General features: G+C 43.3%; 1 long non-coding RNA gene across 1 annotated transcript; it reads left to right on the top strand.

Moving 5' to 3' along the window:
* The first annotated feature begins 35921 nt into the window (after nucleotides 1-35921).
* LOC116991222 lies at nucleotides 35922-55249 on the top strand. Its single transcript, XR_004416713.1, has 3 exons — nucleotides 35922-36043; nucleotides 38658-38663; nucleotides 55236-55249. It is a non-coding gene; the product is annotated as an uncharacterized LOC116991222 (long non-coding RNA).
* Nucleotides 55250-72089: the final 16840 nt, after the last annotated feature.

Genomic DNA, 72089 nt, shown 5'->3' with positions numbered 1-72089 from the left:
CATCATTGTTAGCTGGGAGAAGGTAACACCAAATGGACATTTACATTATTGCACATTGACAATATTCACTGCGTTCAATTGTGCTTTTCCAGAGACATGGATTTTTGTCCTTCCAGAACACGAGTGTGAATATCACAAAGCAAACGTTCACCTTAGCTCTCTTATGATTAATGCGGAAAGCAAAAGAATGAGAAATTAGAGTTTAATTCATGGATAATGAATGCTGTACATTTTTAAGCAGTGATTATGAGAACGATTTCCAAATGTAACAATGCACTCTCTTCCCCTGGGTGATAAAGAGATAAACGAGGATTCATTGCTGGCTGAGAACAGAATTAAAAACCTTCCATAATCTCAGATTGCAACCGTGATGATATAAAACATCATCAGATTGACCCACATCCCTGAAAGTACTTAATCAAGACAACAGAAGTGTTGTGGATATCAGCTCATAACTGCACTGAATGAATAATGGAATCATAATAATCTAGGTTTTAAACCCCTATTAACTAAATCACATAAATCTGTGCTGACTAGACTCACTCTGCACTTTTAGATTAACAGCCTTAACAGTCGTACAGCTATTATTAAAGGGAAGATATCTGAGTTAGCACAATGCTCAAAAAATTCAATTACTTACTTTTGGAGCTAACATGCTTGTCATCGGTTCGAGATTTCATGAATTTGGCAAGCTTAAAGAACTATAATGAAACGAGCAGTTTTGGGTGGAAGGCATTTATTTCAATAGGAGCCAACAAGTTGCACGGCTGTGAGAGAGACTGGGTTGTTCTAGCCAGTGCTATTTCTGTGGACAAAAAGGTGCAGATCAATTAAAAATTAAGCTACCTTTATCAACAATTTTTGTCCCGTCAATATACTGCTTTGATTTTGTGACCAATCAACTTTTAATTTAATAAGCTAATAACTAAAAAGTATTAAATCAATGCATGTTAAAAATTAAACATATTATTAAAATTAAATATATCATTATTACACTAAAACATTTATGTGGCGTATTGCCAGAACTTTTTAAAGATATGCTACACCTTACTGGCATGTTTCTTGATGATTAAGGGTGTCAAAGGCAATGGAGAGAAGGCAGGAGACTAGGGTTGAGAGGGAAAGATAGATCATTCATGATTGAATTGCAGAGTTAACTCGATGGACCAAATGGCCTAAAGGCCCTGTCCCACTTTCACGACCTAATTGGCGACCTCTGCCAAGTTTGCCCTTGACTCATACTCGCAGCGTGGTCGCCACGAGGTTGTAGGAGGTCGAAGGTCACTCTTCCTCATGCTCGTGAATGGTCTCCACGTACTCGTGGCCTCAAGTAGGTCGCGGCGTTTTTTCTAGCCTGATAAAAGATGTCCACGAGTAAAAAAACCGGCATGGAAAAAATTGATACTTTTTACTCGTAGGTAGGTCGTAGTAGATCGTGATTGTAGTCATAGAAAGTCGTAGGTCAGTAACTGGCCCGAGGAAAAGATGCAAACATGACATCATTTTATCATATGATCATTGTCCACTTGTAGCTAGTCGTAGTTGGTCTTAGGTGAAGTCATGGGGGTCGTAGGAGGTCGTAGACATAGTCGTAGGAGGTCGTAGACAAAGTCGTAGGAGGTCGTAGGAGGTCTTTTACTTTGGCGAGTCAACACGACCTTGGCATTTTTTTCAACTCATCTAGGGTCTTCTAAACTCGTGGATTAGGTCATCCAAGTGGGATAGGCCCTTAATTCAGCTCCAATGACAGGAATTTACAGGCTTACCATCACAAAAAACCCACTGGTTCCAGCACAGAGCAGGCACAAACTAAATGGGCTGAATGGTCTCCTACCTGGCTCAGATTTCAAGAAGGCGAACAGGAGGGTGTGTTTGTGACGCCCCTTACGATGTGTTGAAGGTTACTCAGGAAGAACAAAGAGTTTGGAAAAAGGACATAGCTGGCCTTGATGGTGGCCATGTTGATGTGATTTGTTGCAATCCAATTGGTCATAGTCTAGTTCTGAGCAAAGCAATTGATTATTAACATAACCCTAAGCCGACGAACCATGGTCTCCATGGAGACAGAAGTGCAGGTGCATAGTCTTCTGAAAATGGCATCACAAGTAGATACAATGGTCAACAAGGTTATCCTTCATTAGGCTTCATCCGTCAGAGTATTGAATGTAGCCAGAATATTGAACATCAGCAAGACCAAGTGTAGACTCATCGACCATTTTACCAAACAATTGTGATATCTACACCAAAGCCTAAGGTATCTCTCAGTTACTGACCATTTTAATTCACCGTTCCATTCCCCTCCCTAAGCATCAACCTTGATTGGCAAGAAACATTCAATAGTTAGATTTCAGAACTTATTTAAAGAAAGGAAAATAGCATATATTTTGTGGAAGATGTATGACAGTTGTCCTCGGGCTAATATTGGACGCATTAAAGTTGGGAATTTTGGATTAAAAATAAGATACATATTAGCGTAGGATCAAGAGTCAAGTGTTAAAAGTGTTTAATTATCATATATACGGAAGAATGAAATTCTTACCTGCTGCAGCTTAACAGGCCTGTAAATGCAATTACACAGAGGTACATATATAAAAATGAATAATACGATAAATTAATTCTAGGTAACCATAATAGTGCAAAACCAAAACCAGTAGTGCAACCAAAGGCACAGTCCAGAGAAGATCATAGCTGCTGATGTTAGTGTTGTGCAGTGTTTAAGAGCACGATGTTTGCTGGGAGGAAACTGTTACTGAACATGTGGTTAGGGCAGATGCAATATCAACATTTAAAATACATTTGGATAGGTACATGGATAGGAAAGGTTTAGAGAGATATGCTTCTGTACCTGCTTCCTGATGGTAGCAGCGAGATGAGAGCGTGGCCAGGGAGGTGTGGGTCTTTGATGTTGCTGGCTGACCTTTAGAGGCAATGTCTGTAGATCGCTTCGATGGTGGCGAGGTCTGTACCTGTGATGGGCCAGGTGGTGTCTACCAATGATACAAACATGAACAAATGTTTTCAGAAACTTTATATGAACTGCAATAGAGATAATGTTTTAATTTGAAAGGGTCATAATGTGTGAAAGGGCAAATGATAAGACAGTTTTAAAATACAAAGGAGAAAAAATGGCCATCTTGACTAGTCTGTGACTAGTTGAAATAAGATTACCGAACGATACCTAGAGATAAAGTAGACTCAATGGTCAATGTATCCAAAGAATGGCGAACAGAACAAAGCAAATAAATCAAATTCTTGATCATAGAAACAAAGAACTGTAGATGCTGGTTAATACAATAAAAGGATACAAAGTGCTGGAGTATTTCTGCAGGTTATACAGTATCTCTGGAGAACATGGATAGGTGATGTTTCAAGTCGAGACCCTTCTTCAGACCAAAGAAGGGTCCCGACCGCCGACCGGAAATGTCACCTATCCATGTTCTCCCGAGATGCTGCCTGACCTGCTGAGGTACTCCGGCACTTTGTGTCCTTATTTAGTCATTCAAATCCTTGAATAATAACCGATATGGTGCAGTGAGGATTGCAGCAGGCGACACAAACAGTATTACAAAAGGGAAAAAAAATAATGATACCAATCTGAAATAAACTAAAAATGTTGCAAATAATCAGTGGATCTGACAGAATATGTAGAGAGAAATAGCATTAACATTCCAGGTCATTTAGAATAAAGAGCATAATTTTCTAGCGAGATCAAATGTTGATTACTGAACGCTACCCTGGTAACTGAGATGTACGATACGCAGACAACAAACAAATTCTGAAAACGAAGTTAAAAAGAGAAAAATCCTGTTAATTATTGATGCAGGTATGAGGTGCATGGAAAGATTGTGCATATTTTTAAAGACATGGTTATAAAGCAGGAAACAAGACTTTCAGCCCAATTTGTCCATGTCGAACTAGATCCCACTTGCCCGTACCTGATACATATCTCTCTAAACCTTTCCTATCCATGTACCTATCCAAATGTTTTTTAAATGTTGTTATCTGCCCTAACCACATCCTTTCGACTTTACTTTAGACTTTAGAGATCCAGTGCGTTAAACAGACCCATCGCCCCACTGAGTCCGTGTTGACCAGCAGTCACCCCATACTCCAGCACTACCCAACACACGAGGGACAATTTACAATTTTACCAAAGTCAATTAACCTACAAACATGTATGTCTTGGGGTGAAACTGGAGCACCTAGAGAAAACCCATGCGAGAGAACATACAAACTCCGTACAGACAGCACCCATAGTCAGGATCAAACCTGGGTCTCTGGCATTGTTAAGGGCTTGGACATGCTAGAGGCAGGAAACATGTTCCCGATGTTGGGGGAGTCCAGAACCAGGGGCCACAGTTTAAGAATAAGGAGTAAGCCATTTAGAATGGAGACGAGGAAACACTTTTTCTCACAGAGAGTGGTGAGTCTGTGGAATTCTCTGCCTCAGAGGGCGGTGGAGGCAGGTTCTCTGGATGCTTTCAAGAGAGAGCTAGATAGGGCTCTAAAAAATAGCAGTCAGGGGGTATGGGGAGTAGGCAGGAACTGGGTACTGATTGGGGATAATCAGCCATGATCACATTGAATGGCGGTGCTGGCTCGAAGGGCCAAATGGCCTACTCCTGCACCTATTGTCTATTGTCTATTGTAAGGCAGCAACTCTACTGCTGCGCCACTATGCTATCCTTGGCAGGTCATTCCATAGACCAACCACTCTGTGTGAAAGAAAAATGCCCCTTAGGTTCTTATTAAATATTTCCCCTCTCACCTTAAACCTATGTCCTCTAATTCTTGATTCCTCTACACTGGGAAAATTGGTCTGTGCATTCACCCTACTTGATCCCCCTACCTTGAGAAGAAGACTCTGTGCATTCATCCTATCTATTCCCCTCATGGTTTAATACATCTCAAGAGACAGTAGGTAGATAAAAATGGTGGAGAAACTCAGCGGGTGAGGCAGCATCTACCTTCGATTTTCCAGCATCTGCAGTTCCTTCTTAAACAGAATGTTTTACTGTCATATGTTCAAATAAGAACAATGAAATTCTTACTTGCACCAGAATATTTAAACATAGTAGAATCATAGAGAGTCATAGGGTCATTGAGTCTTAAAGCATGGACACAGGCCCTTCATCCCAACTTGCCCAAACCGGCCAAGATGCCCCATCTACACTAGCCCCACCCGCCTGTGCTTGGCCCATATCTGTCTAAAAATGTCCTATCCATGTCCCTGTCTAAATGCTCCTCACCAGGATCTGAAATAGCTGACACTCGATCCTGAGTCAGATAGAATTTGTTCAGTCTCCTGACAAGCTGCATGCACTCTGAGAAGGAGGAACAAATATGAGTGATCTACACATTCCTCCTACTCTCAAGGGTTCAGGGTAGCAATCTCTGAATACTTGGTAAATTAGCAACATCATAATTCTCGGATGAAGTTCACACCTTGAATGTCACCCTGACCTACAGGAATCTGCTAATCGATTGTGCATCCATTTTCTTTCTTTGTTTTTTCCTTCCTGATTGCCTACGTTTGCAGTTATTATTTTTGCCGTGGAGCTTTTGGCCAACTGTCTCCCAGGACCTCAGTGAAATGGATGATTCTGCCAGGTTTGCGGGGCAGTGCATTAGTCATGTCCCCCATTCGGGTGGACGCGGTACATTGTCTACTGCCAGCGATATCACCTCCTGCGCCTGCAACAACCCTGCAGCAAGGAAACGTATGGTTGCTGTCAACTGAACAGCCACAGGCGAAACACTGAATGTCACTGGGGGCCTCCAAATCAGCTGCGATTAATTGGCAGAGTTCAGTCATGATTTCCCAGCTGAGCTTGAGTCTCTTTAGGCTGTGCTTCTTTGAGACGCTCGTACAATTTATCTCGGATCAGTGAACTTTTCTAACGACCAAGTGCTGGGTCCTTATCTCCTCCCTCTCCTTCCTTCACCAGATCAATATTTCCCTTCTCACCTCCCGTTCCACCCAATCAATGGTAAAGAGGATCTTAAACTTGTACCAGAAATAACACGGGGAAAAATTGCTGCTTAGCTTCTGTGACCTGTTTAATTCAGTTTGGAGATACAGCAGGGAAACAGGCCCATCGGCCCACCGAGTCCATGCTAACCATCAATCACCCCATCACTAGATCTATCTTCTCATCCACTCCCTACACACAAGGGACACATATACAGAGGGCCAATTAACCTACAAACCAGCATGTCTTTGGGATGTTGGAGGAACCCGGATCACCTGGAGGAAACACACGTGGTCACAGGGAGAATTTGCAAACTCCACACAACAGTATTTGTAGTTAGAATCGTCTTTTTCGCTGTAAGGCAGTAACTCTACCAGCTGTGCCACTCCTGTTATAAAAATGAATAACAAATACAACTGGGTCTTAGAACTCTAAAGTCCCTATCTGCACAAAAACCCCAGAGCAATATTGCTAATAAAAATATTGATGCAGTATCTTATTGAAGACACAAGAAACTGCAGATGCTGGAATCTTGAGCACAATGCAGAATCCTGAGGAACTCAGCGGGTCAGGCACCATCTGAGGAGAGATTGAACAGATTACCTTTTAGGTCGGGACCCATTCCTTTCGATTGATTGGAATCGGGGGGGGGGGGGGGGGGGGGGGGGAGAGAAAGTTGTAAATGAGAGGTGGAGCAAAGCCTGGCAAGTGATAGGTGAAGGTACACAAAATTGCTGGGGAAACTCAGCGGGTGCAGCAGCATCTATGGAGCGAAGGAAATAGGCGACGTTTCGGGCCGAAACCCTTCTTCAGTGGTAGGTGAATGTAGGTGAGAGTGGGGAGTGACTGTCAGATGGGTGGAGTAAGTGACAAAGGCCAGAGGTGAAAGGGAGACAAAAGGGTGTCAGATAAGGAAGGAATAGGACATGTGAAACTAATTGCTCAGTGGAATGAACTCGTACCGTGGGATAGTGGTTTAAATGTAGAGAGGATATTTTACCGGCACGGTGGCGCAGCAGTAGAGTTGAGGCCTTAGAGCGACAGAGACCTGGGTCCAATCCTGACTATGGGTGCTGTTTGTACGGAGTTTGTACCTTCTCCTCGTGACCGCGTGGGTTTTGTCCGGGTGCTCTGGTTTCCTCCCACACTCCAAAGAAGTACAGCTTTATAGGCTAATTGGCTTGGTAAAATTGTAAATTATCCCTAGTGTGTGCAGGATAGTGTTAGTGTGCGGGGATCGCTGGTCGGCACGGCCTCGATGGGCTGAAGGGCCTGTTTCTGCGCTGTATCACTTAACTAAACTACACAGAATAATGGTCAATAGTTCAATAGTCCTTTATTGTCACGTGTAACCTGAGGTACAGTGAAGTTTGACTCTACCATACAGTCATATCATAAACAGCAGTTAGGAGCCTGCAGGAACTGTAGATGCTGATTTGCAAACAAAAAATCACAAAGTGCTGGAGTAACTCAGCAGGTCAGGTAGCATCTGTGGAGAACATGGATATGGGGACTTTTCAGGTGGAGACCCCTTCTACAAACAGTAAGTAACATGCCTCATGAAGTAAACTAACCTTTGTATGATGTTCTTGCCTATTTGATGGCCAAAATTCTCCTGAGAATCGCTGCCTTTCCCCATCACACTCTCTCAGCGTCGCCTGCTGAGAGATGAGTCAGTCGCAGTGAGTGATTTCCAGAACCTTACGGGGGCATTTGTATCTGGAATGTGAGGGTAGATTAAGTTTTCTCCCTCACTGAGCAAGGCAATAGTGTTCAGGCTGATTCATTTCACGATCAACGTAATGGCACAATAGTTAATTCTTGCCTTCAGTAAATGCTATTAAGTAACAAAAAGTCAGTAGCTCAAATTACAGTGATGAGTGGAAAAGTAAATAAATTATGCCTTATGGGAGAAAAGTGAAATATACTTGGATTGTCAGCGTAATGGTTATTAAACTTGTTTTCTGATTTATAAAAATATTGTTTCATGCTGATCCAATATTACCTCTCAGCAGAGAATATGCTAAGAAATTATGATCTATCATCTGACTGTGGTCTATCAACCTATTACCACATATCCTGGCAGCTTCAACATCAGTAATAATGATTGAAGAAGCTCGTGGGAAGAAGCAAATAGGGGAGGCTGCCTTAAATATGATGTCTCTCAATGTTCTGCTAGACTGCACTGGTTGTCTAGAAGTGTTCAAAGGCTCTGGAGAAGAAGCATTGAAAAATATGCCAGGGCTTTGAGATTATAGATCATTCATGAGTTCATAGGTTCATAAGTTGTAGGGCCAGAATTCGGCCATTTGGTCCATCAAGCCTACTCCGCTATTCAATCATGGCTGATCTATCTTTCCCTCTCAACCCCATTCTCTCCGTAACCCCGGACACCCGTACTAATCAAGAATCTATCAATCTCCATCTTAATAATATACATTGACTTGGCCTCCACGGCTTTCTGTGGCAATGAATTCCACAGATTCACCACCCTCTGACCAAATAAATTCCACCTCATCTCCTTTCTAGAAGGAACGTCCTTTTATTCTGAGTCTATGGCCCCTGGCCCTAGACTCTCCCACTAGTGGAAATGCCCTCTCCACATCCACTCTATCCAGGACTTTCACTATTAAATAAGTTTCCATGTGGTCCCCCCCATATCCTTCTAAACTCCAGCGAGTACAGGCCCAGTGCCGTCAAACGCTCATCATATGTTAATCCACTCACCCCAGGCATAGAGCAATACAGAACATGAACAGGTCCTCGAACCCACAATGTCTGTGCCGAACATGATGCCAAGACCATCAATTATCTACCTGCACATAACCCATATCCCTCCATATCCATATGGGAAAATGGAAATGAAGAGGGTCACTAACCTCTTGAAAAGGAAAAGTTTAGTTTAGTCATAGAGTCATACAGCACGGAAACAGGCCCTTCGGACCAGCTCACTCATGCTAATCAATGTGCCAATCTACACTAGTCCTGCCTGCATGTGTTTGGCCCATATCCCCCTAAACTTTTCCTATGTATGTACATGTTCTTAAAGATAGCAGAGTCAGGGGATATAGGGAGAAGGCAGGAATGGGGTACTGATTGTGGATGATCAGCCGTGATCACAGTGAATGGCGGTGCTGGCTCGAACGGTTGAATGGCCTACCCCTGCACCTATTGTCTATTGTCTATTGTCTAAATATTGTTATAGTTTCTGCTTCAACTACCTCCTCTGCAAGCTCATTCCATACACCCAACACCCTCTGTGTGAAAAAGATGCCGCTCAGACTACTGTTAAATCTTTCCCCGCTCACCTTAAAGTTCTGATTGAAAGGTTCGGACTGTCCACTCTGTCAATGCATGGTCCTTGTTTGGGTTGCAAGCAGACCAAAATATACTGTGCGATCTGCTTCCTGCTGTGATGGCGGTCCCAGCCATTGTAGCAGAGTCCCTGTTGACCAAGAGCCTGATGGTTCTCCAGAGGTGCTGCCTGGCCCACTGAGAACTCCAGCACTTTGTGTCTATCCCTGTAGAACATCTTGGGCTGTCACTGCCCCCCCCCCCCCCCCCCCCCCCCCCCCTTGGCTATATAGAGTCCCATTTGTAAGACCAAAATTGTCCTAATAGACAGATGAATGGTATTGATTGAGTAGGCAGAGAGAAAATGTTTCCATTTCATCCCTCATTCCAATCAATATTAATTTTGGCTTTACATGAAATCACTTTCATTATATGGGAAGAAAATAAATGACATTAAAAATATCTTTAATTACATCAGTACAGGAAAATTTTGTATTCTACGGGAGATAAAATCAGAGTTATTGAAGCAAAAAATAACATGTTTACAATTTAACTTCTGTGCCACAGACATTAAAAAATAAAGTTCATTAGAAACTGCAGCAATTTCTGCCTCCAATTGTGCATTTAATCTTGAGTTCATTTATTAGAAAGTTTAATTAGAAAGTACTGTTAAAGTCTCATTTTTATGCAGCCTCAAGGGAGAATGATTTGGGACCACATAACTAATAGGCACTTCATCCTCATTCAGTGCACTGATTAGAACAGGAACAGATTCAGACACTCAATTCAAGGGACAAAAATAAATTTGTTTGAAAATTCTCTTATCTTGCGAAATGGGGAAAGAGATTTTCTTCCTCCATGTCAGAGCAACCTGCTGCACAAAGTCTTCTGCCGTTAACACCAGCACCTGGAATCACACCAGGATATAGGAGTGAAAAGCCAGGATATCTCCTGATCGGTTGGATGTTGAGATAGGAAAGGTTCAGAGGGATATGGGTCAAGCACAAGTAAATTGGACTGGCTTGGATGGGGCATTGAGAGTCATAGAGTCATAGAGCGTGGGAACAGGCCCAACTTGCCCACGCCGATCAACATGTCACATCCACACCAGTCCCACCTGCCTACGTTTGGCCCATATACTTCCAAACCTGACCTATCCATGTACCTGTCTAATTGTTTCTTAAACATTGCAATAGTCCCTGTCTCCATTACGTCCTCTGGCAGCTCGTTCCATGCACCCACCACACTTGTTTGGGGGTGGACACTAAATGCTGTAGTAACTCATTGGGACAGGTAGCATCTCTGGAGAGAAGGAATGGGTGACGTTTCGGGTCGAGACCCTTCCTCAGACTGAAACATCACCCATTCCTTCTCTTCAGAGATGCCGCCTGTCCCGCTGAGTTACTCCAGCTTTTTGTGTCTATCTATTGTGTTTAAACCAGCATCTGCAGTTCCTTCCTACACCCTTGTTTGAGGGGGGAAGCTTGGTCATCATAGACAAGTTGGGCTGAGAGACCTGTTTACATGTTATATGTCTCTTTTACCATAAATGATGATGTGTTTATATGTTTTTCCATTCTTGGTCACTTGTAATGTGTGAAACTAGGGGTCAGTAATCGCCCTTGTCAATAATGGTGGCAGGCATTTCACTCTGGGTAATGGAAGATAACACACCAATAACACGAGATAAATAATCAAAAATACAATCGATTAATAACCGGAATAATAGGAAACCACGATAGTGTAAAAACGGAAGTCCATAGTGTGACCAAAGACACAGTCCATAGGAGATCGTAGTTGATGAGGTTAGTGTTGTGCAGTGTCCAAGAGCCTGATGGCTGGGAAGAAGCTGTTCCTGAACCTGGGGGTCATGGTTTTCAGGCTCCTTTACATTCCTCCTAATGGTAGCAATGAGATGAGAGCATGGCCAGTGTGGCATGAGCCTTTGATGATATTGGCCGACTTTTTGCGGCAGCACCTCCTGTAGATCCCTTCAATGGTGGGGGGGGAGGTCAGTACCTTTGATGGACCTGACCCATCTACCATTCTCTGTTGTCTCCCTCCATCCTGGGTATTCGAGTTGCTGAGGGAGTTGATGTTAAACATGAAAACCAATAAATTTGGACGAGCAGGTCAATCAGCCTCTCAAGCCTCATCTACCACTCCGTGAGAATTTCACAAGAAGCTGGAGACTTTGAAATGATTTGATTTGATTTGACTGGATAGCATGCAATCAAACACTTTTCATTGTAACTCGGCGCATGTCACACTATGGAACCAATACCCAGATTCCATATATGACAATAAACTATGTGAGTCTGAATATAAATGTGAATCTGAACCTGAATCAGGCAGAGAATCATTGAGTCGCACAGCAGGGAAGCAGGCCCTTCGGTCCAACTCGTCCATGCTGACCAAGATGACCTATCCAAGCATCACCTTGAGTGCAACGTGGGATGGGTAGTAAGCACCAAGCCTGTCCAACTTCCCGTGAATTATTAACACAGAATGCATGGACGGGGTCAGGAATAGAACCTTACACAAGGAGGGAGAAGCACTGATGGGAAATGGCATGTTTACTAGTCCGTTGGCAACATCTCGAGCTTCCTTCAGTATCACTGATTTGCCACAACTTTCATGCCTGAGGTTTGTAAACAGAATGAGCTTTGTAAGCAGATGGAGCTGAAGCCATTTGTTATAAAGACCAATGAGAATCAAGGCCCAAAAATTGCTGAACATCTATTCTTGCTCCCAGTCTTCACCACGTCACAAACTATCTGAGCTGATGTGCTTCGCCAGATGTTCCGTTTCCCTCTTGGAGGTCCCGCGGAGAACATGGAGGAAAGGTATCTGCAGCCTTCAGGTGACGTCTGTGCACAAACTACGGCAGATGGGCAGGACAAAGATGCTTGCAGGCGATCAGATCTTGCAAGCGGGAGGAGAAACACAACAAACAAAATGTCACGCCACCAAACTGACAGGAAAATGATGCACAAGATGTCATCCATACCTCAAAAGCTGAACAGTGCACAACACTAAACTATGAACTAAGGAATGTGTAGGAAGGAACTGCAGATGCTGGTTTATACTGAAGATAGAAACAAAATGCTGGAGTAACTCAGCGGGACAGGCAGCATCTCTGGAGAGCAGAAATGTTTTGGTTGCACGAAGGATATCAGGCTTTTTCTACACTTGTGTTTTTATTGAATATTTGTTTATTTTGATTATCTGGTTATTGTGTTGACAGGCATGTATGTTGCTGCAAGTAAAAATGTCATTATTCCAATATTGGTACATATGACAATGAAACGCTCTTGACTCTTGGCCTGGTGCATTTATAAAAGTGCTGCATGTTTCTGATTCTCTCTCCACAGATGCTGTCTGAACTGTCAAATTTCACCGGCAATATTTCATTTCTCTTTTGGTCAGCAGAAACTTATTGCCAGATATTTGAGAAAGAAAGTTTAAAGGAGATGTGCGGGGCACGTTTATTACACAGAGATTGGTGGGTGCCTGGAATGCACTGCCAGGAGTGGTGGTAGAAGCAGACTACATATGTATTGTTTATCATATCACCTGGTTTCCTTGTCAACTCCTTATGATCTTAATCATGTGAGTCATAGAGCATGTCATAAGTTCATAAGTTATACGAGCAGAATTAGGCCATTTGGCTCATTGTCCACTCCGCCATTCAATCATGGCTGATCTATCTTTCCCTCTAAACCCCATTCTGCCATCTCCCTGTAACCCCTGATGCTCTTACTAAACATGAACCTGTCAATCTCTGCCTTGAAAATACCCATTGGCTTGGCTTTTACTGCCGTCTGTGGCAAAGAATTCCATGATGACTAAGATGTTCCATTGACACTAGTCCCACTTGCCTGCGTTTGACCCATTATCCCTCTAAACCTTTCCTATCCATGTACCCTTCCAAATGTCTTTTAAATGTTGTTGCTGTACCTGCCTCAACTATCTCCTCTGGCAGATAGTTTCATATACCATCCTCTGAGGGAAAATTTGCCCCTCAGATTCCAATTAAATCTTGCCCCTCTCACCTTAAACCTATGTCCTCTGGTTTTTGATTCCCATACTCTTGTTAAAGGACTGTGCATTCACCCTATCTATGGATAGGTGACATTTCGAGTTGGAACCCTGAAGAAGAGTCCTGACCTGAAATTTCACCTATTCATTTTCTCCAGAGATGTTGCCTGACCTGAGTTGTTTGGTTATGAGCCGGTATCTGGAGTTCCTTCTTACTACCTCTTCTTCAGACTAATGTTTGAAGTCAGTAGAAGGGTCTCGACCCAAATCGTCGTTTGTCCCTCTATCTACAAGGATGCCACCTGGCCCATTGTGTTCCTCCTGACAGCACCTCAGTTTTGGAGTACTCCCTCAGCACTGTGTTGGAATATGTGTGTGGGTGTGAGCCAAGGAAAGGCACTTGAATCCATAACTCTCTGACTCAACCTCTCTGTTATGCCAGCCCGCATCTCTGCAGAAAACCTTACTTCTATTTTCCAATATTCAGCATAAAATCCATAAAAGTAATTTAACATTTCCTACATTATAATCTATTTTATTAATAGATGAGTGCCGAGCTTACTGTTTTGCAAGCAAGAAATCAGAGTCTCTCGCATGATACTTATTAATGAGGAGATTTTTTTTGTGCTCCAGAATTTTAAATCTATCGGGAGAATTTTGCTGATGCACAGTCCGTTGTGGAGATAGTGGCCAAGGGTCGTTGATGGTGGGGACAGGGATGACGCAGGGTCAAGTTCAGCTTGGAAGAAGTTACATTATTAACAAATTAGGGGGAATTCAGTGTAATTGGTCAGTGTTTAGACAGTTAAGGGAGCCTCGGATGGCCTATAACTATAGTTGAAAAATAAAATGGATTGGCACTAATCTGAAGAAGGCCGCAGGTATCCAGGCCAATGTTGATCCCTTAACAAATATCAGAAGGAAATGTAGTAGTTTGATCATTATGTTTTTATTATGGGAACCTACGATGCACAGTGAGTAGCAATATTTTTTTTAAATATTTTTATTAGAAGCAATGTACAATAATATATAAACATGAATAGCATGATACATTTCATGTACAACTTCTTGTTTTAAATTTAGTAGTAACAAAAAAGTAACAAAAGAAAGAAAAAGAGAAGATTTTGAAGGATGAGTTGATTCTGGAAAAATTATCCTGAATGAAAGGAAACACTGGAAATTTCTTGGAAGAAGAAGGAAAGAATTTTATTGGTCGGAAAAGATCATATTTTCTGAAGTCAATAATATAAGTATGGAGTCGATGTAAAATGTGTGAAGCAAAATAGATGAATGTGATCAAATGGCCAGGGAAGATGTGCCATTATAGGACTGGTTGTATCAGGGCCTACTTCAGAAACTCAAATACCCAAGTACAAAGGAGTTGTAGACTTTGCCCAGTTTATCACGGGTACTGACCAGCCCACCTTCCAAGGTAGCTACTGGAAACGATGCCTCAAGAATGCAGCCAATATCATCAAAAGCCCACACTCTGCTCACTGCTATCATCTGGGAGAGAAGATACAGGGAACCTCAGAACCGTGATCACTAGGTTCAAGAACAGCTTCTTCCCATCAACCATTAGGCTCTTAAACCAACCTGTACTACATTAATCACAACATTACCTCAGCAAAAAACCCCTTTGGATTTTGAACTACTATGGTTGTTCTACATTCCAAGGTTTTTGCACTATCATGGACTAGTTTACTCCGAACTAGCCTGAAAACTGCAACATCCAGGTTCAGGAACAGCTTCTTCCCTATAGCCATTTGGTTATTAAACACTACAACCTCAAATAGGCTCTGAACTACATCGACTCTTATTGTTATTATTGCACTATTATTGTTTGTTTTTTTGTGTGTACGTATGTATGTGTGCGTGTGTGCGTATATATATATATATATATATGTGTGTGTGTGTGTGTGTGTGTGTGTGTGTGTGTGTGTGTGTGTGCGTATATATATATATATATATATATATGTGTGTGTGTGTGTGTGTGTGTGTGTGTGTGTGTGTGTGTGTGTGTGTGTGTGTGTGTGTGTGTGTGTGTGTGTGTGTGTGTGTGCATTTGTGAGTATGTGTATGTATATACACACACTGAACTTTTTTTTTCTCTTGTTTATTATATTGTTCACTACGTACTATGTTTACATATTCTGTTGTGCTGCTGCAAGTAAGAATTTCATTGTTCTATCAGGGAACATATGCCATTAAAACACTCTTGACTCTCTTGAATAACTCCTTATTTATTGTATACTTATTGTTGCTGTTGCCTCAGTCTGCCTGTTAAGCTGCAGCATGTAAGGAATACTTTGCTACAGTTCAGATCTCATGCATATTACAAATAAACACACTTGACTTCAGAAGGTGCGAGGGCAAGATCAATGTCTTCCTTCAAGAATATCAGCTTACTGAATGCACCCAGGCAAGTAAATATAAAACACTGCAGTGGAAAACAGAACACTTCACAGCGTGAAGTTTGTCTGAAGAGCAGTTGGGTTTCGACCGGGGCAGAGTGCAATAGATCAAATGCTTGAGATAAGTCACATTGTGGAGAAATTTATAGAACACCGCATTCATTGTTTCAACAGCTTCATAGATTGTAAGCAGCATTGGGTCAGAAGGGATATGGCATGTCTTCACGATGTATGGCATTGCTGAGAAGCTCATCACACTGATAGAGAACATCTGTAACCCGTCCCCGAGCGCTGTCAGAGTGGAGCAGAAACTGGTGGAATGGTTTACATCAACAGTTGGAGTGAGACAAGGGTGTACATTGATTTATTTTCCTTCCAGCAAGAAGCAATAATAAACCTTGCTCCAAAACAAAATGACAGTGTGGGAGTTTCCATGTGCGGCAGGTCATCAAACCATCCCACACATGTAACTGCCACTAATCTCTGAGGAATATTAAACTGATGGCGTACACTGACAGAAGGACTCTCGGGTTGCAGATTATCACAAGAGGTCACACCTCATGTAATTGGAGGGAACGCGATGAACTGTGGTTCAAAAGGAAGTACTGTTTTCCTCTCTGGTCAATTTAGAACAGGGACTGTAAAGATGAGACTGCAGGAAGGATTGTTCAGCTGCTTTTGAAAGGCTAAGCACAATAGAGAGCAAGGTATTTTGGATAAATGAGCTTGCAGAGTGATGCCTATCCCCCACAGGGTGGCACAGTGGCGCAGCGGTAGAGTTGCAGCCTCACAGCACCAGACAATAGATTGTCTGTACATTCTCCCTGTGACCACGTGGGTTTTCTCCAGGTGCACCGGGTTCCTCCCACACTTCAAAGGCATGCAGATTTGCCGGTCAATTGACTTCTGTAAATTGTAAATTGTCCTTTATGTGTAGGATAGTGCTAGTATATGCAGTGATTGCTGGTTGGTGCAGCCTTGGTGGGCCGAAGGGCCTGTTTCCACGCTGTATAAAGTCTAAAATTGACTCTTCTTTCCCTTCTTACTCCACCTTCACCTTCAGATCAGACTAATACACACCTCATACCAATGTGATTAACATTAGCTCTATCAGATTAAATCTAAGTGCTCAAAGAAAATGCCAGACACAATCTTCTGTAGAAACAAGGAACTGCAGATGCTGGTTAATACACAAAAGGACACAAAGGTGCTGGAGTAACAGCGCGTCAGGCAGCATCTCTGGAGAATGTGGATAGGTGACGTTTTGGGTCGGGACCCCCCTGAAGGGTCTACGAAGGGTCTATTCAGAAGGGTCTACTAAACATCACCTGTAGATTTTCTCCAGAGATGCTGCCTGATCTACTGAGTTACTCCAGCACTTTGTGGTACTTTGTGAAGCAACAACCTGCTTTGTACCCATTTGGAGTCCGCTCACACTCCCCCAACCAGGAATCACAAATACACACACTTAGGATCGAGCCAGCATCATTTTTGGATTCTTCACATATTTTCTTCCTCCCATGGCCCATTACCAGCACTTCTCCTGTATGCTTGTGGTTGGATTTATGATCTTGAACAATGATATGACTTGTTCTAATGCCCCAGGACCTGGCAGGAGCCTAAAAATATATATTTGAATGGCCTAGATCCAAAGTGACATTGGCAGGAAGATGTACATCTGGGCTATTATTTCCTTAATGAGGTATCTGGCAGTCTTTTAACCTCACCAGATAATAGGTTTCTTTATATAATGTGTGGCTACAGTGAAGGTAGCGATGAGGAGGTATTGGCAACAGTGAGTGATCACATATCCCTGGGGAAGGAGATAATGTGGAGCAGAGGCAGCCAAAGATAGAGCAAGAACATAACTTTGTACCATTCCCAATATGTTCCTGGCAAGGCATCTTGACACCAACAACTATTCTAACAAAAGGGAGGTAGCGATTTCTACCCAGGAAGATCCCGCAAGTTCACATGGTGAAGCTCAATCTCACTGTTTCTGCAGAGAGGCTTGAGAGATAAACACTGGGCAGTAAGGTGGTCACGGTGGTGCAGCAGTAGAGTTGCTGCCTTACAGTGAATGCAGCGCCGGAGACCCGGGTTCGATCCCGACTACGGGTGCTGTCCGCACGGAATTCGTACATTCTCCCCGTGACCCGCCTGGGTTTTCTCCGAGATCTTCGGTTTCCTCCCGCACTCCCAAGACGTACAGGTTTGTAGGTTAATTGGCTTGGTAAATATAGAAATTGTCCCGAGGGTGTGTAGGATTGTGTTAATTTGCAGGGATCGCTGGTCGGCACGGATCCGGTGGGCCGAAGGGTCTGTTTCCGCGCTGTATCTCTAAACTAAACTAACACTAAAGAACTGGGGTGGCACAGTGGGGCAGCCGTAGAGTTGCTGCCATAAAGCGCCAGAGACCTAGGTTCGATCCTGACTATGGGAGCTGTCTGTATGAAGTTTGTACATTCTCCCCATGACCATGTGGATTTTCTCTGTGTGCCCCGGTATCCTCCCACACTCCAAAGATATACAGGTTTATCGGTTAATTTGGCTTTAAAATTTATAAATTGTCCCTCATGTGTCGGATAGTGTTGGTGTATGGGGATTGTAGGTTGGCATGGACTCAATGGGCCGAAGGGCCTTTATCTGCACTGCATCTCTAAACTAAACACATGCCTCCAAATTCAGGGACAGTTTCTTCTCAGCTGTTTCTTCCGCAACTGAACCATCCTATCACCAACTCGAGAGCAGTCCTGACCTCAGTGGAGACCCTTGGACTATCTTTAATCAGACTTTACTAGACTTTACCTTGCACCAAACGTTATTCCCTTTATCCTGTGTCTGTACATTCTAGATGTCTGGATTGTAATCATGTATAGTCTTTCCGCTGACTGAACAGCATGTAACAAACAGAAACATTTCACTGTACCTTGGTACACATGACAATAAAATATACTAAGCTAAAACTAAAAAAAGTAAGAATATTATTGTTCCATTTCGGGACATATAACAATAAAACACTTTTGACTCTCTCTCTTGATATACTGGCAATGGATTAAAAAACAACACATAAAATAACAAGAAAATAATGAACATATTTATTTTATTCCTTCCGGTTGTAATATTCTTTCTAAATTCTGATAAACCATTTGTCTGGCCTCTCAGCGTTTTAATGCTCGCTCTACAATGTCAAAGGAGAATTGATTGGAATATTTTTATATGAAGGTAATTATATCAAACAATATAACTTCTCCATTGCTCAAGAAATTAGCAGAGGTGCCAGCACTCGACAGACCTGGGACATCAATTCTGCCCAGCGTAATTTAAATAAAAATGAAAGATGAACTAGATATTAACTACTTGCATGGATTTTCGTGAATGAATCTATAACGGGCCTAATAGTAAATTATTCCCATGCACTCAACCTAACAAGATCTTATTTTTTATTAGTCACTTAAGACACAAAAGGTCTTTGCTAGCGTAGAATACAAAGGCAAGGGCAAGGTGGTGGCCACACACACTTGCCTGAGTTGAGTTATGAAGTTATGAAGTGGTGTAGCCATGGAAACAGGCCCTTCGGCCCAACTTGTCCAGGTCGACCAAGTTGGGATTCTAGCGAGCAAAACAAAAAATGCTGGAGGAATTCTGCGGTCAGGCAGCATCTGAATAGTGGAATATTGGAATTATAAAGATAGAGTTAAAGGGAAAAAGGACGGAAAGTTCAAGAGGGGGTGAGAGAGTAAGGTCAGGTGAAATTGAGCGGGGAAGTGAATACCGAATTAAAAGTGAATGCGCAAAGTATAAGAAGTAAAATGGATGAGCTTGGGGCTCAGAGATTGGCAGGTGTGATGTTGTGGGAATTACAGAGACATGGCTGCAAGAGGATCGGAGCTGGGAACTGAATATTCAGGGTTATACGTCCTATCAAAAAGACAGACGGGTGGGCAGAAGGGGTGGGGTAACTCTGTTAATAAGGAATGAAATTCAGTCCTTTGCGAGGGGCGACATAGAATCAGAAGATGTGGAGTCATTGTGGATAGAACTGAGAAATTGTAATGGCAAAAAGACCCTAATGGGAGTTATCTACAGGCCCCCAAACAGTAGCCTGGATATAGGGTGCAGTTGCATCAGGAGTTAAAATTGGCATGTCACTAAAGTATTGCTACAGAGGTTATGAGAGATTTCAATATGCAGGTAGACTGGGAAAATCAGGTTGGTACTGGACCCCAAAAAAGGGAATTTGTAGAGTTTGCCCACATCAGACAAATATGACATACTAAGTGTTAATATGGACACAATTGCAGAATTGATATCAATAATGCATCAAACAACTGCAGACCTCAGTTTAAAACAAAGATAGACACAAAAGATGGAGCAACTCAGCGGGTCAGACAGCATCTCTGGAGAAAAGGAATAGGTGACGTTTCAGGTCGAGACGGGTTTGAAAAAGGGTCTCGACCCGAAACGTCACCTATTCCTTCTCTTCAGAGGTGCTGCCTGACCTGCTGAGTTACTGCAGAATTTTGTGTCTGTCTATCTACTGATAAATCTGCATTGCGCTCTTGACATAAAAATATGTCACAACAATGCTCCCTAGCAAATAAACTGCTTGCCCCCTTCTGCGCTCTTTGTGGTGGTGTCGTTGGTCTGATACCTGCACACTTACATAGAAAACCTGATCAGATGATAGAATAGAATAAGAAGATTTAAGAGACATTTGGACGTAAATCAGAAAACTTCAGAGAGAGATGGGCCAAACATGGGCAAAGGGGATTAGATTAGTTGGAGCATTTTGGTGCAAGGACATGAAGCAGGGACTGTTTCTGTGCTGTGTGACTCTATGACTCCACGGCCACGACTCAATGAATGTTTTATCGTTTGTTTCATCTGCAGTGGAACCTTCCCATCAATTTCCTGGTTCTGAAATGAAATTATGTTGATTTGCTGCTGAATATGTCACTCATATTAAATTGATCTGAACTACAGTTCAGAACAAAATAGAAACAAAGCCCAAAAGCGACAAATGTGACTGAAATAAAAAAAGAAAATGATGACAAAATGTGAAAACACAAAGAGGGACGATGGCCCTGATGTTTCAATGTCTGACAGCTGGGAAATATGCCCAATGAGTGACTGCTGTAATATTGATTTATTATTCCCAGCACAAGAAAGAGTGTCATTTTTTAAAGGCAGACAGCTTTCTTTTTAATCCTGCCAAGATGAAATAGGATGACCCAGAAAGCCTAGGTAAAAATGAATTGAATCTGAGAAGAATTTGACTTCAAACAGTCAAAGTTTTATTGAATATCATTTCTTCATACTTCAGTTTAGCATTTGTTTAAATAGTTTGTCAACTAAGACAATAACTGTGATACTGATGTGGAGAGAACATTTTCACTAGTGGGAGAGTCTGGGACCAGATGCCACAGCCACAGTTTAAAAGGACATACCTTGAGGAAGGAGATGAGAAGGAATTTTGTTCATCAGAGGGTAGTGAATCTGTGGAATTCATTGCCACGGACGGCTGTGGATAACAAGTCAATGGATATTTTTAAGGGAGGGATCGATAGATTCTTGATTAGTATGGGTGTCAGGCATAATGGGGAGAAGGCAGGAGAATTGAGAAGGAAAGAAAGATCAGCCATGATTAAATGGTGAGTAGACTTGATGGGCCAAATGGCCTATTTCTGTTCCAATCCCCAATGAACTTACTGAGGATTCGGAGCTTTGTAGATGGAGTGAGTTGGGAACATTCATCACCTTCCACCGCCAGTGCAGAGTCCGCACTATTTGTCACAGACACTGCCTTACGCCATTACTACACCTTCCAAATCCAAGACCTCTACAACCAAGGACAAGGGCGCCAACCTCTTGGGGATGCCACCATGCCACACACGTTACAAATTGGAAACACCAAGGTGTGGAGCTACGGTAGAGTTGCTGCCTTACACCACCAATGAATCAGCTTTGATCTTGACTACAGCTGCTGTCTGTCCACAGTTTGAACGTTCTCCCCGTGACCTGCGTGGGTTTTCTCCAGGAGCTCCAGTTTCGTCCCACACTCCAAAGACGTACAGGTTTGTAGGTTAATTGGCTTGGTATAATTGTAAATTGTACCAAGCCTGCGTAGGATAGTGGTAGTGTGCGGGGATTGCTGGTCGGCAGGGACTCGGTGGGCCGAAGGGCCTGTTTCGGGTGCTGTATCTCTAAACTAACCAAAACTAAACCTCCCGATTCTTCATTGTTACTTGAACTCTGTCCCCAACATCGCTGTAGGAGCAGAACCTAAAATGCTGGAGTAACTCAGCGGGTCAGGCACGATCTCTGGAGAAAGAGAATAGGTGATGTTTCGGGTCAGGCTGAAAGATAAGGAAGGCCAGAACAAAGCAGGGCCAGCAACAGATTACCTCAGGATGGGTGGAGTCCATCATGGCCCATTGTTGGCTGTGGATGGAAGATGTGTAAACCAGCATCTGGAGTTCCTTCCTACTCGTTATTGTAGTAGTATGTTCATTGGAAGGACTGTGGTGGTACAAAAAAATGCCTCATCAACATTTTCTCAAGCAGTTCGGGTTGGTCTATGAATGCCAGCTGTTCCCACATCCTGTAAATAGACAGGAACACATCTCGCCAGAGAAGGCAGGAATAGTATAGGAAGGAACTGCAGATGCTGGTTTACATCAAAGTAGACACAAAATGCTGGAGTAACTCAGCGGGTCCGGCAGCATCTCTGGAGAAAAGGAATAGGTGACGTTTTGGGTCGAGACCCTTCTTCAGACTTCGATGGTGATGGATGGGTGTTATGTTAAGCATGAGAGGGAAGTGCCATTGCCAGCTATTTTAGCAACCAATCTATTCCTAGCACTTATATACGAACTGCGTCAAGAGCAAATGACAAAGTGTTGGAGAAGCCTGTATGAAGAAGGGTCCCCACCTGAAACGTGGTCTGTCCTTTTCCCTCCGTCGGGGCTGCCTGGATCAACAAATTCATTTGGAAACAGTGCTTCACGGCCACAAAGGGTTGTGAAGGGTGCTATTTAAATGCAAGGCCCTTTATTAAGTTAACTGTCCATTTTATTTTACGCAGGTGGCTGGCAGACGAATCTGTGGGGATGTGATGTGCATATGAGGTAGATGATTGGGACTGATGGGATTGTTCTGAGAGGCAGCATGGACTCAATGGGCCAAATGGTCTCCATCTGTGTTGTACGAAATTAAAAGGAGAGGTTGGTTAGGTGGGGACGTTGCAGTGGAGCACAGGAGGCTGAGGGGTGACCTTATTGAGGTATACAAGATCACAAAGGGTAAGAAGGAACTGCAGATGCTGGTTCAAACCAAAGATAGGCACAAAAAGCTGGAGTAACTCAGCGGAACAGGCAACATCACTGGAGAGAAGGAATGGGTGATGTTTCGGGTCGAGACCATTCCTTCTCTCCAGAGATGCTGCCTGTCCCGCTGAGTCGCTCCAGCTTTTTGTGTCTAAGATCACAATGGGAATGGATGAAATGAACGCTCACTGTTTTTTCCCAGCAAAGAGGGATAATGAAACTAGAGGGCGCAGGCTTAAAGTGAGAGTGGAGAAAATTTAAGAGGGACCTTAGGGGAAACGCTTACACTCAGAGGATAGTCCGTAAGTCAGAGGAATCAGCTGCTCGAGGAAACCATAGAAGCGGGAATAATTAGGACTTTTAAAAGACATTTGGTCAGATATATGGATAGAGAGGGTGCGATCGCTATGGGTCAAATGCAGGCAAATGGGACTGACCCCTTATTCCAACTTGGTCAGCGTGGACAAGGTGGTCCGAAGGGCCTGTTTCCGTGTTGTAACAGCTCTGTGGCTGTAATGATATATGCGAAATAAAAAATAAATTTCTTGATGCTGTTGATTTAATTGTCCCTGCAGACTGCATGGTTACAGAAAACGAAGGTAAAAATAAAACGTATTAATTATTAATGCCTGCCGTCTTAATGTTTCTTTTTCTCACCCCTTGACTTTGCACGTTCCAGCTCTGTCTCGCTGCCACCCTTGGGCTCACCACCCTTTAATATTAATCTACCTTGCTCAAAACCAAGGCAATCAACAGGAGAAAAAACTCACCTAGTTACAGTCACTTTACCCTTCATCTCCCACTAGACTCTACACAGAGCCGTGACCTCTTTCCTTCAGACGTGTTTCCAAACCAGGTATTATCAGGAGGGAGACCTGATGTCTCATTCATCACTGTCAACCTCCCGATCCCACTGTGCAAAATGCTCTCCCTTGGTATTTCCACAGTAGCGATAGTTCATGATGCCAAAATGTTAGCACAAACATTTCGGGACCAGACTGGCACAGTTGAAGCCTAATGCTGATGGTTAATTTACGTGGATGAGTCGGCCCTATGACTTGTCAATAAATACATGCATAGAACATAGAACATGGTAAAGTACAACATAGCAACTGGCCATTCAGCCCATAATGTCTGCGCTGAACAATATGCCAAGATAAAACTAACCTTGTGCCTGCACATGATTCATATCCCCTATATCCTGCATATCCATGTACTTATCTAAAACCCTCTTAAGCTCCACTATTGTATCTGCCCCTAACACCATCCCTGGCCCTTCACTTTCTGTGTAAAAACTTGCCTCACACATTTCCTTTAAGCTTTGCCCTTCCCATCTTAAAGCTATGCCCTCTAGTCTGACTGTCCCACGCCTGGGAAAAGGCTCAGACTGTCTATCCTATCTCTCCCTGTCATCATTTTCTATACATCATCTATGCGAAAAATAATTTCCAACATCCTTTGTTCGCTTAATTATTAAAAATAATGAACTCACATCTTATTGCTTTGACGTGAGAGGGCTAAGTTTAAAGGAGATGTGCGGGGCAAGTGTTTTTACACACAGAGTGGTGAGTGCCTTATAATGCACTACCAAGGATGGTGGTGGAGGCAGATACGTTAAGGGGCTGTCCCACTTGGGCGACCTAATTCGCCAGTTTAGAAGAGTAAAAAAATGACATGTTGGAGACCTCCTTCGACTATGTTGAAGACCTCCTTCGACCTCCTTCGACTATGTTGAAGACCAGCTTCGACTAGCTACGTCTAACTTCGGGAAAATTGGACACCGAATAGTGGAGAGTGAAGACGACCTCCTTCGAACTACTTTGACCTCCCTTCGACTATGATGAAGACTATCTACGACTACCTTCGACGACCTTCGACTACCCTCGATTACCCACGACTAACATGTCGACCTACTACGACCTACTAGGACTAAGCCTACGATTTTTTCCATGGTGACCAAATTGAAAAAAACGCCGCGGCCTAGCTGAAGCCTCCAGCACGCGGAGACCACTCTCGAGCATGAAGGAGAGTTACGAAGACCTCCTACGACCTTGTGTCGTCCCTGCTGCGAGTATGAGTCGAGGGCAAATTCGCCAGAACTTGCGGATTAGGTAGCACAAGTGGGACAGGCCTTTTAGTGGCATTTATGAGACTTTTGGATAGGCACATGGATACGCAGGGAATGGATGGATATGTTTAGGTGGAATGGCTGTGTATTAGACTGGTGATATAATTGAATCAAATCAGTATTGATAAAGTTTGATCGAACGGATGCTCTTTCCAATGTTTAGAAGGTCCAGAAGCCGAGGTGATAGTGTGAACTGAGGAGAAGTTTATTTGCTCAGGTGTGGGAACTCTTTCTTTGCTCAGGTGCTCAGGTGTGGGAACTCAAACCCTGAGTGATTCCCGGCAGAGAATGTACAATTAGAAAACTGCAGACACATTGAGCTGCAGTTGGAATCGTAAACGAAACACAAAGTGCTGGAGGAACTCTAAGGATCAAGCAGCACCTGTGATAGGAATGGGCAGATGATGCTTCAGGCTGGGACCTTTCTTCGCACTGATTCAGGAATCTGCAGTCTTGTTTCTGCAATACGTGAATAATTTTTGAAGACACCAAATTTATCGGGAGCTTCGACCGCCCCAACGTGGGGACTTCAATCGCCGGCTGCGGGAGCTTCGATCGCCGCGTTTGCAGATGGTTCGACTGCCCCGACCGCGGGAGAATAAAGAGGAATGAAGATTCGACTTTATTGCCTTCCATCACAGTGTAGAATATGGAATCTGCTGTGGTCGATGTTTATGTTAACCTTTATGTAGTTGTGTGTCTTGTTGCCGTTTTTAGTATGGATGCATGGTAAATTGAATTTCACCGTACCTTAATTGGTACACGTGACAATAAAATACCTTTGAACCTTTGAACCATTAAAATATTGCAAATGAACATGTCATATATTCCACACACATGGCTGACCCGATGAGTTACTCCAGCACTTTGTGTCCAATTTTGTGAACCAGCATCTGCAGTACCTTGTTTCTCCCTTTCCTGTGATGTTTACCATGGATTGACTGAGGATTTTTAGACAGTTTTGAGTTTTTCTAGATTTGAGACAATATTTTATAAATAGCCATTTTAAACAAGGCTCTGTATCCCAATTTCAATAAATAGATAGCTTCTGACTGCTTACCCTAGCCATGCCTCATAAATTTATATACTTTCATCAGGTCTCGACCTCTTGAGAAAGGCATTGAAAGAATACTCTGAGATAAACTACATTATTTATGATGTTTTCATTATAACAGACTCCAAGTGGAATAATATCTGACAAAGCTTGCAATTAGATTTCTCCCTGGCACCGGTTAATGGTCGACCATATAAACCACATATCCCTCAGAGTCTTCAACAATAGATAACATCCCAACACAGTATCATCTGAGGAGGACCAGCAAAGCAATGTGAACTTCGTATCAGAAGCTTATCTCTGCAACCTAGTCAGAGATTTGGTTTGTGAGCTGAAAGGTCATATATCATAGGACCTCCCAGAAGTGTTATACTAGTATGTAATGTGCATGTTGGAAAGAACATGTACTAAGCTGGGCGGCACGGTAGCGCAGCGGTAGAGTTGCTGCCTTACAGTGCGAGAGACCCAGGTTCGATCCAGACTATGGGTGCTCTCTGTACGGAGTTTGAACATTCTTCCCGTGACCTACGTGGGTTTTCTCCAGGTGCTTCGGGTTCCTTCCACACTCCAAAGACGTACAGGTTTATAGGTTAATTGGCTTTGGTAAAACTGTAAATTGACCCTAGTGTGTAGGAGAGTGTTAGTGTGCGGGGATTGCTGGTCGGCACGAACTTGGTGGGCCGAAGGGCCTGTTTCTAAAACTAAAGCCTCTATCTCTAAAACTGAAACGCAAAGCTGCAAATACACGTCATATGTCTTTCATGTTTAAGGAATGAAGGATGGGTTGATCAAACTACACTTGAAGCATTTACTGCAGAACAGCGAGCGATGATTGATGATGGAATTGGTTTGTTTGTCTGTCAGAATCAGTTCCTGGCTCAGAATATTAATGGTGGAACCCAGCCAGTGGAATCGAACTATCACCACGTGGGTTACAAATATAGGAAAGCAGATTAGTGCAAGAAACAAAATCAAATCACTCAAAAACCTGTATGCAACGTACCTAACAGGTGAGGGAAGGTGGGGTGCACAGAATCAGATCAAAGGAATAGAGACGTCCAGCACAGAAACAGGCTATTCAGCCCATCATGTCCACGTGAATGTATTTGCCTATCTACACTTATCCCACTTGCCTGTATTAGTACTATTGATGCCTATACAACTGCCTGTCTTTTTTGTCCTTGTGTTTGTCTTGATTGGATTCATATATAGTATTATCTGCTATGACTGGATAGCAGGCAAACAGAAGCTTTTTACTGTATCGCTTATTGCAGTATTATACAGTATTATTTTACTGTATGTCACGTGACAATAATAAACCTACACGTAAACTTAAATGTCTAAGTGATTCCATCTTATTCCACCACCATCTCTGGCAGTGCGTTCCAGATATCATCCACTCTCTGTACAAAAATCCAACCCTTCAGATCCGCTCGAAAACTCCTTCTTACCTTAAACTAATGCCTTCTTGATTTTGAAACCTCTACTATGGGAAAAGATTCTGACTATCCATGCCTCTTATAATTTTATGTATCTCCACAAATATTTGGGCATATTTCACCCGATATAACTTTAAGGAACATACTCAATATATTCGGAATTGGGGAAAGCAAAATTATTTATAATCAGTGCTTGTTTTGTGACAGTACACATCAATACAGTGTACCAGCCCTTCTACACAAATTAAAACCTAGATTTTCAGATTTTTAGATTTTTTTTAGTGTGTGATTATATTTTAATTTAATAATATCTTTAATGTTTAACACAAGGTAATTTTATACTTTTACATAGGGGGTTATATTGATGATAAGAAAATCTGTTGATAATTGTGGCTTACTTTTTAATTAGTATGTATACTGAAATAATTTAGTATACAATAAAAAGCGCTGGTCATGAGTAAAGATTGCATAGACCCGGGTTATTTTCTGTGCAAGAGAGCTAGCTGAGGGGAGATGGCTTCCCTCTCTCTCCTTGCCACCCCCTTCCTAGTTCTCCGACCAGTCTGACCGTTCCCCTGATTAAATAGTGTCTCCGTATCCTTCGTTGTCACCTTCTTGTAGCCAGCAATGATCTGCTCTACATTTTCCTTGATCTCGTCCCCTTTGATGTCTCGTTTTCACACCTTACACTTCCTTATCTCTCTGTCTCACTCTCCCCTGCCTCTCAGTCTGAAGAAGGGTCACGTTCCCTCCAGAGATGCTGCCTGTCCCACTGAGTTACTCCAGCATTTGCAAGATTCAAGATTCAAGATACATTTAATTGTCACATGTGCCACATGGCAGTAAAATGAAATTCCCATACAGCCATACAATAAAAATAAAGAACACAACACACTATAGAATTTAACATAAAACATCCCCACACAGCAGAATCAAAGTTTCCCACTGTGAGGGAAGGCACCAAAGTCAGTCTCTTCCTCCACTGTTCCTCGTGGTCAGGGCCTCCCCGTGCCCTCCGCAGTTGCAGCTACGGGCGGCCCGATGTCCAGGACCGCTCGCCGGGGTGTTGTAAGTCCGACGTCGGGGCTGCGGGACGTCCTCAGCGGCGTGGACACAGAGTCGGCCCCTTCCTACCGGAGTCGGCGGCTTCCAAAGTCCGCAGGCCGCGCCGGGTGGAGACCCGCTGCTGTAGACCCTCTGCAAGGCGCCCCAGGACTCCACGATGACGGTCAGCGCCGCCCGCGTTGGAAGCTCTCCGCACCAGAGCTCCACAATGTTGGAGCAGCGGCCCAGCGCTCCGGAGCTCCAAACGGCGACCCAGGTAGGCATCGCCCGCTCCGCGGTGACTCCAGCGCTGCGCCGCCGCTGTAGCAGCCCCGGTCCGGTTCCCGGTCCCCGGCAGGAAAGGCCGCTCCGATCCAGCTGGTAGGCTGCGAGGTGGGGGGCGAGGACGCGACTCGGAGAAATAGTCGCGTCCCCGCCAGGAAGAGACTGGGAGACGGTTTCCCCCTTACCCTGCCCCCCTCCCCACATAGAAAAGTAAAAGTTCCCCCCAAAACAGACATTGGACTAACTGAAAATTTAAAAAAAGATAGAAATGACAGACAGGCTGTAGGTAGAGGCTGCTGCCTATCTTTGGTGTAAACCAGCATCTGCAGTTCCTTCCTACACATGAAATCAACTGTTGAGTATATGACCATACAAACTGTTTAAAACAATGCCTACAGCCAAGATTCTGCAGAGTGAGAGATCTCAATGAATCCTCTGGATTTATCCATGCAAGAATAGGCTTTAAAAGATCTTGTGAAATGTTGCTGAAGGCCCAGGTGTTGTGAGAGCAGAGAGATGGCAAGATGTGAGACTGATTGTTGAACCAGCACCTTCGCTCAATGAAATGAAAAGATTGGGAAATGGTTGATTGGGAGAGGATATGCTTTCAACCTCAAATCATGCACATGAAAATAGATCAAGAGAATGGAAAGTAAAGTATAAATAATGAGGGAGCAAGAAAAAAAGATAATATTCATTTGGACAGGTGATTGAATGAATGAATGAAAGAATGAATGAATGAATGAATAAGTTTATTGGCCAAGTATATTCACATACAAGGAATTTGCCTTGGTGCTCCACCCACAAGTGACAACATGACACACAGTAACAGTTAGGAATGACACATAAAACACTAAACATTAATAATAAAACATGAATAATAAACATTAAGAATAGGAAAGGTTTATAGGAATATGGACCAAATGCAGGCACGAGTGGTCAGGGTGTGGGGAAAGAAAGGGAGGGGAGAGATAGAGGTTATCTAAAATTGGAGAATTCAATGTGCATACCATCGGGTTAAAAGCTCCAGCACTTTGTGTTTTGCTCAAGATTCCACCATCTGCAATTCCTTGTTTCTCCGAACTGTCGGAAGAGCAGCACAAAGAGTCGGTCGTGTCCACAGGACCTTATTACAACGTGTACTCCCAGTCTACACTCACCGCGGTGCCTCAATGTTCCTAAGCAGCTTCTCTCCACAGCAAAATCTGGGCCATAATTGCCTTTCATTGCCACTTGGTCTTAATGAACTCCCTCCCTTCACCACACTGACTGCAGCAATCAAGACGGCTACTCCTCAAGACCAATTAAAGATGGGCAACCAACACTGGCCCTGGCACCAATGCCCACAGACCGTGCAACTAATTTAGAAATAGACGGAGCCACAGCTTGCTGAGCAGCAAGTTTTAATGAAAGGTCACTGACCTGAGACGCTAACTCTGTTTCTCTTTCCAATTAGATGTCATACTGACTTTTTCATTTTGAATTTGATAGTTAAGGTCAATTGGAGGCTGCTGGCATTCTGATCTTTTTCACTGCACATTTACAGTTGCGGGAACATAGGACTTGCTGCAGGTTGCAAATAATTAGGTTTCTTTCTTTGTTATTAATTATTTTAAAAGTTTCAGTCCAAGTCTCTGCTCGCAGGGCAGCAACGACAGAGAACGTGGTGATTCTGTTGATCAGAGTTGGCGCCACAAGACTTTGGCTTCATTAAGTGCAGTCGTTCCTAGGAAGGAGTCATCTGCATTTCAGTCAGTTCCGCTCCAGTCTCTGAATCAGGCAGCTCTCTGCCGCAGTCCCACTTCACTGGGCCAAGGACAAGATGGGGACACAGAAAAAGTTCCTCATGGATAAGTATTATATATTTGTACATTGTGGATGGCTCAATTGGACAGGAGATAGCTCTAGCAACTAATATTAAGGAAAGTTCAAAGAGATTTTATGTACATTGAGAGAGGATAAGTCGAGGGCTTCTCACAAGCTAAAGTGGTCAACTCTGTGTAGAGCCTCAGGAGATGGGCAAAGTCTTCACTGAGTATGTCTTCTCTGTCCACTCCACAAGGTGGTGAATCTATGGAATTCATCACCACAGGAGGCTGTGGAAGCCAAGTCAATGGCCATTTTTAAGGGAGAGGTGGATAGATTCTTGATTAGTACGGGTGGCAGGGGTTATGGGGAGAAGGCAGGAGAATGGGGTTAGGAGGCAGAGATTGAATGGGCCGAATGGCTTCTATCACTTATGAACATAAACTTCCCTCCACAGCTGCTGCCTGATCCGTTGAGTTCCTCCAGTACCCTGTTGTTGTGCGCAACAGTCAAAATCCAGGTTGACTATCTGGTGCAGTTCTGGGCAGGGATTGCACTGTCTGATGTGATGACTTTCACATGAGGTGTTAAACCAAGGCCTTCTCTACGTTCTCTGAGGGATGTGAAAGATTGTACACTACTATTGTGTTGAAAAGCAAGAGAAATCTCCCTCACCTCCTGATCAATAGGCAATCGATGTCTCCAAATCGAACATCCACCACCATCCGTTGCCATCTGTGGGACCTGGATGTCCACTGATTGGCTTCACTGTTTCCTAAATGATAAGAGTGACTACATTGCAGAAGTTCTCGATTAGATGGGCAACACATTAGTATTCCTGAACGAGAAGTGGGAGTTGCTATGGAGCTGCACGTCCTGCACTTTCACCAGCTAACGGGACTATTCATACAGACTCTCCTTGAAAGAACTGGCTGCTTCCGATCATGAGGCACTGTTATGGGACAACAATAGGAAGGATCCTAATCTAGTGCTTGCTCTAAGTTCTACAATCAATAATGATATCGGTTGCATTGTCACTTCAGTCCATTGCTCTGCAGATTACCAGGTGACCAGGAAAGTGAGATGGAGGTACTGCGATACTAATTAAATCACAGCATCGTAATCAGGCAGACGAGGAAATCTCATCAAGCCAAACATTTCTCCAAGACCAGATTAATTGCAGGAGCTTTACACAGAATTACCTCCACTTTCTCTCAATGTAATTTGGAGGCACTGAGCCAGATAGAGATTTAATCAAAGCCACATTTGGATCTGATAAAAACAAAGCCTTAAACGGAGTCACCCATTTACCCGTCTTAACTATGCTAATCTTGTCGATAGCCTTCACAACGTCCAACAGGCCACACGTTCCAGTCTAAATGGAAATCAATTGAATCCTAAATATATTTGACTCATTCTGTTCTCCGGTCATGTTGTAAAGCAAGGGTTTACAGTTCTGACTCCAAACGTCAGTTTTCTTTCTTGGATGAAATAGATAGGGTGATTCTCAGAGTCTCTTACCCAGGTTAAAGGAATCGAGGAGGACACCAGGACATAGGTTTAAGGTGAGAGGAGAAAGATTTAATAGGAACTTGAGGGGCAACTTTTTCGCACAGGTGGGTGTGTGGAACAAGCTGCCAGAGGAGGTAGTTGAGGCTGGTTCAATAATAACAGTTTAAGAACATTTTGGTAAGTGTATGAGTAGGAAGGTTTTGAAGGGATATGGGCCCGATGCAGGCAAATGGGATAAGCATAGATGGGGCATTTTGGTTGTCATGGATGAAGTGGGCCGAAGGGCCTGTTTTCATGCTTTATATCTCTATAAAAGAGGAATATGGGGAGACGGCAGGCACGGGTTATTGATAGGGGATGATCAGCCACGATCACAATGAATGGCGGTGCTGGCTCGAAGGGCTGAATGGCCTCCTCCTGCACCTATTTTCTATGTTTCTATGTTTCTAAGTTTCTATGAAATGACCAGTTCAGTCTAATCACCAATCATTCTGCATCTTCACTTGCACAACCTTGAAAGTAAACATAACTGAACAGAAAATGATAAAATTACTGGTGAGTCATCCAGACCAAATTGCAAGTGCTCTTGGTAACTCATTAATAGCATTGCAAGGAGGATAGTGGATGACTTGAAATAATGATTGAAAACTGGAAATTCTGAAATAAATCCATATGGTAGACAGAACTGCCCGAAAGAATTTATGCAACAAAGTACTTAAAAGCAAAGGACTTAATCAAAGTTTGTGGGATTAATAAAATCAAAACGAAATGTAAGTCAACGAATGTTAAACCACAGAATCAATTTGTTTTGTTTTAGTATTGATGGATTTGGCTTTTCTTTAAATTGCAGAACAAAAGAGATGGATGCAGCATCGGATTTTCTGATGGACCAACAAAGCATGGAGCAGTGGGAAAGATGAGGTGAATGCAGATCACTGGAACATCAGCCTGCACATCTGATTTCATAACAAGAGGAGTTGAGTCTAGGAGCAAAGAGGTCCTTCTGCAGTTGTACAGGGCCCTAATGAGATCACACCTGGAGTATTGTGTGCAGTTTTTGTCTCCAAATTTGAGGAAGGACATTCTTGCTATTGAGGGAGTTTTACAAGGTTAATTCCCAGGATGGCGGGACTGTCATATGCTGAGAGAATGGAGCGGCTTGGCTTGTATACTCTGGAATTTAGAAGGATGAGAGTGGATCTTATTGAAACATATAAGATTATTAAGGGTTTGGATACGCTAGAGGCAGAAAACAGGTTCCCGATGTTGGGAGAGTCCAGAAACAGGGGCCACAGTTTAAGAATAAGGGGTAAGCTATTTAGAACAGATTTGAGGAAACACTTTCTCACACAGAGAGTTGTGAGTCTGTGGAATTCTCTGCTTCGGCGGTGGAGGCCGGTTTTCTGGATACTATCAAGAGAGAGCTAGATAGGGCTCTTAAAGATAGCGGAGTCAGGGGAAATGGGGAGAAGGCAAGAACGGGGTACTGATTGTGGATGATCAGCCATGATCACATTGAATGGCGGTGCTAGCTCGAAAGGCCGAATGGCCTACTCCTACACCTTTTGAATATTGTCTGTTGTCTATTGATCTGGAGAGGATAAGGGCGTTGCTTCCAATTTCTCATCCGTCAAGTCAGCAGCCAGCTCTGGGGCCGAGATTTAGGGAACTTACAACCCAGTGGCACAAACTGCTCTCTGTGTAACAAAATTGCCCTGCACATCTCCTCTAAAACTTGCACCTCTCATCTTAAAACAATGCCCTCTAGTCTTTGACACTTCCAACCAGGGAAAAGGATTCTGACAGTCTACCCTATCCATGCCTTTCATAATTTCATAAACTGCTATCATCTCTCCTCTCGGCCTCTGATGCCCACAGAGAAAACAATCCATGTTTGTCCAACCTCTCCTTTTAGCTAATACCCACTAATCGAGGAAGCATTCTGGTGAACCTCTTCTGCACCCTCTCCAAAGCCTCCATGTCCTTTGCGTGATACAACAGCAAGCACACAGTGACAGGCGTCATGCCAATTGTAAGATGGCATCTCTAGTGTCAAACCCTCGTTAGTAGTGGGCCAGACTACCACCTTAAACACTTCAAGCTGTGGTGCGGAAAGTGAACCCACAGCAGTCTGACTCAGGCACAGCTGTTATTTGAGCCACACTTAAATCACAATTAATCATTCAGGCAGCAATGTTAATCTTGTGAAAACCTAGGGATCTATAAATAGAACTTGGGTACAAGAGACAGGAACAGCTATAATGATCTTGGCAGAAGAACTGATATTGAGCCAAAAAAAAAAAGAAACAAAATGCTTGAGGAACTCAGCGGGTCAGGCAGCATCTCTGGAGAACATGATACGTGATGTTTCAGGTCTGGACCCTTCTTCAGACTGATGCCACCTGACACGCTGAGTTAGTCCAGCACTTTGGACCTTATTTTATAAACCAGCATTTGCAGTTCCTTGTGTCTACATGATATTGAGCCGCACTTTTCTGCAGTAGGGCATCAAACCAGAATCGACATTTGTTACACTTGGTCACGCTTATTTTGCTCTGTAATGTCTTGGAATCAGTATCAAGGTAATTCTTTCTTCTGGTCTCCAACAAATGGAGATGGAATTTCACACTGGGACATCAATCTGTCCTCGATCCTCCACTTGTCCAGCCCAGATACTTCCATTTAATTTGGAATGGATCAAAGTGGTATGTAAAGCATGCTTATGGAATGTCCCATCTTTTAGTTTAGTTTTAGTTCAGAGATATAGCGCTGAAACAGGCCCTTTGGCCTATCGAGTTTGTGCTCACCAGCGATCCCCGCACACACTTAATACTATCCCACACACAGAGACAATGACCATTTTTTTTACCAAAGCCAATTAACCTACAAACCTGTACGTCTTTGGTGTGTGAGAGGAAACCGGAGCACCTGGAGAAAACCCACACAGGTCATGGGGAGAACGTACAAACTCCGTACTGAGAGCACCCGTAGTCAGAATCGAACCCGGGTATCTGTAATACATCAACTCTATCGCTACGCCACCATGTCACCCCACATATCTCCAGGGGATAAGTGTTGATTAAGTTGATTAGTTAATTAAAATCATTCTGGTAACTACTATATTTCCAGGAAGACAAATTAAACATTCATAGTTTGCTACCCCTGAGAGTTCTAATCAGGAGAATAAGCAAAATAATTTAAAATAAGTTGAGGCAATGACAGGTCTCTCATCTACAATCCAGGTACCTGCATATTTGCTGTTATTCTCGTTTAGTTGGTAGCACCTTCCCAGAGTATCTTTTTTTCATGGGACATGGTTGTGATGCCAGAAGAAATGGTTGACATGCCTGAGGATGACAAAATAACAGCATTGTACATCTTAGGATGTCTTGGTTAGTTTATGTATGATTTATTTATCTTGGTGGGTCCCTATCAGTCTTGACCTTTCTGCACACACATGGGCAACATTTTGTTCCTAAATGATTACCATCAACCTTTCCTTTCAAAACAGATATAGTCAACGCTGTCTTGGTTGGTGTTGAGGAGTGGGGCCCAAGGGCCAGTTGCATTGCTGTAAGACTCTATGAATCCATGACTAGAGAGGTTGACCAGGCTGGGACTCTATTCCTTGGAGCGCAGGAGGAAGAGGGATGACCTTATCGAGGTGCATAAAATCATGAGAGGAATAGATCAGGGAGACGCACATAATCTCTTGCCTAGAGTGGGGTTCTTAGTTCTTGGTTTCTTGGTCCTCCAAAATATTCCAAATGGAATTTAAACTGGAGGCGGTGAAGGGAGGGGGAATCGAGAACCAGAGGATTTAGGTTTAGGGTGAAGGTGGAAAGATTTATTAGGAACCTGAGAGATATCTTTCCACATGGGTGGGTGTATGGAACGAGCTGCCGGAGGAGGTAGTTGAGGCAGGGACTTTGCAATGTTTAAGAAATAATTAGACAGGTAAATGGATTGGACAGGTTTAGAGGGATATGGGCCAATGCAGGCAGTTGGGACTAGTGCAGATGGGACATGTTGGTTGATGTGGGCAAGTTGGGCTGAAGGACTTGTTTCAACTCTATATGACTCTGTGACTCTATGACTGTGTGATTGTGAGACTCTAACTCTATGACTCTATGCCCATTATAGGTCAAAGACCTAGGAGATTCTATAGAAGTACATAAACAAGTTGCTGCGATTCATTTTAGATGTTGTTACCGTATAGGAGCTATGGTGGAAGGAAGGGATGTTTGGGTTGAACAAGCTAATAGGTTAGCTCCTTCGGATAGGAACCACCACTTTCTCCTGTGTGTTCGTTCACAGCGACTGCAGTAGATATTCAGGCCAGCATCTCAGCGTTGAGTATATTTGTTTTGACAGGAAAGGTTAACAGCAAACATTTAGAAGCAACATGTTACATATGTGTGTGCAGAAAGGTCAAGACTGAAAGAGGTCCGCCAGGAGAAATAAATCATACATAAATTCATATACAAACAAAGCTTTCAGATATTCACGTAAATCTGGCCATCTGGTTACTTGCACCACCTGTTCTCCGCTCCTCTCCTCCAGACACCTTCAATTGGGTTTTAAACCACACAAAAACACCACAAAGTGTGCGCTCTTAATATGCAGAGAGTGGAACTGGTTTTAAATGGCAATTACTGCCACTGATTATTGCCATTGTGATAAGTCCTTAGCCGTCAATAATGGTGCGTTTGGCCAATTATGTGGGAGGGAGAGAAACAACTTGACACCGGAGCAGTTACTTCTCACCACTCGCAATCCGGTCCCCGTGACACACTAACTCAATCCCACTCATTAGAAGCAGTCAAAACCTGACCCTGTCACCACACTCTAATACACAATTTAAGTGGGTGACCAGTAGTTGCCATCTCACAACAAGCAGAAACCCAATGCTGAATTTTAAGGATGTCATTAAGTTGGAAAGAATGCAGAAGAGATTCACCAGGATGTTGCCTGGGCTTGCTGGCTAGAGTTATAGGGAGCGGTTGGATAGGCTAGGACTTTTTTCGTTGGAGCGCAGGAGGCTGAGGGGTGACCTTATTGAGGTGTACAAGATCAAGAGGGGCAAGGATAAAATGAACACTCACAGTTTTTTTCTCAGGGCTGTCGATTCTAAAACTAGAGGGTACAGGCTTAAGGTAAGAGGGGAGAGATTTAAGAGGGACATCAGGGGCAACATTGTCGCTCAGAGGGTAGTCTGTATCTGGAATGAGCTGCCAGAGGAAGCTGCAGAAGCGGATAAACAATTACAACTTTAAATGGTATTTGGACAGAAATATGGATTTAGTGTTAGTTTTTAGTTTTAGAGAAACAGCGCGGAAACAGGCCCTTCGGCCCACCGGGTCCGCGCCGACCAGCGATCTCCGCACATTAACACTATCCTACACGCACTAGGGACAATTTTATGTTTACCAAGCCAATTAACCTACAAACCTGTACTTCTTTGGCTTGTGGGAGGAAACCGAAGATCTCGGAGAAAACCCATGCAGGTCACGGGGATAATGTACAAATTCCGTACCCGGGTCACCGGCGATGCATTAGCTGTAAGGCAGCAACTCTACCACTGCATCACCTTGACCACCCGATAGAAAGGGTTTGGAGGCTATGGACCAAATGCAGGCAACTGGGACCTGCACAGTATGTCAACTTGGTGGGCATGGACAAGGTGGGCTGAAGGCTTGCTTCTATGCTGTACGACCTCTACGACTTTATGACTCTAAATACCCTTCTGTTTGTGTAAATCTGATCCATTTTGTAGTTGAGGAGATTAATGTTAAAGCGACTGTGTTAATCATTGTACAATGATGCAGGGACTAGTGAGGTTCTTAATTGAAGTCCCTCCACTGGTTTGGAACAATAATCAGTGAACCAAATAGAAACGGGGGAAACCAGACACCTGTCGGAGGTCACCGGACTTGCCTCACAGCTCCGCTCTGCAAACCGCAACAACTTTTACACCAGGTAAAATGGTATTGTTTTATTATTGTCACAGGCACTGAATCACAGTAAAATTACAGTGAACATACAGTTAAAAGCTTTTGTTTGCATGCTGCCCAAACTGTACATGAATGCAATCTAGCCGTACACATGTGGAACAGAAGCGACAAGTACCACAGTGCAGAGTGTTACGGCGTTATAACATTACACTCACGGAGAATAAACTGCAAGGTCCACAATGAGGTAGGTTGGAAGATCGGGACTACACCTTAGTTTATGGGAGGATTGTTTGGTATTCTGATAACAGAGGGGAGAAACCTGATCCTGATCCTGAATCTGGTGGTATATACCTACAAGCTTCTGTCAACGGGAGAGGGGAGAAGAGGGAATGGTGGGGGAGCGAGTTGGCCTTAGTTATTTTGGCAGCTTTCCCAAGGCAACGTGTAGATGGAGTCCATGGTGGGGATGCAGGTCTGTGTGATAACAATTTAATGATGTATAGATAAAAATAAAATTTCAACATATGAACAAAATCATTTTCTAAAGTTGAAAGTGTGTCAGTTGGGATATCTGCTGCAACCATTATATACTTATTTGTTGTATTTTGTTTACAGGGCTGTTAAGCTGCAACAAGGAAGAATTTTGCTAGCTGGGACTTCCGGGGCTTTGTCCCGCCCCTTCCTCTTTTCCAGCTTACTTCCACCACTGCAATCAGTCTGGAGATGGGTCCCGATCTGAAACGTCACTTATCCATGTTCTCCAAGGATGCTGCCTAACTTGCTGAGTTACTCCAGGACTTTGTGCTCTCTGCAAGATTCCTGCATCTGCAGTTGCTTGTGTCTGCAAGTCAGAATTTAATCGTTCTGTTGACAATGCATGTGACAATTAAACACTCTTGACTTTTGATCGGAATTCGAAGTGGAGATAGATAAAGAGATTATGGAATTGACAGCTGTGGGAAAAGTGAGAAAGTCAGGGGCGTCACGGTGGAGTTGCTGCCTTACAGCGTCAGAGACCCAGGTTCGATCCTGACTACGGGTGCTGTCTGTACGGAGTTTGCACGTTCTCCCCGTGACCTGCCTGGATTTTCTCCAGGAGCTCTGGTTTCCTTCAACACTCCGAAGATGTATAGGTTTTTAGGTTAATTGTAATATTATAAGAATTGTCCCTAGTGTGTGCAGGATAGTGTTAGTGTAAGGGGAACGCTGGTCGACGTAGACTCGGTGGGCCGAAGGGCCTGTTTCCGTGCTGTATCTCTGAACTAAACTAAGATGAGAAGTTGAGGACTGTGGTTGATTGGCCATGATTATGAATGGCGGAGCAGGCTGGAGGGGCCGAGTGGTCTACTCCTGTTAGTTCCTTGCGTTTTTGTGCCCTTGTTTGTGAAAAATGTTTGATATGACAAAGTACTGCCTGCTCCGAACTCATTAAAGCAGTCAGCATTGTGAACTGCACAACCCAATAATGTCTGCACTGAGCAATGCCTTATCTAAAGTTTCATTTATATTTTCACAACAGAGGAAAGTGTTTTACTGATGGATGAGAAACAAAGCACATCAAATATAATGCAACTCTATTTAAAGAGGAAAATGTCCTTTCTCCAGAATACGAAACTGAATCGAAGTACTGATCATAAAGCATGCTGAATGCTTTATAAATGTGAATTCTACTGAAGTTCAAAATGTAAAATAATTCAAATGAGTTCCATCTTTCCAAAACATTCAGATGCTGCGCCACATCTGATCCATGCTATTTGATCGTGATTAACATTGACATTATGGGGGTCTTTCTGATTATATTTTAGGACGTCTCTGATAACATTTATGGGGATCTCTCAGCTTTGTGACATATTTAGTCTTTAGACTTTAGAAGTACCACCGGGTCCTCAGTGATCAGCAATCACCTCCTACACTAACGCTGTTCTACACACACTAAAAACAATGTTGCCCCTCAGGTTCTTATTAGATCTTTTCCTTCTCACCTTAACTTTCTTCACTTGATCTTGGTTCCCATACCAAAGACACTTTGTGCATTCACCCTATCTAGTCCCCTCATGGTTTTATGCACCTCTGGAAAATCACACCTCAACCTCCTGCCCTCCATGGAATAAAGTCTGAGTCTGCCCAATCTCTCCCCAATCCTACATTAATGCCATCTCTTGTAATGCCCAAGTTCCCATCAAACTCCCCAGATTCTGTCACTCGCCCACACACTAGGGGCAAGTTGCAAAGGACAACTAATCTACTACCCACCGCAGGTGGTAACGGAACCTCAAGAAGAAGCCCACGGGGAGAACGTGCATACTCCACACAGACAGCCCGAGGTCAGGATTGAACATGGTCTCTGGCGCTGTGAGGCAGCAGCACTACTTGCTGTTCTACTGTGCTGCCTGCATCGTACAATGCGGCAGCTTCTATTGAATCACCAACCATCTGACCATGCTTTTCACAAATATAAAAAAATGCTCAAAACATTAATGACTATTAATCTGTCATCTTTCATTATTTAACTGAAAACATCAAACTCCTTGGCTTCCACCACACATTGCCTGGGCTTTACTGACAACAGAAATCAATACTTTTTTAAAATGTTTTAAACTTTGACAGAATTTGCAATATGAATTTATGTTCAGAGCCTGGCAGGACTCTCCACTCATCAGGAAGCAGTACTAATATTTTGGTCTTTACTGTGCAGTCGATAGGTGTGACAAACCTATTAGCATCACTTTGTACAGCGGCTTTGGTGAGAACAGGCACAAGGGAAATATATTGCAAGTGCAAGAAGTTTGAAGAGAAAATGATGGACGCATTTCATCTATCTGAAGCCAAACAACCTTCCAGGTGAATACAAATGAAAAGACGGCTCAGGATGTAGAGGGGTACCTGGTAGATAATGCTTTCAATTACAGTTGATCATAAGAAACTGGCTTCTCAATGGAACGTGATCATGATATTTCTTCAACTATATCTCCATTGAACAACTTAATATACAAGTAGTTCGACACAAAAAGCTGTAGTAACTCAACGGGTCAGACGGCATCTCTGGAAAAAAGGAATAAGTGACGTTTCGGGTCGAGATCCTTCCTCAGACTGAGAGTCAGGGGAAAGGGAAACGGGAGATATGGGTTGAAAGATGCGCAAGCAAAATATGAGATGCTGTTCATCCAATTTGCAGTTGGCCTCAATCTGACAATCTGGCTCGAAGGGCCAAATAGCCTACTCCTGCACCTATTGTCTATTATCTATCGTCTATTGACAATGGAGGTGGCCTAGGACAGAAAGGTTGTGTGGGAATGGGAATGGGAATTAACGTGTTTGGCAACTGGGAGATTAGGTAGGTCCAGGCGGACTGGGCGAAGGTATTCAGCGAAGCGATTGCCCAGTCTACGTTTGATCTCGCCGATGTATAAGAGTCCACACCTTGCACAACGGATACAGTAGATGAGGTTGGAGTAAAAGTACAGGTAATTATGCAGAAGAGTTAAACGTGTGTGAAATGGGGATGTGCACGGATTACATATATGTGTCAGGCACATTACAGACCCTCATTATTTGTTGCATCTCACACTATTATTAGGTTAAAAAATGCTGGAGGATGCTGAAGTGAATTCATAATTGTTTGGAATTATAACAAATGATATTGTAATTGGTTTGCTCGATTCATGTATATAAATAGCTTAATTAATTTTGGGATTCAGTGATTTTCGGAAGGGAAACGGAGTGGTACACGACTGTTTGCAAATATGTAAGTGTTGCTCGTGTCTGTAAATCTAGGCAAACTTATTGGGAAGAAGCTACAGAAGCCTCCGAACCATGACCTCCAGGTTCAAGAACAACTTCTTCCCAACAGCTATCAGGCTGTTGAACACTGCACAACACTAACCTCAGCAACTGTGTCTTTAATTACACGACAGACTTCAGCGCTATTATGGTTACGTAATATTATGGTTATTGTGTTTTAGATTATTTATCTGGTGTTCTGGTGTGCTACGGACTTGTTATGCTGCAGCCAATAAGAATATCACTGTTCCGTTACCGGTACATGTGACAATTATACACTCTTGACTTGTCCCTCTGACCTGCAAGTAAACCAAATGCTTCCAGTGCCCACACTGATATTGTGCAGTGTTTTCAATGGATCATCCTGCTGCTTTTTAAATTCTTCTTCCCAGGTTTACCATGCATTACCCAGTGAAATGCCTGCTGGAGACATCCAAGTTCAAACAGAGCATCTTCCCAAAAATCATCTAGATCTTGAACACTGCACTACACCAACCTCAGCAACTGCGGTCTTCCATGGTTAACTAGTATTATTAATTTATTGTATATTTATTTGTTGCATTATTGCATTCATGTGCAGCAAGTAAGAAAGTAATTAGAATGTCTGGGGCCTGTCCCGCTGTACGAGGTAATTCAAGAGCTCTCCCGAGTTTAAAAAAAACAAACTCATGGTAAGTACGTAGAATGTACGTAGCGGCTACGTCGGAGCTCGTGGATGTCTAGTAGCAGTTCGTAATGCTACTCCTGCACCTATTGTCTATTGGCTATCCTCGACCTGAAACATCACCCATTCCTTCTCTCCAGAGATGCTGCCTGTCCCGCTGAGTTACTCCAGCATTTTGTGTCAACCTTCGATTTAAACCAGCACCTGCAGTTCCTTCCTACATGTGAGAAAGTAGTTGTTCCATTGCCGGCACTTGACAATTAAACATCCTTGCCTCTCTCTTGGCGTGTGTGTGTGTGTGTGTATCTATGTGTGTGAATGTAAAAATATGTGTGTGTGTGTGTGTGTGTGTGTGTGTGTGTGTGTGTGTGTGTGTGTGTGTGTGTGTGTGTGTGTGTGTGTGTGTGTGTGTGTGTGTGTGTGAAAGAGTATGTGTTCATGCGCAGTGTGTACGTGTTTGTACGCAGATGTGTGCATTTGTTTGTGTGCACGTATGCATGTGTGAGCACGTGTATATGTGCACATTTGTGTATTTGCGTCTGCATGTGTGTACGTGTGTGTGTGTGTACATATGTGCACGGTGTTTGTGTGGGCACACATGTGTGTTTGTGTGTGCATGTGTGAAATCTTGTCAGCTTGTATCGTGTGTTATTGCTGTTGAAACATAGTCGAGTCTAGCTGTGCCTTCAATAAAGCATGCTCTGTAATGGCTCTACCACTGTTTATGTGTTTATGCAAACAGCAGCACAGAGAAACCCAGAGACACTGCACACAGGTTTTGAGATGCAGTATCCTGAGTGAAGCTGATGGCAATTAATACAGAGCCATCTCGTCCAATTCAACAACCATGGATCAAAACCAGTCAGTGAAATAATGGTGAGCTCTGGATCAGAGCACAGATTACTGAACAAATCAGTAAAATCAAACGGGACTCTTGTGTCTGAAGCTGATGAGAATTCCACCTGGCTTTAACCTATTTCCAAATGTTGTCCGTTGCTGAGCCTGGGAGTCAAATTCCCCAGTCTGAAGAAGGGTCCCGACCCGAAGCATCACCTATCCATGTTCTCCAGAGATGCTGCCCGACCTGCTAGTCACTCCAGCACTTGGTGTCTTTTTTGTAAACTAGCATCTGCAGTTCCTTGTGCCTGCAGAATTTAAAAAAAATTGCTGAGTTTTTTCAATGAACACTTGCTAGATGTTCAAGGATAAGGGGGAAATCCTTTAAAACCGAGATGAGAAGAACTTTTTTCACACAGAGAGTGGTGAATCTCTGTAACTCTCTGCCACAGAGGGTAGTCGAGGCCAGTTCATTGGTTATATTTAAGAGGGAGTTAGATGTGGCCCTTGTGGCTAAAGGGATCAGAGGGTATGGAGAGAAGGCAGGTACGGGATACTGAGTTGGATGATCAGCCATGATCATATTGAATGGCGGTGCAGGCTCGAAGGGCCGAATGGCCTACTCCGGCACCTAATTTCTATGTTTCTATGTTTCTATGTTTCAAGTGCAAAATCAACAGCAGGAATGGAGATCGGTATAAAATACATTGCCTTGCTGAAGAGAGCTGGAGCAGGAATAAGGTAAATTAACAGAGAAGGATAACTTTGTGAGCCTATAGACTCTTTTTTTCGCTGTGTAGTTTCAACCTTATAGAACTTATAGAAACTTACAAAATTCTTAAGGGGTTGGACAGGCTAGATGCAGGAAGATTGTTCCCGAAGTTGGGGAAGTCCAGAACAAGGGGCCACAGTTTAAGGATAAGGGGGAAATCTTTTAGGACCGAGATGAGGAAAACATTTTTCACACAGAGAGTGGTGAATCTCTGGAATTCTCTGCCACAGAAGGTAGTTGAGGCCAGTTCATTGGCTATATTTAAGAGGGAGTTAGATGTGGCCCTTGTGGCTAAAGGGATCAGGGGGTATGGAGAGAAGGCAGGTACAGGATACTGAGTTGGATGATCAGCCATGATCATATTGAATGGCGGTGCAGGCTCGAAGGGCCGAATGGCCTACTCCTGCACCTATTTTCTATGTTTCTATGTTTTTAACCCTTGATTACCTTTGCTCTTTGAAAAGGCTGACAGTAACACAGTCGCATTAATAGTGTCCATGAAACTACCAGATTTTTGTTATAAAGAAGGATAGTTTTACTAAAGCTCTTCTAAAGAGGAAATCCCCTGTGGTGAAGGTTTTTGGCACGCTACCTTTCACTGGGAAGGGTACAAAAATTGAGTACAAAGGTTGCTACATCATTGATGCAGCTGTACAAACGATTGGTGGGACCACACTCTGAAGGACTGTGTGCAGTTCTGGTCACCTAGCTAGAAGAAGAATGGCATTAAGTTGGAAAAGGTGCAGTGGTGATTCACCAGGATGTTACCTGGACTCAAAAGAACACAAAGTACTGGAGTAACTCAGCGAGTCAAGCAGCACCAAGCAGGAACGGTTTAGAGGGATATGGACCAAACATGGGCAGGAAGGACAAGCTTAGATAGGGTACACAAAATTGCTGGAGAAACTCAGCGGGTGCAGCAGCATCTATGGAGCGAAGGAAATAGGCGACGTTTCGGGCCGAAACCCTTCTTCAGACTGGTGGGTCTGGTGAGTCTTCTACCCACCAGTCTGAAGAAAGGTTTTGGCCCGAAACGTCGCCTATTTCCTTCGCTCCATAGATGCTGCTGCACCCGCTGAGCTTCTCCAGCAATTTTGTGTACCTTCGATATTCCAGCATCTGCAGTTCCTTTTTGAACAGCTTAGATAGGGTATTTGGTGGGCATGGACAAGTTGGACCAAAGGGCCTATTTATTTTTGCTGTGTGACTCTATGAATCTGTAACTCCAGCTTCACCAATATAATTGACTTTTTTTAACTACAATTCTGCAAGGGCAGGAAGCTAAGGCTGGACAACGTATGGCCTTGTGAACAAAACCCACATTCCGTGGAAGAATCTTTTTAGAAAATTCGGATGAAACTTTGATTAAATTACCCATTATTTGGACTCCGGTCATTAAATTGCATGAAGTTCTTCACTGTCACATTTGAGAAGGTTTTCTTGCGGTTACTTCTCTTCTGTTTCTACGTGTTGTTTTTCTCCCAATTTATCCCATTTGCAGTAAATGAAAGACGTGAGCAATTGTGCAAGCTGCTCAATGACCTGGCTTCCCTCGTCAATGTGCTTCAGCACTTTTGTTGCCATTGCTGCTTTTCTCACTTGATTAAATATAATCTCCAACCGGGAAGCACAAAAGCTTCTCTCCCTCGGGACCTGGTTACAAATCAGACACACCAAACAGAAATGAGGAAGCTTCTTCTTTTCCAGCAGTTATTGGACTTGGGTATGCTGAGTAGAAGTTGCGCAAAACAGCCTTCAGTGGATGGCGAGATCCCTCAGATCAATGCCTGATTTGATAGACATAATCCTATCTGAAGGAGGGTCTCGACCCGAAACGTCTCCCATTCCTTCTCTCCAGAGATGCTGCCTGTCCCGCTGAGTTACTCCAGCATTTTGTGTCCATCTTCGATTTTAAAAAGCATCTGCAGTTACGTCATACACATAATCACTAATTGGATATGATTTTGTTGATTTGGAAGTTCATTAAGGAACATGAGTAAGGAAATTGACACATTCTCCTGTGATTATACATAAAACTAAAGGATGTGTTAACATCAAGAACCTTTCAATTATATCCTACTGTTCTCTTCAAAGCTGGTTGTTGGTGTGCATTAAGAACAATAAATAAATGCCATTTAACACCCATGTTCATGCTTCTTCTTATCGAGTTCACATCACAAGATTAGAAATTGTTCAGCCAGAGCTGAACACATTTCTCGGCATCGGCATACAATTGCATCTTGCGCTTCTTGTGGTTCTTGTGCTTCTTGTGCATAGTGGTGGAACGATTGGTGGAAACAGGGCTGCGACGTGAACGCTCTTTCCTTGACCCTACATCCATACTAAGGTAGAACAACTTCCATCACCATAGGAGTGGGCCAATGCTCTTTGACTCATTTAGAACCTTTGATAAGGTTCCTCACGGTAGGCTGCTGTGAAAGATTAGATTGCAGGGGATCCAGGGAGAGTGGTTAATTGGCAACATCATTCACTTAATGGTAGGAAGCAGAGGGTGAAGGTGGAACGTTGACGGCCTGTGACTAGTGGAGTGCCTCAGAGATCAATGTTGAGCCTATTGCTGTTTGTCACCTATATCAATTATTTAAATGAAAGGGTACAAGGCATGGCTCGTACGTCTGCAGATGACACTGAAATAGGTAATAACGTTGGCGGTGAAGAAATATCAAGAATTGCAGTGGAATCTTAGGATATGCATGGAGGATAGGGGGCTGAAGAGTGACAAATGATATTTAGTTCAGATAAATGCGAGGTGTTGGATTTTGGGAAGTTAAAACAGGGCAAGACCCCCACAGTGTGTGGTCTAGTGCTGTGGAGTGTTACAGTGCAGAGCGATCTAGGAGTACAAGTACAGATAGATAGGGGATAAAGATGGCTTTAGGCTCGCTGGCCATTATTAGCCAAGGAATTTAGTACAGAAGTTGATACCGAAGATAGACACAAAAAGCTAGTGTAACTCAGCGGGTCAAACAGCATCTGTGGAGAAAAGGAATTTGGTACATTTGGTTACAGTTGTATGATAATTATGCTGAATATTGTGTTTAGTTTGGGGTGGCCTTCTTTGGGAAGAGTTTTCGAGGAAGTTGCCAGGCTTTGAGGGCCTGAGCAATCAGGAAAGGTTGGACAGGCTTGGACTTTATTCCTTGAAGCATAGGAAACTGAGGGGTGATTTTATAGAGGTGTATAAAATTATATTAGATAGGGTGAGTGCACATGGTTCATAAATCAGCGAACTAGAGGATATAGGTATAAGGTGAGTGGAAAGATATAATAGGAACCTGTGGGGCAAATTTTCGCACGTGGGGTGGTGGGTATATGGAACGAGCTGGCAGAGGAACTAGTTGAGGTAGCTACACTAACAACATTTAAAAGACATTTGGACTGGTACATGGATAGAAAAGGTTTAGGGGACACATGAGGCTAAGGCAGGCAAATGGGACTAGCTTAGATGGGCATCTAGGTTAGCATGGACGAGTTGGGCTGAAGGGTCTGTGTGACTCTATGAGTCATTTGAGGCCGTCGCCGTGGCCAAAACCTGGCATACATCCAGGTTAAGTGAGCACAGTAAACTGTAGATACAAGGAACTGCAGGTGCTGGTTAAAAAAAAAAAAGACACAAAGTGCTGGAGTAACTTTCAGACTGAAGAAGGGTCCCAACCCAAAACATCACCAATCCATGTTCTCTGGAGATGCTGCCTGACTCACTGAGTTATCCCAACACTTTGTGCCTTAGCAGCACATATTTGTTTTTACAAACAAGGTTTATGCTTCCTCACACTTAACTACATTACGCAAATTTAGATTATGTGAAATGTCACCGTGCGTTCACGTACTCAAATAATTTAATAAAGGGCTGTATATTCAGGGGAAATATCTAAATGTTTCTTTAAAATGGATGGTAAACTTATCTAACCCTGAATGCCATTATGCATGTAAAACTAAAAGCCACTTAAATTAAGAAAGCAAACATTATATTCATTATCTTTGAAATCGCATCTTGATGATGCATAGAATCCTAACACAAACGTAATGATGTTCAGTGAAACTATGTCAGTATGTGTCAACTGTGGCACTTAAGCCAGTGGAACAATGGGGGTCCATTACTAATGTAGGACATGCTGAAATATAGGCTTTGAATGCGGTGATGTAGATATCTACATTTTTCTCAGCCGAGTTTTTAACATTAGCCAGAGAGCCAAGCTGAGCTTTCTAAACAAAAGTAATTTTTCACCTCACATTTACTCAATTTGATGGGTTTTAAGCTGTCACTTACCCAATCCAATAAGCAGAGATTGGCAAATGGCTTTTCACTGACAAGATTTATCAAGGCTTGAAAATCTCCGTGGAGGTTACACAATGGGAAACAGGATGTGTGTGGCTGATAATTATTAATGTGGGTTAAAGTGTTTTACATCACAGAGCCTACCTATGTAAATTTATATGCATTTATTCAAGCTGATTCCGTTTACCCGTCACCTCCTGCGTTGTCTGACCCACGCTTGTACGCGCTTAACCGATGTTTGTTTTGCAGTTTTCAAACCTGCTTTAAAATTCATCTGAAGTCGAGCTAATTTTCAACCAGCACGGTGCTTCTCCCATTTTAACCTCCTGAGTGATTCGCAAAATTACTTGCCCCATCATTTCCCGCCTGGGCCCAGAGTCTGAATTTCCTCCATTAATCTGGCCTCCCCTTTGCGGGAAGGATGTGGAGGCTTTGGAGAAGGAGAAGAAGTCGTTTACCAGAATGTTTCCTTGTTCATGTTACCGGCCTCCACCGCCCTCTGAGGCAGAGAATTCCACAGACTCACAACTCTCTGTGTGAAAAATTGTTTCCTCATCTCTGTTCTAAATGCCTTACCAGTTATTCTTAAACTGTGGCCCCTGGTTCTGGACTTCCCCAACATCGGGAACATGTTTCGTGCCTCTAGCGTGTCCAAACCCTTAATAATCTTATATGTTTCAATAAGATAACCTCTCATCCTTCTAAATTCCAGAGTATACAATCCCAGCCGCTCCATTCTCTCAGCATATGACAGTCCCGCCATCCCGGGAATTAACCTTGTGAACCTACGCTGCACTCCCTCCATAGCAAGGATGTCCTTCCTCAAATTAGGGGATCAAAACTGCACACAATACTCCAGGTCTCATTAGGGCCCTGTACAACTGCAGAAGGACCTATTTGCTCCTATACTCAACTCCTCGTGTTATGAAGGCCAACATGCCATTCGCTTTCTTCACTGCCTGCTGTGCCTGCATGCTTACTTTCATTGGCTGATGAACAAGGACCCCCAGAACTCGTTGTACTTCCCCTTTTGCCAACTTGACACCATTTAGATAATAATCTGCCTTCCTGTTTTTGCTACCAAAGTGGAGAACCTCACATTTATCCATAGTAAACTGCATCTGCCATGCATCTGCCCACTCACCCAACCTGTTCAAGTCACCTTGGATCACTTTCTCTGGAACACCAAAGGTCAAGGGGGGGGGCTAATAGAAGTATATAAAATCATGGAAGTCATGGATAAGGTAGGCAGTCAGAAACTTTTTGCATAGCATTAAAGTGAGAGTGGGAAAGTTTAAAGGAGATGAACAAGGCACGTATTTAACAGAGTGGGCGATGTCGGATGTCAACATGCTGTGAAGGGTGATGGTGGAAAAAGATACGATAGTGTTTAAGAGACTTTTGGATAGGCACATCGATATGCAGAGAATGGAATGTGCTGGTAGGTTCATTGGCTACTCTTAATTGCTATTCCCATAGGTTATTGGGAATACGTTGCAGGGACACAGGTCATTGAGAGGGGGATTGAGAGTGAAGGATTACCTTACTACAAACCAGCATGGGCTCATTGAACCAAATGCTCTCTACCTTGTAATGAGTAAGTAATAAATGCCTTAGATTATTATTATTTTTTGTGTGGGTGCTGCTGTTTCATTTGTAAAGAAAGTGATTGAATATTTCAACATGAATTGGAGCACAACCCTTCCTCCCCTGCAGTGGATTCCCAGCAACTGGGCAATCGATGCCACACACCTCCCAGTGTCCTCATGGCTGCAATGCTGAGGCAATCAAATACCAACACTGAGGAAGGGTCCAGACCCAAAACCTCACCTATCCATGTTCTTCAGAGATGCCGCCTGACCCACTGAGTTACTCCAGCACTTAGCATTTTTTCTTGTATCTGCTACCATTACCAATACCAATACCAATACCAATCCAGTACCAGTACCAATACCGATACCAATACCAATACCAATACCGATACCAATATCAATACCAATACCAATATCAATACCAATACCAGTACCAATACCAATACCAATACCGATACCGATACCGATATCAATACCAATACCAATCCAGTACCAATACCAGTACCAATAACAATACCAATAACAATACCAATACCAATACCAATACCGATACCAATACCGATACCGATACCAATACTAGTACCCGTACCAATACCAATACAAATACTAGTACAAGGCAGAGAAGCAACGAGACCCAAACTGTCACAAACAGATTTTCCTGACAACTTGGACAGTGAAACTATTCCTTTGTTTCTAAACATCTCTCAGGATCTCTTGAAATTCATTTAAATAATTAAAAAAATATTTTTTAAAAACCCATAATAAATCCATTCTAAAGCATGTTGAATATGCTAAGTTAATTAAGAATTTTGATACGAGTTGAAATTAGGTCACTTTGTACAGGCACTAAATCCCCCTCTGTATACTAGTTGTGTGTCCATGGGTGCAGAAGGATGTTCATGCTGAATCTTCCAAATATAAATTGTGGAAGTTGGGAATGAGCTGACAGGCGCGCTGCAGCTGGCAATTCCCCAGGGAACAGCTGGCCAGCTGTTGGCAGCATCCAGCTAATTTTCTCCAGTCTGTATAACATCATGGCACAGGAAGACACAGAGTGCTGGAGTAGCTCTGCGGGTCAGGCAGCAGCTCTGTGGAAGACTGATTCTCCTGAAATGCTGCCCTGACACCCTGACTTACTCCAGTGCTCTGTATCTTCTTTTGTAAACCAGCATTTGCAGTTCCTTGTTCCTACATCATAACACATGTCAGTTGCTGCCTCTCACCCCTTCTCCGAGGTACTTGCTGGCCGGGTAGTGATGACCAAACCTCCAGCCATCTCCGATAACCTGTCAACTGGCAAAGATGCCATTGATCTAGAATGTCTCCGACGTTCAGGAAAACATTAAGAAAATAATAAGATTGAAACAATATTTTAAAATAGCAAAGACATTTAAACAAAAATAAAGTTAACTGAAATATTGAATGATATTAAATAGAACACAGGATAATACATTTTATAGTTGCATCTTACAGTACTTCCCCTTTTGTATTCTGTCTGGCTAAAGATTCATGAAATCAATGGAGGATTTGGTGCTCTGTTAGATTTGGGGAAGGAGCCCATGGCGGACTTCTGTGTCTGAGTAAGTCCAGTCTGAAAAGTAGATGAGAACAGAAGAATAATGCGGATTTAGGAAGGAACTGTAGATGCTGGTTTAAACTGAAGATTGACACAAAATGGTGGAGTAACTCAGTGGGACAGGCAGCATCTCTGGATGGAAGGAATGGGTGATGTTTCGGGTTGAAATACTGCCAGAGTCATAGAATCATAGAGTCACACAGCATGAAAACAGGCATGGAAACATCACCCATTCCTTCTATCCAGAGATGCTGACTGTCCCGCTGAGTTACTCCAGCATTTTGCGTCTATATTCAGAAGAATAAAGGTAATAGCAGAACCGGACCATTTGGCCCATTTTATTCACTCCTCACTCGCTAACCCCATCCATTAACATCATACCCCTGGATTCCCTTAAAATCAATCAGCCTCTTTCTAGAATCAATTCAATGTCCAAGCGTCTTAGAGTCAGACATATGGAAACATGCTCTTTGCCCAAACTCATCCATGGTCCCATCAAAGCTAGTCCCATTTGACCGCATTTGGCCCATATACCTCTAATCCTTTCCTATCCATGTACCAGTCCTAGTATCTTTTAAATGCTGTTTTAGTGCCGGCCTCAACTACTTCCACTGGCAGCTCCTTCCAACTCATTCTCCTTTGTGGGGAATAACAAACCCTCACCACCCTTTGGGAGGGGAAATGTATTCTCATCGTTGTCCTGATTGCTGGCTCATTTTGGAGACTGTTCCTTCTGGACACTACAGTCAACGAAAGCATCAACATAGGAACCCAGACATCATCCCAGAGGACACAGATTTAAGGTGAGGGAGAAGAGATTTAATAGGAACCTGAGGGGTAACTTATTCACACAAAGGGTGGTAGGTGTCTGGAACAAGCTGCTGGAGGAAGTAGCTCAGGCAGGTACTAATGCAATGGTTAAGAAATATTTGGAGGGGGTGCATGGATAGGACAGGTTTAGAGGGATATGGGACAAATGTGGGTAGGTGGGACTAGTGCAGGTGGGACATGTTGGCCAGTGTGGGCAAGTGGGCTGAAGGGCCTTTTTCCTTGCTGTGTGACTATGACTCTAACATTGCAGAACCTCATCAAGCCCCTTAAGTATGTTTTATCTTTCAATGAGATAACCTCCCATTCTTGTTGTCTCTGGAGGGTCCCTATCCAAGGGACAGGATGAAACCATCCATCCCTTGAGTCCACCCGGTAAATCTTTACTGTACTCTCACTTTTACAAGTATATCCCACTGCATAATATTCCATGCAGAACTGCTGGATAAAGCCAGCCACTATTTCAATTATTTTCTAAACTACACAGCTCTATCTTTAAAAGAAACAAAATTCAACAGTTTATTGATCCTGAAAAAAATCTGCAATGTGAAATTCATCAAGTGCTTGTAGATAAATCTCAAACATTTTTCAATGCTTCCTTGCATTTTGGAGTCCATTAGTCCAAAAGGCACAACGGAGGATGTACTTCCTACTGCAGCTGAGGAAGCACAATCTGCCACAGGCAATGTTGGTCCAGTTCTACACGGCCATCGTAGAGTCTGTTCTCACATTCTCCATCATGGTCTGGTTTGGCTCAGCCACCAAGCATGACACCTGGAGGCTGCAGCGAATCGTCCGATCAGCAGAGAAGGTCATTGGCTGCAACCTTCCCTCCATTGATGAACTGTACACTGCAAGGGCCAGGATGCGAGCGGGCAAGATCACCTCTGACCCCTCTCACCCTGGCCACAAACTCTTTGAATCACTTCCCTCTGGAAGGCGACTCCAGACTGTCAAAGCTGCCACAGCCAAACATGAAAACAGTTTTTATCCACGAGTAGTTGCTCTACTCAACAGCCAAAAATCAGTAGCCTCCCTTTGATCTGGTATTTTGTTGGTTCACATGCTTGATAAATTGTGTTTTATCATTAATGTTTTATTATTATTAATGTTTAGTGTTTTCTGAGTCATTCGTAACTGTCACTGTATGTCATGTTGTTACTTGTGGGCGGAGCACCAAGGCAAATTCCTTGTATGTGAATACTTGGCCAATAAACTTACTTACTTACTTATTATGTTATATTGTGTATTGTTAACAAAGGTTAACCTGTAATCTAAAGACCACATTCTTCGAACACAATTCTGTTCCATTCAGAATGAGAGAAAGGGGAAAATAGTGAAGGCGGAAACTCAGAGCAGGAGATGGACCTCTATCACCCCATGAAAGCTGAGTACAAACTCGACTTATACCTAGTCCTTCCAAATGAAACACCACTAAAGTTACCACAAAGGCGGCACAGTAGCGCAGTGGTAGAGTTGCTGTCTTAAAGCGCTTGCAGCATTCCGGGTTCGATCCTGACAATGGGTCCGTACGGAGTTTGTACGTTCTCCCCGTGACCACGAAGGTTTTCTCCGAGATCTTCAGTTTCCTTCCACATTCCAAAGACGTACAGATTTGTAGGTTAATTGGTCTGGTATAATTGTAAATTGTCCCTAGTGTATGTAGCATAGTGTTAATGTGCAGGGATCACTGGTCGGTGCAGACAGTGGGCCGAAGGGCCTGATTCCACGCTGCATCTCTAAACTAAACTAAATTAGTGAGAGATAGACACAAAATGCTGGAGTAGCTCAGCGGGACAGGCAGCATCTCTGGAGAGAAGGAATGGGTGATGTTTTGGGTCGAGACCCTTCTTCAGATTGGCATTTGACATCAAGATTTTAACTTTATCCCAATGGCAGAGGTTAAGCTAACGGGACTGTAGTATTTTGCGTTCTATCTTGTTCCATGCTTGGTTCAATGCATCCATGCTGACCAAGATGTCCCATCTAAGATAGGCCTATTCCCAGCACTTGGCCCATATCCCTCTAAACCTTTCCAATCCATTACCAGTACATTATTTTTTAAATGTTGTTATTGTACCTGCCTCAACTACTTCCTTTGTCAGTTCATTCCATTGACCCACCACCCTCTGCATGGAGAGCTTGCCCCTCTGGTTCACATCAAATCTTTCCCCTCTCACCTTAAAGCTCCATCTTGGAGTACAGGTGATTGGTTCCTTGAAGGTCGAATCGCAGGTAGATAAGGTGGTCAAAAAGGCTTTTGGCACTTTGGCCTTCATCAGTCAGAGTATTGAGTATAGAAGTTGGGAGGTCATGTTGCAGTTGTATAAGACGTTAGTGAAAACGCATCTAGAATATTGTGCTCAGTTCACGACACCATGTTGTAGGTAAGATATTGTCAAGCTTGAAAAGGGGTCAGAAAAGATTTACGAGGATGTTGCCAGGACTAGAGGGTGTGAGCTATAGGGAGAGGTTGAGTAGGCTGGGTCTCTCTTCCATGGAGCACAGGAGGATGAGGGGATATCTTATAGAGTTGTACAAAATCATGAGGAATACTGTAGATCGGGTAGATGCACAGAGTCTCTTGCCCAGAGTAGGGGAATAGAGGAGCAGAGGACATAGGTTTAAGGTGAAGGGGGAAAGATTTAATAGGAATCCGAGGGGTAACTTTTTCACACAAAGTAGCAATGTCACAAAATTTTGAGATTTTAAAAATCAAGTCTGCAATTTATCCCATCAGATAAAGCATACACATAAGTTTAATTTGACACCTAATTCACTTTCATATCTCAAGTATTTAAAAAGTTATGGCCATTTTCATACTGGGAAATGAGCATCTTGTTCCCTATTGATTTTCTATGGACATAACAAAAAAGCTGTGATCGTGAACAGTCAAAAGCCCATAACTTTCTTAAAAATTAAGAGAACTGAATGAAATTTTCAGTTATCATAGATTGAAGCATTCTGAAACAAATATAAAATAATCTTAATTGGATGACCTGAAATTAAGGCATATAATTAGTTAGTTACCTAATTGTAGCTAATTTCAGACTTCAATTACTAGATCTAAACATCTATCCATTTCTTAATAAATGATTAACATTTTTAAATAGCCTAAATGTCCAAATAATATTCACAAATAATTCACAATAAAACATGATTTTAAAATCTCATTTACATTAATTTATAGACCAAATGGAAGGAATTTAGTGTTTAATTGCTGTAAATAAATGCCCATTTAAATCAGCTTTCCAGTGGGTCCCTGTGGAACGCGCTGGTTTAGAACGTTCACATTGCGGTAGATTTGTGCCCCAAATGCCCAGAAAAATACTGCGGGATATAATGGGCCCAAAATGAGCTACTCGCAATATTAAACTTTGTATAAAGGAATCTTTAGAAGCCCTTTTTAATGTAAAAATATACAGCCTTCCTTCAGTTGCCTGCTTTATGAGACCCTGCGGTTGCTGGCGGTCGCGGGTTTAGAGGTTGATTTTTAAACTACTATAACTATTTTACGAGGCCTTTAAAACTAATAATAGCTTTTGCGACGGGGTCTTCCAGCGATTTTTCGTTAATAATTAACTAGGCTGAACATCCTCAATTTGAACAGCCTAGAGAAAATCGCGTTTTAAACCCGCCCCCCTCTAAACGGCGCCAAAATCGCGCACACAGGCTGGGACAGATATTCAGTGACGCTTCAGGTAGGCTTTGCAACATACCTACACAAAGGGTGGAGGGTGTATGGAACAAGCTGCCAGAGGAAGTAGTTGAGGCTGGGACTATCCCAGCGTTTAAGAAACAGTTGGATAGGAACATGGATAGGTTTGGAAGGATATGGACCAAACGCAGGCAAAGTGGGACTAGTATAGCTGGGACATTGTTGGCCGGTGTGGGCAAGTTGGGCCGAAGGGCCTGTTTCCACACTGTATAACTCTATGACTCTATGACTGGTTCTTGATTCCCTTACCTTGGAGTGCTTTCACCCTTTCTATTCCACTCATGATTTTATACACATCTATTAGATCACCCCTCAGTCTCCTGCATTCCAAGGAGCATGAATGAACGTATAAGTTTATTCACATACAAGGAATTTGCCTTGGTGCTCCGCCCACAAGTAACAACATGACGTACAGTGACAGTTAGGAATGACACATAAAACATTAAACATGTGAAGAGATCAAATGAACAAGCCGCAAATATAACCTGAAATCTATTGCAAAATCCCAAATGACAATTAATCTGAGTTTTTTTTAAAGTTTGTATAGTTGGATTGGTCCTTAGAACTATTGTCCTGATATCTGCGTTTTCCGCCCAGCCTGTCCTGAGCATCCATTACCTTTCTTTCTCCACTGAATAAACTATTTCAAATGTACATCAGCATCTTCTAGCATTTGTAAACTTCATCATTATTTAATGAAATGTCAAGCAGCCGAAATGCAAATACTTATACATTTTTATTGATTTTGCTTCAAGAATCTCCCAACGTCTATCACAAATTCATGCTGCAGGCAATATCAAACAGCATAATGATGATAAGAAGAATAAAGAATTGTGATATTAAATAGTTATTTGATAAGATATATGCCAAAGACGTTTTAATATTTTATTTAGGCATTGTATATAACAGCCCAGTAATTTACTACTAACGCAGATTTCAAACAGTTAAATAATCCCCAGTGTATCTCCTCAGTGAAGATGCAGTGGCAATGTGAAACAATGACAAAAATACAAAAAGGGAAACTTAGACATCTGTACAAAATAACTCCAGCAAAATCCTCGGTTCAGCACACAATGATTCATGTTTAAGCTGAGAGAGTTTATGGGGAGCTTACAGTCTACAACGTATGGAAAGGAGACTTTTCTGGCATCATGTTATTTAAAAGCCTGTGGCAACCCAAAAAATGATTTGTGATATCAATACCTCTTTATCTAGCATTGCGGCCCTTGAATAACTAGCGCTGAGCTGGATTTTTAAGCAGTGGAACATTTTACCGTTTAACTCTTATTGATATCTTTTCTTTCATGAAAAAATTGCTATTTATCTCCATGGAACTGAGCCATTTGTTTCCTGATGCAGTGTATTTGCGAAGAATTTAGCCATGAGGTTATAAAATGAACAATGCACCGGCCCACACACTCACCAACACGTTCAATGTAATACTCATCGACACATTGTCAGAGCTTTGATTTGGTGCCTTTAATTTTCTACAATATCACATTGAGTGTTATCGATGAAACAAAATTAATCAACACTCTTTATTTTACATTAAAAGGTGACCAACGAGGTTTTGGAAAAGGAAAAAGATAAATGAATGGCATGGATAATTAAATGGCAATTGTTTAGAATACAACATATCCCTACCTTTTTAATACCTCAGGGCGAGTGGTGTCACACGAGTCTGAACAGACAATTAAGACATTTTTTTCAAAAAGAAAACCATGTGTGGGATGTAATGATTGGAAAAGCACCCCATCTCTCTCCCTCTCTTTTCCTCTCTCAATCCCTTTTTCTCTATTGCACTTGCATACTTTCCCTCTCTCCCTTTCTCTCAATCTATCACTCTTCCTCTCTCTCTCTCTCTCTGACTCTTTCACAATCACTTTTTCTCTCTCTCCCCCAATCCTGCTCTCTTGCTCTCTTTCTCTCTCACCCTCTCATTCTCCATGTTTTCTCTTATCTCTTCCTCTCTCCCCCTCTCTCTCTCTAACTCCCTCCCTCTCTTTCTCTCTCCTTCTCCCTCGCTCTCTCTCTCACATTCTCTCCCTTCTCTATCTATCTATCTATCTATCTATCTATCTATCTATCTATCTATCTATCTATCTATCTATCTATCTATCTATCTATCTATCTATCTACCTACCTATCTATCTATCTATCTATCTATCTATCTATCTATCTATCTATCTATCTATCTATCTATCTATCTATCTATCTATCTGTCTATCTGCCTATCTATCTATCTATCTATCTGTCTGTCTATCTATCTATCTATCTGTCTATCTATCTATCTATTGATGCATCTATCTATCTCTATCTCCCCCTCCCTCTCTCACCCACCCTCTCTCTCTCTCTCTCTCTCTCTCTTTCTTTCTTTCTTTCTCTCTCTCTCTCCCTCCCTATCTCTCCCCCCCCCCCCCCCCTCTCTCTCTCTCCAGACCTGTGGCAAATAACCATACCTTTTCTCTGATGTGAGTAGGAGTCAGAGATTTGGACATGTGGACATTTTGTAATACATTCGTTATTTCAGGGAGATCACCCCTCGATAGACTGCATTGTATATTCTGATTCACTGGTTATTAATGTTGTGCAGCTATAGAGCTTCACGATTCAAGGCCGCAGCTCAGCTGCAAGTGCCTCGATCTCCCGCTGTAAATTCAGCAGATTGGTGGAAACCCATGAGACACGGTTCTATTTTAACCCAATGTTTCAGCTCGGGAATTGCAGTAAAAACCGTCATTCTTCAACTTGATTTGTTACTTCTTGCTCCATGCTGTCGCCTTGCTTTATCTGGCATTATGGTTTAGTAATTCCCTTGCTTTATCTGGCAGTATGGTTTAGTAATTCCCTCTTCTTCATTTAGAAATCTCATCCTCTGAGAGTACCCAACACGGGGCACTGCAACGGTAGATTTGCTGCCTTACAGCACCAGAGACGCGGGTTCAATCGTGAACACAGGTGCTGTCTGTACAGAGTTTGTACTGTGCCTTTGTGATCATGTGGGTTTTCTCTGGGTGCTCCGGTTTCCTCCCACACTCCAAAGATGTGCAGGTTTGTAGGTTAATTGGATTCTGTAATTCATCACTAGTGTATAGTAAGCAAAACTAGGATAACTAAGGTCTGGGTAATTGTTTGTTGGCATGGACTCAATGGGCCGAAGGGTCTATTTCCACACTATCCCATAACTGCATGGTGGTGCAGCAGTAGAGTTGCTACCTTACAGCGCCAGAGACCTGGGTTCGATCCTGACTACGGGTGCTTGTGTGTACGGAGTTTGTACGTTCTCCCCGTGACCTGCGTGTTTTTTTTCCGGGGTCTACAGTTCCCCCCACACTCCAAAGACGTACATGTTTGTAGTTAATTGGCTTGGTAATATTGTAAATTGGCCCTAGTATGTGTAGGATAATGCCAGTGTGCGGGGATCGCTGGTCGGCGAACACTCGATGGGCTGAAGGACCCGTTTCCACTAGACTGTATCTCTAAAGTAAATTAAACTAATGCAACCACAGAAGCAAATGAAGCAGAAATACAAAGCCCACCACCAGTCTGACCAAGTCTCTGTTTCTTGGCAGCAAAACTCTCCTTTCAACACCTCTCTGCATAGATCCCGTCACCGTTCCATCGCAATAAGGCGCTGAAATATAGAGAGCCCTCCCCACAACATACTGTGACAGTCAGATGAGAAGCCAGCTCATGGAGTTTGCTGCATTTGATGAGTATAATTAGCAAGCCTGTTAACAAAGGCCAGAGACCTGTGTCTTTAGAACCATGATGCCTGCATCCACTGGGACAACACATCTTCATAAGGCAGGACAATTCCTCAGCAATTAGTGCTCTCGGGCTTAGAGTGCTACGTGAAAAATCTAACGGCTTTGATTTACTGGGACCTCTTGACCTCATCCGCTAACTGGGACGGTTATCTACATTAAGTGTTCAACGGACCGAAGAGTATATTTCTCTTTTTTTTAATTTTCATCTGCTTCTCATCGCGGCACTGAGTTGTCCGCTTTCTTCTCCAGCTGGGGTAAGTGCATAGGATGCTGTGTGCAGTTCTGAGTGCATTGCCAAAAGACTGACAACCTCGGGTAAGAGAGAAAGGCGGTAATTTGTCTCTAGGCAACAAAAGGAACATCGCTCGGGTGCATTATTCCATCTTGTCAGTCCTGCCCACGACTCTGTGAAACACTGCAGATCGCCTGCATTCCTAGCCCCTTATTTAGTCAAAACCTCCGCTTGGGTCTCTGCCACCCCAGAGAAGTCACTGCAGGCAGAAGATTTAACTGGAATTAAAGTTTGAATCAATGATTCGCACTGAGTAGATAAAGCTGTCATTTTTCAAGAGATATCAGGGTGAACGTTGGCCTGATAACAAAGGGAGCATGTTTGAATAGCTTGATCTGAGAGAAATGTTTTAGACGCCATTACATCATTGTGGAATTTCATCTTCCTTGCAGCCAATAGCTGGGGAAGAGGATTCCTTGTAGAATTCGCCAGATATTACATCATACACATTGGACAGGTACATTAGACAATAGACAATAGGTGCAGGAGTAGGCCATTCAGCCCTTCAAGCCAGCACCGCCATTCAATGTGATCATGGCTGATCATCCCCAATCAGTACCCCGTTCCTGCCATCTCCCCATATCCCCTGACTCCGCTATCTTTAAGAGCCCTATCTAGCTCTCTCTTGAAAGTATCCAGAGAACTGGCCTCCACCGCCCTCTGAGCAGAGAATTCCACAGACTCACAAATCTCTGTGTGAAGAAGTGTTTCCTCGTCTCCGTTCTAAATGGCTTACCCCTTATTCTTAAACTGTGGCCCCTGGTTCTGGAATCGCCCAACATCTGGAGCATGTTTCCTTCCTCTAGCATGTCCAAACCCTTAATAATCTTATATATTTCAATAAGATGCCCTCTCATCCTTCTAAACTCCAGAGTATGCAAGCCCAGCCGTTCCATTCTCGCAGTATATGACAGCCCCGCCATCTCGGGATTTAACCTTGTAAACCTACGCTGCACTCCCTCAATAGCAAGAATGTCCTTCCTCAAATTAGGGGACCAAAACTGCACACAATACTCCAGGTGTGGTCTCAGTAGGACCATGTAAAATAGGAAAAACAACATACGTCTGGTCCCAAATACCACCATTTATCATTCCCCTTGGCTTTGGGGGAGACCAGAACCAGGGGTCATAGTTTAAGAATAAGGGGTAGGCTATTTAGGATTGAGATGAGGAAATATGTTTTGACCCAGAGTGTTGTGAATCTGTGGAATTCTCTGCCACAGAAGGCAGTTGAGGCCAATTCACTGGATGTTATCAAGAGAGAGTTAGGGGGCTGTCCCACTGCGGCAACCTAATCCGCGAGTTAAGAAGAGTGTCTTCGACCTTCAAGCTCGAGGACACTCGCCTGGAAAACCTCGAGGTGGATCGACCGTCCACGTTGAAACCGCGAGCTGGATCGACCGACCGCACACACACACACACACACACACACACACACACACACACACACACACACACACACACACACACACACACACACACACACACACACACACAGACACAGACACAGACACAGACACAGACACAGACACACACACACACACACACACACAAACACATCGCAAAGGTGGGGGCCAGGGAAAGAGCTGTCTGAAATTCACACCCGTGATGAGAAAGGCGGCTACACAGTAACGGTAAGTCCTTTAGAGAGCGCGGAGAGGAGGTGGTGAGAGAAGGGGAGAGAGGGGGGGGGGGGTAAGGGGGTGTGCGGAGAAGGAGTGGAGACATTTTTAAGAAGCATAATAAAGTCTAGCGGCCATTTTATCTACCGGTCGGTTTTCCTTGCTCCTGAAACTCCAATGAGCCAGTCAAAATGCCCGGTCTGCGAAGGAGATTGCCTACGGCTTCCCTCGACTGCCTGTAACTAAATAGTGACCCCACTCCACTGCACTACGCATTAAAAAGAACCATGCCGGTCAAATTTTACTTGCGGAAATTTTTCAACATGCTGAAAAAACTTCCGCGACCTAGCTGAGGCCGCGAGTATGCGGGAACTTCCCTCGAGCATGAAGGAGAGTTCCAGTGACCTCATAGGACCTCCTAGGACCACGTGTTGACCATGCTGCGAGTTTGACTCACGGATTAGGTCACTGCAGTGGGACAACCCCTTTAGATTGAGCTCTTTGGGCTAACGGAATACAAGGGATATGGGGGAAAAAGCAGGAACGGGGTACTGATTTTGCATGGTCATATTGAATGGCTCGAAGGGCCAAATGGCCTACTCGTGCACCTACATTCTATGGAACACTAGACACCACCTCTTGTTTTTTAATTGTGTTCATTTGCACTCATGTCTTTTTTTCACGGTCTTTTTCTTTCCACTGCCATGTAGAATTTATGAGTGATTTATGTGGAATTTTTTTTTGGAGTCCTTCTACTTGCGATGCTGCTGCAAGTTAGATTTCCACTGCCCCTGTGTCACACTGTAGTTGTACAGGTCCAAGGGGTGTAGTGGTGGGGGGTGAGGGGAGGAGGGGGGATCAGGGCATCACAACGTGAACCAGTCAGCCGCGCTTGCGCAGTTGGGGGCTATGGATGAGTGGTGGAATAGTGCGTTGGGGGACCAGATCTCCTGTGTGACAATGGGACCCAACGGGTCCCACTTAGTCTGGTATGACAATAAACCTGACTTATACATTACTTGGAAAGAAAGGCGTACATTGCTATGACACCTTTCAAATAACTTTGAGGTTGCCTGAATGTGTTTTACATTTGTTGAAGTGTTTTAATGAAGTCTAGTCACTGTGTGATATTGAATACATAGCAGGCTCGCAAGACAGGAATCTGGAGCAAAATGCAACCTGCTGGGAGAGACGGCATGGTGATGCATCAATAGCATTGCTGACTCAGCGCCAGAGACCCGGGTTCGATCCTGACTACAGGTGGTGTCTGTATGGAGCTAGTACGTTACCCCATGACCGCGTGGGTTTTCTCCGGGTGCTCCAGTTTCCTCCCATATTCCAAAGATGTACAGGCGTGTAGGTTAATTTTAACTCGGTAAAAATTGCAAATTGTCCCTTGTGTGTAGGATAGTGCTAATGTATATGGGGATTGCTGGTCTGCGTGGGGGGGTCGAAGGGCCTGTTTCCGCACTGTATCTCTAAACTAAACTAAAGTAAGTCAAAATAGATCATGGGAGTCCCGCTACTGAGACACATTGAAACATTCTCAAAGGCCACAAGCCAGAAATGAAAGGTCATCATTATTGAGTATAGAAGTTGGAAGGACATATAAGACGTTGATGAAGCCACATTTGGAGTATTAAATTCAGTTGTGGGCACCATGTATAGGAAAGATGTTGTCAAGCTGGAAAGGGTGCAGAGAAGATTTATGAGGATGTTGCCAGGACTCGAGGGCCTGAGTCTCAGGGAGAGGTTGAGCAGGCTGGGACTATATTCCTTGGAGCGCAGGAGGATGTGGGTTGATCTTATAGAGGTATACAAAATTATGAGAGGAATAGATTGGGTAAACACACGGAGCCTTTTGTCCAGAATAGGGGAATATTGAGAAGCAGAGGACATAGGTTTAACATTAGGGAGGAGAAGATTTAATAGGAACCTGAGGGGTAACTTTTTTACACAAAGGTCGGTGGGTGTATGGAACGAGCTGTCGGAGGAGGTGGTCGACGCAAGTAATGTCGTAATGGCTAACAAACATTTAGACAAGTACATGGATAGGATAGGTTGAGGGGGATATGGGTCAAATGCAGGCAGGTGAGACTAGTATAGATGGGGCATGTTGGTCAGTGTGGGCAAGTTGGTCCGAAGGACCTGTTTCCATGCTGTATGACTTGATGACTCTAACTCAGCGGATCGAGCAGCATCTCTCTTGGTTGCCTAAAATGTTGACAATGCCTTTGCCTCCTCAGATGTTGCTTCACTCATTGAGTTCCTCCAGCAGTTTGCTTTGGATACATGCTCGCCAATTCATACACAGCAGGACCACAGAAGTTGCACTGTGAAAATTTGCAGAAAATCTGGTCGCAGATTTACTGAAGGGCACAAAGGATAACTGCGTTGAATATTTCCAAATCAGGACCTGGCATTAAATGTGGCATCTTAAAGATGGCACTCCCAACAGCGCAGGCTCCCTCGGTACTACTCTGAGCATCAGCTAGATTGTTATGCTCAGATCTCTGGAGTAATAATAATAATAATAATACATTTTATTTATGGGCGCCTTTCAAGAGTCTCAAGGACACCTTACAAAAATTGAGCATGTAGAGGAAAAACATGTAAGGGGAATGAAATAAATAGTAGAGACATGACTAGTACACAAAGTAAAGACAGAATTCAATACAAAACACAGTATGAGGCAATTAATGCACAGATGAAAAGGGACAGGGACGTGGGGCTAAGGATAGGCAGAGGTGAAGAGATGGGTCTTGAGGCGGGACTGGAAGATGGTGAGGTACACGGAATTGCGGATCAGTTGGGGGAGGGAGTTCCAGAGCCTGGGAGCTGCCCTGGAGAAGGCTCTGTCCCCAAAACTGCGGAGGTTGGACTTGTGGATGGAGAGGAGACCGGCTGATGTGGATTTGAGGGACCGTGAGGGTTGGTAGGGGGAGAGGAGGTCAGTGAGATATGGGGGGGGGGCAGATGGTGGAGGGCTTTGTAGGTGAGGACCAGGATTTTGTAGGTGATCCGGTGGGAGATGGGAAGCCAGTGAAGTTTTTTGAGGACTGGAGTGATGTGATGCCAGGATTTGGTGTGGGTGATGAGTCGGGCGGCTGCGTTCTGGACCAGTTGGAGTCGGTTGATGTAGGTGGAGCTGATGCCAAGGAGAAGTGAGTTGCAATTGTCCAGTCGGAAGGAGATGAAGGCATGGATGAGTCTTTCAGCAGCAGGAGTAAGCCTTGGATGCACTAACTTCTAATGCCAAAGGGAAAAGCTCCCCTGAAAGTCAGAACTGTGTACTAACATTGTGAAGACATGGCATAACTGCAATATGTAAATGTTAAAACCAGATTCAAGAGTGTTTAATTGTCATACGTACCAGCAACAGAACAATGCAATTCGTACTTGCTGCAGCTTAGGGGCAAAAATGCAATGACACACAGATAAATATATAATAATCAATAATACAGTAAGTTAATAACCGTGATACGAGGTAAGCATAATAGCGCAAAACAGAAGTCTGTAGTGCAACCAAAGACACAGTCCATGGAAGATCACAGTAGCTGAGGTTAGTGTTGTGCAGTGTTCAAGACTCTGATGGTTTCTTGGAAGAAGCTGTTCTTGAACCTGGTGGTCACGGTTTTCTTGAAGTTGTTGGTCATAAATGTGTCAGTGGCAAAAGGGGTTGATTGATGCCAGAAACCTATGCAGAAACTTATGCCAATGATTTGTGAAGGAGAGAAATCTCCTCCCATAACTTGTGGTGAAGAGTTGAAACACCAGAGGACCATGTTCCATCAGTGAGAGACGAGTGTGGAGCTTCACCTGCTGCGTTAGTCTACTCTCATTAAAATCCACCACCCCGGATTTGTAAATCCCATTCTTTTAACAGCTGTATGAAAATAACAATGATCAGAAAGTATATTCTTCAGAGTCTAATTAAATAAGCAATCCATCTGGCTAGTAACCATTTGTGAATAATATCTTTTGTGAGGATTTGTGCATATTAAAGGAACAGATGTCAATGCTAGTCAAGAGGCACTTTTATTTAGCAACCTTCAATCTTCATTCTGATAAATGATAGCCATTGTAAGTCTCGATTGTTGCTGCCTATTTGATGCAACATCTAAAGAGTAGTTAACTTCAACATTGTTGATATCTTCCCACCTTCTGTGACCAAGCTGTTAATTTAGCAATATATTTCCTAAACTGCGACAGGTTTACGCGAGTCTCTTTGGTGCCACGTTAAAAGGTAATCTCTTTATTGCAATCAATGTTAACCTTTAATAGAGTGCAGTTTAGCATTAAACTTTACACACGTGTAATTTCAGTCATTAAAATGGCAGCAAGAATAATGTTGACAGGTCCCCACCAACACTCTTTGGAATTTAATCTCTTCATGTTAAAGATTTTAATAATGTCTTAAATGAATTTATTACTTTTATGTTTCTTACCTAATTTATTTGCTGTTAAGGGGTGATCATATAGATGTGTAGAACACCATGGGGGTGAATGTAGCCTTTTTTCCCCAAGGTGGGAGAATCAAGACTGAGAGCGCATCGATTTAAGGTGAGATGGGAAAGATTTAATAAGAACCTGAGGGGCAATCTCTTCATGAGAGGGGTGATGAGTGTATGGAACGAGCTGTCAGAGGAAATGGAGACATGAGAAATCTGCAGATGATGGAATGTTGAGCAAAACACAAAGCGCTCGGTCAGACAGCATCTGCGGAAGATGGACAGACCACGTTTTGGGTCCGGACTCTTCTTGAGGTAGATACAATTACAACTTTTAAAAGACATTTGGACAGGTACATGGATTGGACAGGTTTGGAGGGATATGGGCCAAACGCAGGGAAATGGGGCTAGCTTGAATGAGGCATCTTGGTCAGTGTGGATGAATTGGGCCGAAGAGCTTGTTTCTACGCTGTATGAGGCTAAGACCATATAGTAGCTGAGGTCCTTTGCCATTACCTGAGATGAGAATGTGCCGTTGCTTGATAAGGTAACATTAGCAGAAAGTATTTTTGTGAAGAGAAACAGTCTTAGATTGAAAGTCATTAATGGGTTCAGTAATCAGTCATCAGAAAAAAAGCTTTGAGAAATATGGACGAGAATAAAGTTCACACATCTACCTCAGGCATGTTGTGAGGCAACAATTTCTATGGACACCCCACAGAGCTGACACAAAACAAATTGCAATATATATGTCTTCAATCGCTGAATTAGCCATTCTGAAATAAAACCTTGTGCTGCCTACTAAATTATTGACCTTATCCGTCTTACCTCATGTGACCCAGAAATTGGGATATGAAATAAAATGTAAAGACAAACTTCACTCAGAAATAGATGAGAAGAAGCTATGTCATATTTAAATGTCTCTGTGAGAGATTGCGGTACTGGGCTGCAATCTGACAATGAATTAGGGAAGTAAGAGACTTGAAGTTGGGAAGGATATTGACCTGGGCCTATTGACCAGAGTCTGAGATGTTATAGAGCAGTGGAGTATGGAAACAGGCCCTTTGGCCCACCTTGACCATGTAGATCAAGATGGTATACTGGGCTCGACTCATTTGCCTGCACCTCGACCATAGCCTTCAAAACCCCTTCCTATGCACTTATCTGTCCAAAAGTCGTAATTGTATCCACTTCGATATCTTCCCCTGGCAGTTCACTCCAGATACAGTCTATCATGCGAATGTAAAGGTTGCTCCTGAGCGCCCTCTTAAATCTCTCCCCTCCGTCCTTTCTGGCAGACACAGGTGGTGCTGCAGTAGAGTTGATGCCTTACAGCGCCAGAGACTCAGGCTCGATCCTTTCTGCAGGTGCCGTCTGTTTGGAGTTTGTGCGTTCCCCCTGCGACTGCGTGGGTTTTCACCGGGTGTTCCGGTTTCCTCCCACACTCCAAAGACGTTCAGGTTTGTCGCTTCTGTAAGTTGTTCCTAGTGTGTAGGATACATGGTGGTTGGTGCAGACCCGGTGGCCCGAAGCTTGTTTCCACAATGTATCTCTAAACTAAACTAAACAAAAAAGTTACGATGCTTTAAAAAAAACTTCAGATAGCCCTTGCTTTCCCTCTCCATCCCCTCCCCTTCCCAGTTCTCCCACCAGTCCTACTGTCTCAGCCTACATTCTATCTTAGTCCCACCCCCTCCTCTGACATCAGTCTGAAAAAGGCTCTCGACCCGAAACGTCACACATTCCTTCTCTGCAGAGATGCTGCCTGTCCCGCTGAGTTACTCCAGCATTTTGTGTCTACCTTAAAGTTACGACTAACCTGGTAGCCATGTTTCCTCTCACTGGTGGAAATCTCTCAACATCTAGCCTGTCATGCTGCCTCAGGATCTGATCACCATTCCTTGTATAAATATGGCACGGTGGCGCAGCGGTAGAGTTGCTGCCTGACTGCGCCAGAGACCTGAGTTCAATCCTGACTATGGGTGCTGTCTGTACGGAGTTTATACGGTTCCCCTGTGACCACGTGGGTTTTCACCGGGTGCTCCGGTTTCCTCCCACACTCCAAAGACATTCAGATTTGTAGGTTAATTGGCTTTGGTAAAATTGTCCCTACTGTGTAGGATAGTACTAGTATCGGCGCGGACCCGGTGGGCCGAAGGGCCTGTTTCCACGCTGTATCTCCAAAAAAAGCTTTTAAAGGCCTGGTGGAGGCCTGGTGGAGAAAGGGAACCTTGCGATCTGGATCCCAGCATTTGCAATTTAATTAGTCCGTCAGGATTTCACATCACCTGAGCAGTAAGCTTCCCAGGCTGAATTCTGCTGAGGAAGAATCCAGCCCGTGCCATTAACTCCAGGAGAACTGACAGGTAAATCAGTGAGGACTAGGGTGCAGACACAATAATCTACGGAAGTGACAAGCAGATTGTTACTGCAAAGATCCACTGCACCAGATGTGGAAAATCACTAATTGCTAAGTATAGGTTTGCAACTTCCAACGTGTGCTGGGTAATTTCCTTATTGAAAGGGAGCAATTTGTTGCAAAGGGGAAAAAAAAAAAAATATGATATGTACAAGCAACATACAGGTTTTCCAAATTAATATTTCAACACAACTTCTAGTAGGGAGCCTTTCACGCAGATATTAATCCCAGTCAATGCATTTACTAGATTTAAACATGCATGGAGATGGGGAGCGGGTTTAAGGTGTACATTTTTGTGTTATTGCATTATGGCAAACTGTTCGGCAATTCTTATTAAAATGATTGTTTGCCGTATGCAGCCAGCACTATCCACACTGGCCACTGTGAGGCGATGATATCACAGGTGATTAGCAGTGTCTATAAGCAGCCTGCACTCTGCGTTGAGCAGTGGTAATATGGCTTTGAGAAGCCGTGGGGATCTGTGTCAATGGCAGTAAAGATGAATATTGTGAAAAAAAAACAGGTTAAAGCATGGAACGCCGGAGGAAGAGATGAGAACGAGCAAATTATTTGTTGTCTGAGGATCAGGGAGATTCAAACAAAGGTGAGGCTGAGGGTGAAGTAGAAACAGGGTTGTTCATTCCAGATGTTCTACGGGAGGAAGCCTTTTCAATCAACCTCCGATTGAAAAGTTACTCCTGAGGTCTCCTTAAATCTCTCCCCTCTCACATGCGCTCTGGTTTTAGAATCCTCTACATTGAAAAAAAGTCTGTGTGCACTTTATCCATGTCTCTCATGATCTTGTACACCTCAATAAGGTCACCCCTTCAGTCTCCTCCACTTCAAACAACAAATCTCAGCCTATTCAACCTCTCTCTAGGTCAAGCATGCAAATCCAGATAACATCCTGGTAAAGACAGACACGACTTTGTGCCCCACCCAGGGTTTCCGTGCCTATCCCGGAGGTTGCAGGTGGTTGCCAGAGGTTGCAGGTAGTGGAAGCAGGTAGGGAGACTGACAAAAACCTCCGGGAACCGCACGGAAACCTTGGGTGGGGCGCAAAGTCTCCGTTCAGGTTTCCTAAGTGGGACAGTGGCATAACTCAGCGGGACAGGCAGCATCACCGAATAGAAGGAATGGGTAACGTTTCGGGTCGAGACCCATTATTTGTGTCTATCTTCGGTGTAAACCAGCATCTGCAGTTCCTTCCTACACATCCTGGTGAATCTCTTTTGCGCCCTTTCCAACTTAATGACATCCTTCCTGCAGCTGGGCGACCAGAACTGCACATTATACGCCAAGGGTGGTCTCACCAACGACTTGTTCAGCTGCATCATGATGTCCCAACTGTTGTACTCCTCTCTGATGATGGCAAGCATGCCAAACAGCTTCTTCACCACACCATCCATGAAGTTTAATATATAGCTGTCACATGTACAGTGCAAAGCTTTTTTTGTTGCGAACTCTCCAGTCAGTGAAAAGACGAGACATGATTACAATCAAACCGTCCACGGTGTACAGATACAGGGGAAAAGGTATAATGTTTAATGCAAGATAAAGTCCAGTGAAGTCTGATTAAAGATAGTCCCATGAGGTAGATGGGACGTCAGGACTGCTCTCTTGTTGGTGATAGGATGGTTCAGTTGCTTGATAACAGCTGGGACGAAACTCTCCCTGAAACTTCCGTATCTCTTGCCTGATGGGAGAGGGGAGAAGAGAGAGTGACCAGCGTGAGACTCATCCTTGATTTTGGTGGAGGCCTTGCCGAGGCAGCCTGAAGTGTAGATTGAGTCAATGGAAGGGAGGTTGGTTTATTAGGCTATGTCCACAATTCCCAGCAAATCTGATATGCAACTTTCAATGAACCTTGCACCAGTACTCCCAGATCTCTCAGTTCGGTGACAGTCTCTGGGGCTCAACTATTTACTGTGGAAATCCTGCCTAGTTTGATACACCAAAGTGCAACAGCTCACACTTGTCGGTCATATTCCATTCGCCAACCCTTGGCCCAGCTATCCAACTGATCTCGAGAAATTAGTCTTCCTTTTTTAGCAGAAGCTGCTGTAGCTTTGATGAATAACTTTGTTTTGCTTTCTCTTCAAGTAGTTCCAGTTACTGAAATACATTGATTTTGCAGTTTAGTTTCATTTACTTTAGTTTAGTTTCTATAGAGATACAGCATGGAAACAGGCCCTTCGGCCCACTGAGTATTCGCCGACCAGCATTATCCTACACACACTAGGGACAATTTACAATTGTACCAAGCCAATGAGCCTACAAACCTCTACGCCTTTGGAATGTGGGAGGAAACCGGAGAAAACCCACGCGGTCACAGGGAGAAGGTGCAAACTCTGTACAGACAAGCACCCGTAGTCAGGATCGAACCCGGGTCTCTGGTGCTGTTAAGGCCGCATCTCTACCACTACGCCACCTGTGTTTATGAGGCCTTTGTTGAATTTCCTAACAGCTTCGCCGCCCTGCTTCCTAAACTGACTTCAACAGTGTCATCGACCCCACATCGACCCCACAGAGATGTTTAAAGTTGTACCCAATCAAAATGAGATTAGTGTAGACTATCTTTGAAGAATAGCATGAGAGGGTTCAAAATGTATGAGACAACTTTGATGTTTTCAGAACACAGAATTTAGCTATTTTAAATGTGTTTGAACTCTCTTTGCAAGGTTGCTACTGTAATTGCTATACCCGTAGGTTTAATGCATGTAAAGATCAGATAAAATGTGAAATACAAATATGTTTCTTAAAAGTGTCTCTGACATCTCACAGTTCCATTATATCAAAATATTTAAATATGAAGTCGCATTTTCACCCGACAATCAGTTTAAACATGGATAATCTTAAAGTCAGATTTAAACAATACTCACACTGACATATCAAGTGAACCTTACTAAAATTCTTCTGAAGGGAATGTCTTCTGGTTGCCGAGAGATTATGGAAGTCCAGCTTACATTTATGTGGCGCCTTTCACATTCGCAGAGTTGTCCCGCAGTCCTTGGCAAATAATTAATGCCCCCTGAAGAGTTTATAATTATCTGTTGGGGCACAAAGAGCTGAGTTTCATGAGCCATCATTCCCAGAGGAGTAATGAGATTAATGGGACACTCGGAAAAGCATACAAAAATAGGATACAAAGTGCTGGAGCAACTCAGCGGGTCAGGCTGCACCTCTAGGGAACATGG

This window comes from Amblyraja radiata, chromosome 33 (assembly GCF_010909765.2).
Source record: "Amblyraja radiata isolate CabotCenter1 chromosome 33, sAmbRad1.1.pri, whole genome shotgun sequence".
Lineage (NCBI taxonomy): Eukaryota > Metazoa > Chordata > Chondrichthyes > Rajiformes > Rajidae > Amblyraja > Amblyraja radiata.
Note: the sequence above shows the minus strand (reverse complement) of the source record. Positions and strands in the feature narration are given on the sequence as shown.